The following is a 71,736-nucleotide window of genomic DNA, read 5'->3' on the forward strand; positions in this document are numbered from 1 at the left end:
CTCACAGATGACAAGCAGAGCGTCGTGTAGAGTGTGCACATGGGTAGAATTCAGGACTCCCTTGATGTTCTGGGGCTTCTGAATCCAGGGGTAGTTCATCTCAGCTTTATTTGGTCCTTTATTGCAACAGTCAAGCATTTTGGATGTGGATGTGGCACACAGTAACATGCAGCAGGCAGAGGAGACGTGGATAAAGAAAGACTCCACCTCCTTAGCAAACACGCAGGCGTCTCCTCTCCCCCGTGGAGCTTCCCTTGCCTGTGAAATGTTGCAGAGGAGAGAGGCTGGGGCCACAGCCCAGGAGATGTCATGTGAATGAAAAGCAGGATAAATGCGCAAAGCGATTTGCATAGGAGGAACCTGACCCAGCTGAGTCCCGGGGGAGGCGCCCCACATAATGGGCCTGCCTTTGTCGGCCCTGGATCTGTTAGAAGAGTCTGAGCCTAGAAAAACATTCACAGTTCCTTTCTCACCCAACCAAGGCTTGCAAGGCTCCGTGCTGGTGTTTCCGATCCAAGCCGGCGTTCCACAGCTGCATGTGTATCTGTGCTCAGGTTCGCTCTGGTGGTGCTGGATGACAGCCGGGGCACTGCACCACGGGGCCCAGGGGTAGAGCCGCTGGCTGCGGAGTGTGCGGGGCGCATGGCTCTGAGCTCAGCCTGCTCAGCACAGCGGGGAAGGGAAAAGGGAGTCCCAAACCACTGGTGATCCTGGTGGGAGTGGTTCAACCACCAAGTTGCCAAATTCTAGGGAGGAACCACCCCCTCTCCTCCCCTGCTCCCCCTCCTCAGCTAACTTCGGGGTCAGTGGCTGAGGGTGAGGTCGGGCGTGGTGGTGTGATGGAGACAGGTAGGGCGTTCAGGTCTTGCAGAGAGCATCTCCAGACCTTACCGGGTGGCCAGGGCCCTGGAGGCTTTCTGCCAGCCTTCTCTCCCAGGGAAATGCCACCTCGCCTGTGAGCCAGTGCAGCTGGGGCACTTACGGGAACAAACGTGTTCTGCCCCCTTCTGACTGGATTTGTGTAAAAGAAAAGGGCAGTGACATTATATTGCTGAGCGCTCACTATGTGCTAGACATCCTGCTTGTGCTTTATTCTCTAAAGCAGGCGTCCTCAAACTATGGCCCGAGGGCCACATGCCGCCCGCCTAGGACATTTCTCCAGCCGGGCTGGGTGTTTTTGCTGCAGCGGCCTGTCCTGCTTAGCAGCCGACTCGTCCCGGGCCCACAGTGGGCACTCTCCCACGGTCTGAGGGACAGTGAACTGGCCCCCTGTTTAAAAAGTTTGAGGACCCCTGCTCTAAAGTCTCCTGCAAGATTGATACAAATAGCCCTTGATGCGGATGGGGACACCAAAGCTCAGAAGAGCTAGGAGCCTTGCTCAGGGTCTTCCACGCTGATGTCCAAATCTGAGCCGGTCCGGTTCCAGCCCCACGCTCCTTCCACCGCTCGTTCTTCCATCACGTGAGCGCTTGCGGAGCGCCGACTGCCCGCCAGGCACTGGGTCAGTGCGAGGACTACAGGGCAGAACTAGACACTGGCTTGGAGCCTGCTGGCGGAAGCAGGGGTCGCACACGGGACCAGGCGAACCAGATGTGCAGTGACAGCTCCGAGCGGTCTGTGAGGAAGCGCGACTTGGATGGGCCCCGGGTGTGGATTGGACCTGCAGGTGAGGTGACCGGGGGAAGAGCGGTGGGCACAGCTTCCCAGGCCAAGGCCTTGGGGGGATGAGAGGACACCAGGAGACCAGGGGGGCTATGCCCCGGGGACAGAGGGAGGGCAGTGGTCCTGTGAAGGGGGCACAGCCTTGCCAGCTTGTTACATTAGCATTTTTTAAAAGAACATTCTAAAATGGCCCCAGTGCCCACCAGTGGCTGAATGGGTAACCACAATGTAGAATACTACTCAGGCTTCTAAAGGAAGGAAATTCCGACACACGCTATGACATGGATGAACCTCGAGGACATCATGCTAAGTGACATAAGCCAGCCACGGACACCAGTCCTGCGTGATTCCACTTATATGAGGTCCCCATAGCAGTCAGATCCCTAGAGACAGAAAGTGGAACGGTGCTTGCCAGGGGCTGGGGAGGGAGGCGGGGGAGTTGTTGTTTAATGGGGACAGAGTTTCCATTTGAGACGATGAAAGGAGCTCTGGAGCTGGGTGGTGGTGATGTCACACAAAAATATGAACGTAGTTAATGCCAGTGAATTGGACTCTTAAAAATGGCTAAAATAGTAAATTTAATGTTCTGTGTATTTTCCCAGAGTTAAAGGAGAAAGTACGTTCTAGCTGCCAGGTGGAGAGCAGATTGGAATGCGGGCTACATAGGGAGGAGTAGAAGCAGACGTGACACTTTCGGGCGCCCAGGTGCGAGGTGGGACCTCACCAATCTCCCTAGATGGAAATATCCCCACCTGGAAACATCAGGGGCGGTGCGCTCTGCTTTCCAGAGTGTGTGACTGGTGCCTGTTCCAGTGAAGGCTGCATCTGTCAACCACGAGCTCCTGTCCACACCCATCAGGGGTTGCCTGCGGCCACAGCACCACCGACAAGTGGGATCGGAGCTCCCAGCAGCGCCCGGAGTCTGTCTCTACTTGTCAGCGAGGCTGGGCCTGGCTGTGTCTGTCATCGCAGGCCTTTGATGATGCATGCAAACGGTTGTGGCTGGGATCCCCAGTGAGTCACCCCGGACAAGTCCTTTCTACGGTTTTCAGGCTTCGGTTATTTAAATGTGAAAGTGGCTAAGTCACGTTAGCTGTGGACAGGTGCCCAGCGCACGGCGGGCGTGTGGGAGATCTGGCTCCCCGAGCCTCTCCAGACCTCCCTGGGTCCATGCTCCAGGAGGGAGAGGCCCTCCCCAGGCATCACTGCCTTTCCCCGTGGCCCCCACCTGCCAGCCCAAGGCCTGCCACGAGTCCGGTGGCTGCGCCCTCCCTGGGGCGTGTCCAAGGCTGGCCTCGTGCAGCGAGGTAGCAGCTCCGGGAAAGTAAATGCTGTACAGATTTTGAATGCATGTCTAAGGCGTGTTCTCACAGAAGCACGATGTTCTGACTCATGAGCAAGGGTGCCTCGGGGGCCGGGTAAGTCCTTTCAACTCTGCCGCCTTCCCCGTTCAAACAAAGCCACAGGCTCCCTTTGTTTCGGGCGGGATGAGGCAGCGGGAGAGGAGAGGCCTGGCGGTCCCGCCTGCCTTTCCGTTTCAGAAGCCGGAGCGTTTATGCACCGAATGCCAAGGTGGTGACGAGTCAGGCCTTAGACACCAGACTTGGAAGAAAAGTGAGCAGAGCCAGTTTTCCATGTTCTAAAGGAGATCATGATTTATTTAGCTGAGGAAAGGCGGGAGTCTGAGAGTTTGAGTCCCTCACCCACTGGCTCTGTGACAATGGGCAAGTCGTGTCACCTGTTTGGGCCTCAGTTTCCTTGTCTGTATAGAGATCCAGGGATCACACACTGTCCACTCAGGCCAACCAGCTAGTTGTTAATGGACCCTGACGTTGGAAAACCCTTAATTGAATCATTCCTTCCAGCTCTGATATCCTGAGCCTGTCTCCAAAAGGACTGCGCTTGCTGTGTGTTTGGGGCCCGATTCTAGCCCCCATGCGGATACGCTGCCTCTGCCAGAGGGGCAGCATGGGATAGAAGGAAGGGCGCGGCTTGGGAGTTAGGCAGAGGTGGGTTTAGAAATCTGAGCCGATCACTTGTCAGCTTTGTAACATCAGGCAAGCCATGTAACCACTCTGAGCCCTGATTCCTCATCTGGAAAATGGGGGTAAAACAATAGCTTTCAGGGCCATGATAAGGACGAGAAATAAAATGGAAACCTCCTAGCACAGGGCCAGACACACACAAATGGTAGCATTACAGCGTATCGGTTAAAAGCTCAGACTCTTGGGTCAGACAGATGTGAGTTTAAACCCACTTCCATCACTGCCAGCTGTGAGATGATTGGCAAGCACTAAACAAGAATTCTTCCTAGCTGTTATTAGGGGAGGGCTCTAACTATGTGTGCAGGTAAGAGGGGCTTCTTGTTTTCAAGTGGGTTTTGAGAACAGCAGCCATGAGACACACACGGTGCATTACAGTGTTCATAGTTGCAAAAATAGGGCACAGGAAAATTTAAAGGAGCAGAATGTCACCAATAACAGCAGTTTTATAGACAAGCCTTCTCCAGATAAGACCAAAAGTTCCTTCCAGCCCAATAATCTCGGTGTCTTCTTTTGGGACAAGATTGCTTCAGCAATCTTGGGTTCTGTCCCCACAAAGTCCCTGGAGGAGGAGGATATTGTTCCCAATAAAGAAGCCAGTATTAAAATTCAGGACCTACCCCACCCACAGTGTGGCCATCCACAGGGGCTGGGGTTGCTGTAGGGACACCTGGTGGTTACTGCCAGCTGGTCACAGGGGCCTAGGTGGAGGGGTGCTCCAGGTGCTCAGTGCAGGGGTGCTGCTCCAGCGGATGCCCGAAGGCCTCCGCTTTGCTCCCAACCAGCAGCAGGGCCCGGGCTTAGGCCGGCCTCCCAGGTGACGGTTACCTTTTCATGTAGATTCTGCAGACTCTGCAGGTTGGGGGTAGAGCCTGAGTGCCTGCATGTTGCCTACGGACCCAGCGACCTCACGGGGGAGATGACTCTGCCTGGAGACTGTCCTGGCTGAGTCCCAGGCAAACCGGGCAGAGGGAGGCCCTGAGCCGCCTCGGCCACACTGCAGAGCCCATGGGGCCTGCACACTAGCACCAGCGCAGCGCACAGTCTGCACCGAAAACAAAAGAAAAAAGAATACCTAAAAATGGATTTAAGGACACGATGTGTTTTTAAGAATAAAATAAGCTATTTTGAAGGAAGTTCTACCTCTAAAGCATGTTTAGAGGTGACCTATCCAAAACTTTAAAAAAACATAAACAAAAGCAAAACAGAATCCCATCCAGAATGTCTTCTGGAAGACAAGAATCTTGGCCCCCTTTTCAAGTTCTCCTGTGGGGCGATGGACTCTGTGTGTGCATCTGGTGCCAGGCTGAGCTCAGATCCGTGTGTTCCATAGAGGAAGGCTCCCTGCCTTCTCGGTCCGGCGGCCGTACCTTCTCTGAAACGTCCACTCTTTTGTTGATTCATTATTTCGAGAACATCCTATGTAATTCACATATATAAGCATGAATAATACACAAGGAAGATCTTACCCAATTATTAAAATAGATTAAAGTAGTTAATTATAATTGAACTCCACCCTGGCTTTATTTTCAATTTATTTTATTAGAGCAGTTTTAAGTTCACAGCAAAATTGAGTAGAAAGCACAGAGAGTTTCCATATACTCCCTGCCCCCACCGACCCACGGCCTTCCCCACTGCACATCCTGCACGGAGTGCTGCGTTTGTTACAGTCCACGAACCCGTTACATGAACACAGCATTTTCCCCCAGACCATAGTTTGCGTCGGGGTTCACCGTCAGTGTTGCACGTTCTGTACGTTTGGACAAATGTACGTAGCCACTGTGACAGTGTCCCACAGAACAGTGTTACTGCTGTAGACAGCCCTGTGCTTGGCCTGTTCATCCCTCCCTCTGCCCCCAACTCCTGACAACCACGGATCCTTTTACTGTCTCCATAGTGTTGCCTTTTCCAGAATGTCGTATAGTCGGAATCCACTCCCCGATATTTTGCTAACTAATTTTCCTTACTAATGTAAGTCAGGAACTAAAAGGAAATTGGCAGGTCCAAGCTGGTGTGACATTAAGACGGTTGCTCATTCTCCTCGTGCCTCAGTTTCCTCGTCCATAAGCGTGGACAGCTGCACCCCAACGTGCTCCAGCACTCAAATCGCATGCTTCAGTTTGACTCTGCAAGCCCCTCGAAGGCAGGGCCTGTGACATTCTTCTCCACTGTACACCTGGCTGCTAAAACAGTGTTTGAAACATACCACGTGCTCAGGAATTGTGTGCTGAATACATTTCTATAGTTTGGGTTTAATGGTTGAATTTATCTAAACACTAAAGAAATCTATATTAAAACATGATAATACCTTCCAGAGCCAAACTGTAAATTTCATCATGAACCTTCTTATTCTCTTAATTTAGACTCAGTACTAATTTCTCTTATCTACCAAAAAGTGCAAAAACTACCAAAAAAAGTACAAGTGTGTCACAGTAATAATTCATGTGATTGGATGTCAGAAAGAGATATGAATTTTGTTTAGGGACTACTGAACTGTTACCTTTTTACAAATTAAAAAAAAAACGGATAAAACTCACTTAGCTCATCCCTTGGACTGCAGACACAATTGCATAAATAATTCCCACTGCATTAATGATTCACAAAATAAAGATTCACTAAGGAAGTAATTTCTACAACCTTCATAATTTATTTTTATAAGTTTCTAATGGGCTTGGTGGGCAAAATTCCTCCTTAGCCCTGCCCTGAAGTTCTCTATGTCCTCAACAATAAAATGGATTTGTCACAGATGAGTCATACCCTTCAGGTTTGAGCATTTATTTGCATTTTTGCCATCAGAAACTGTCTTACTTGATCAGTGTTTCATCAGCACAATGATCAACACAGAAGATGACTTCTGTGACCCCACGTGTAGGGGTTTTTCCCCAGACCCCAAGCAGTGGACACCAGCTGGGTGTCCTCCAATTCACTTCAATTCTGGGGATATCTACCTGGTAGTAGCCTTAGATCTCACAGGTTGAGGGCTCAGTCCCTAAGACTGCTCCCCGCCTTCAGACACCAGTTGCAAGTCCAGGCCTCTGGAACTTCCAACCAACTAGCTTCAAGTTGGGGTCCCCATGAACCCCTCTTTGGGTTCAATTAATTTGCTGAAGCAGTTCACAGGGCTCAGGGAAACACATCTGCCAGTTTATTATAAAGGATATCACAAAAGATACAGATGAAGGGGTGCGTAGGGAGAGGTACAGGGGAAAGGGTACAGAGTTTCTATACATGTTCAGCTATCCAGAACCTCTCTGAACTCTGTCCTTTTGGGTTTTTATGAAGGCTTCATTATATAGGCATGATTGACGACTGTATAGAAATGTGATTGCACAAAAAGTGCATGATCTAAACCCAGCAAGGCCTGTGTGTCCAGACTTTTCTTGGCCTCTCTGTGTAGCATTCCTTCCTCTAGGGTATGGGGCAGGACCCCCTCGGGAGTGAGAGTGTTCAGACCTGCAATCAGATTAGAGAGGGCAGGTGAAAGGAAGATAGGAGAAGGCCGGAGAGGGAGATTCTGTTTCCTGAGGGCTGCCCCCGAGGCGTGAAGTTCCCAACATTATAACAAAAGACAGTAACAAGGGCTGTGGGACTTATGAACCAGGAACCGTGGCTGAAAACCAATATATAATCCTAATATCACAGTCAGTTATTGGAACTGGGTTGCTGAGATAGACCATCACACTTGTCTGCATGGTTACATTTTTTACTTCTTTTTGCCAGGCCATACATGCATTTTGTATTTCTTCACTGAACATGAAGACATAATGCTCCTGTGTTACATGTAGTAGTCATGTTTAGAGCAAAAGGCCTCCTTACTGCCCTCCACTGAGCCAGCCATGCAGGGCACCTGCTGTTCTCCATGGCCTCTTTGGAGGGCCTTCTCTGATGTCCCCAGTCAGGGACAGCCGAGGACCGGAGGCTGTGCTCTGGTGTACACCTCCACACGTCTGCTCTCACCTGTCGGGCTGTCTTCAGACCAAAAATCTGTTGTGATTGTGCCCAAATCTGTTCTTGCGGGGCTTACTTGATATTATAATTACACAATTTAATTAAATATCACATAAAATGTGAGTGCAGAAAAGTCCATAAAAACTAAGTTGCAAATCTCAATAAAAATGAGTCACTAAAAATAAAGGCTACTGGAATAGATGTAGCGAGATAAGACTGTGGGGAGGGGAGTCTAGATGATTCGGCATTCATACGGCTTCCCAAGTGTCCTTCATTTCTCACGCCACAGGAGCCTGTAGATGTGATTCTGCTCAAGATGGTGTGGAGGTCGGGGCAGCAGACCCACCTGCAAGAAAAAGGCTTGGGTGCTACATTAAATGTAGGCAATTGAATGTAGTAACTGTGTGTTCTTTAAATAAGAGCAAATATTTAAAATAAGTGTTTTTTTATCACTAGTTTCAGTGGAGTTACATAAGAGGGATTCTATTGTATCATTTTAAAAAGCAGATTAACATTCCCATGTGTTGATGTATCATAATTTAGTAAACCTATAATTAATTCTTGCTCCATTAGATTATTTGTAAGTTTTTAAAAAATACTACAATGAACATTTTTCATGCATATGGTTTGTTTTGCTTGTTGAATAATTTTTTAGGATAATATTAGAGAAGCATGATTTCTGTTGCAAAGGGTATAGTTTTCTAGATTTTGGTGTAAGTACTACCTTTTAACTTTCCAAAAGCATGGCGTTTCCATCTCCTTAATAGTAGTGTAGTCACGCAGGGGTGGGGAATCTGTGGCCACGGGGCCACATGTGACCCTCCAGATCCCCAAGTGTGGCCCCTTGTCTAAATCCAAACTTCAAAAATTGGATTCAGCCAAGAGGCTGCTCTCAAGGATCCAGAAGGCCACATGTGGCCCCAAAGTTATGTTTTGGTTACTATTACTACATAACCAACCACCCCATAACTTTGTGGCTTAAGCAACCACAAGTTCATTAATTCTCATGGTTCCAAGGGTTGATCAGGACCCAACTCTGAGTGTGGATGCTCTTGTGCTGGGCTCACGGGGGTTGCTCATTCAGCTGCAGGCAGAGAGCAGCTGGGCTTGTCCTGAGAACTTGGTACTAAATCTCTATACTGCCTAGGTAGAAATGGGAGGGAGGCAGGGAACTCAGGAGAATGAAAGATTGCCTTTCAGACCAAACATTTCAACTGACATCTCCCCTCCCACATCCCTCCCACCCCCACCCCAGTTCCGTGTAAAGGATGAAGGATAAAAACATCACAGTGGGAAAGTCAGAATATGGACCTGAAAACCCAAGATATGGATGGTTTACAAGGGCATGAAAGTGCTTATTTATTTCAAGAACCTTGCTTTAGCTAGACACAAAGAAGATTCCAGATTCCTCCTGAAGCAGTGGGAGTTGAATGCTTATCTCAAAGCTTTTGTTTTGCATTCACTCTCATTCCCCCATCTGGGTGTGCAGTGGATAATTACTACTTTCTTTTTTAAACACTACTTCAGCAAAGCTGGAGTGTCACCAATACAGGAGGCAACTCTGAAAGGAAGACCAAAATGTATAAATAGACTCTCTGAAAGCACAACAAAGGCTGGGCTGTGACCCCCACAGAGGAATCAATATTTCAAATGAGCCTTGGTGCTTCCGGGAACATGATTCTATTTAACACCCAGCCCCATCTCCACCCTCCTCCTCACCGCTTTCTCCCGCTTCCCACCTCCGCACACCAGGGCTCAAATGGTGAGTAAGGTCTCCGGCAGCAGTGCCAGGCCCTGGCTCTCAGCTGAGGTCTTCTGGAAGGAATGTGAGCCTTAGCAGAGGACGGTGGCATCAGCCCTACATTAAGAAAGTTAGCAATGACTCAAGAATGCCATCGGAAGAGTCCATAGTGATCAACCCATGGAAAAGCCATCTCCCCCCATACCGACCTGAAATTGTCCCTGAGTGTAGAGTGAACGGAAGGTGGAAACAAGTCATGGGTGGGAAGGCAGAACTAAGATGTGGGAGAGGAAGGATAGCCCTTTGTGGGGAGGTGATTTCAGGGGCCATCAGACACCAACTTCACCCACTTCGCAGCCTGGTCCATTCTTGCCTCAGCAGTGGTCCTGCTGCAGGCTTTCCCACTGGTCAGATACAACATTAATGGTTCCTTTATAGCAGTTCCAACATCACCAGTTTAGGGAAACCCTGAACCTGCCCACCCTACAGCGTTTCACGTAATATCTTACCATAAAGCAATAATAACAACAATATCGTTGTATCTAATATTTGTGAGACATTCCCGCTATATATTAAAATCACTATCCTTGTTTTGCAGACCAAGAGGAAAAGATAGAGAAGTTTGATAGAGAACCTGCCCAAGGTCACAGCTCTGCCCCACGTCACCAGGCGGCCTCTGTTTGGGGAACATGCTGACAGGAGCCCATCCAGGAGAACCCTCAGACCCGGGAGAGCTGCTCAGCATGCCCACCCCTCTGAGAATGCCAGGAGCACACCTTTTTGTTGGCGTTTGTCCATCTTCCCAGGTGAGAGCAGCAGTGGCAGCAGCTACTTGGCAGTGCAAGTAGGTGTCACCACCTAGGGCATACTGCCAAACTGAACTTTCTTGAAGCAATATTCCAAGAGGAATGTTGTGTATGTCATTTTCCCCATTCTGTGCCCCCAGTTCTGGATAGCAGTGATCAGTGTTGAAGATCAATTTCAGTTATCGATTATTACCAATATTCAGCAGGCTCCTCAACCTCGTTAGGATAATGAAAGGGTTGGTGGAACAGGATTGGACCTGCACTATAGATTGACAACTTGGTATCATTTACTATTCATTCTGCCTAAATATAATTTTACACATCAAACAACAGCGATGGGAGTTGTGATATTCAATGTCATTTCTGTCCTCAGGAAGGCTGGGTGGAACACTTTGCTCCCTGGACCGAGAGAATAAACCCTCTTTTGGCTCATCCTCACCATCCCAGTTCTGGTGCCCCTCCCTGGGCCTGTGCTCACCTTGACCTTGCCTATCTGTGCACTGGGTTTCTTTGGTGTCTTACCACCCTGGTAGTAAGGCAGTGGTCACCGCTCTGTATGCAGGACCTTGAAGCTGCACCTTTCTCTCTGCTAAATAAAGAATTGCCTGAGGGCAAGGAGGAGGTCTTGTTCACTGCACCTAACCCAGTGCCTCAGACACAGTAGGTGTGAAATAAATATTTACTGAGTTTAATTAACACTTGCAGATCATTTCAATAGCCACATTTGAAAGTCTCTTTCACCCCCAAAACAAAATCATCCTGTCTGTGCCTTGTCTTAGTCCATTTAGTGTTGCTATGAAGGAATACCTGAGGCCGGGTAATTTATAAAGATAAGAGATTTATTTGGCTCACAGTTCTGCAGACTGTACAACATGGCACCAGCATCTGCTTCTGCTGGGGGGTGGGGGGGACAGGTGTGTCAAATGGTGAGAGAAGAAGCAAAAGAGAGAGAGGGGAAGGGATGCCAGGCTCTTCCAAACAGCCAGCTCTCATGTGAACAATAGAGACCTCACTCGTTCCCTTGAGGAGGGCACCAAGCCATTCATGAGGGATCCATGCCTATGACCCAAACACCTCCTGGGTCCCACTGGGGACCAAATTTCAACATGAGATTTGGTGGAGACAAACACGCAAACCATATCACAACCTTAACAGATGAAGAGCTGATGACTGACAGAGAAATACAGGCAAATGTCAGCACACCACCACATTTCAGGAGGACCCACCTCCCCTCCCTCATTTCCTCTCTCTTGCTCTCTCTCACTCTCTTCATTCCCCTGCCTTCCAATTCCCTTGTCTTCCATCAGTGGACATCCAGGAGCTCCTCCTAAAGTATTAAACACTGAAGATATATAAATAAAAAATATGGGCTTCTAGTTTAAGGGACAAGCCAGACATAAAATATTTTACTGTCCAGCCTGAGAAGCAGATAGAACAGGCAGAGACAAAGGCCTGAGGGAGCTGAGAAGAGGTGACTTCCCACATGGAGGGTGAGGGAAGGTTTCATCTGAGAAGAGTCTCAAAGGATGGATGGAGCAGGAGGAGAAAGGCTCTCAGGGGGAGAAACCAGTGGACACCAAGAAGGCCAGAGAGAAGATTTGGGAAGAGCAATTAGGTGGAAGGAAAGGCTGGGGGCAGGGCTGAAGCTGTTCATGGGCAGCAGAGCCACACCATCAGGAGTTTAGACTGTGTTCTGGAGGCAGCTGGTTGCTTGAGTTCACACTCAAACAGAATCTTGACGTGTTCAAAGGAGTTCATTAAGAAGGACACACTCCCTTTGAGGATTGCAACTTTGTTCTCCCAACACATTGACCAGCCCTTTCTAGAGATGTTCCATAAATATTTAGTGAATGAATGAATGACCTGTCCACATCAGTGCTTCTCACATGTTAGCAAGCGTCAGAATCCCCTGGAAGGCTTGTTAACATAGGACTGCTGGGCTCCATACCCATAGCTTCAGAACCAGGAGATCTGAGAAGGGGCCAGGGAACATGCATTTCTAACAAGCTTCCCAGTGCTGCTGCTGCCGCCGCCGGTCCGAGGATCACACTTTGAATGGTGCTGGCCTACACAGCATATCTCCTCCTCCTCCTGCACACAAATCAGAAAATACTCAGAGTAAGGACTTTAAGGAGGCCCAGGACCAGGAGATTAATAATACCTCACATTGAGATATTCCTTTGCAGTTTCCTGGATGTTCTCTCTCTTTTGACCCTTCCAATTCTGCAGTGCTAGTACCTCTTTTCACAGATGAAACAGCAGGTGTGCAGTTTCCTTTCCAGTGGAAGGATATATAGCAAGAACAATAATAGTTCTCAATCATGGGATTGCTTTGAGAACTAAATGACTCGACACACGCAAAGTGCTTAGAAGAGAGCCTGGCGCACACAGTAAGCTAGTTAATTATGTGTGTGCGTGAATGTGTGATATTGTACATTACATCATTATTATTAATATGTGGCCTGAAGCCATTTTGCTTTCAGGTCGGGGACAAGTGGAATCTACACGGGGCCTTAACTCAGACCAGGACTCCTGGGTGTCGAGCTCGGTTTTCTGATCCAGAATATTTTTTCTCAAAAGCAGGAGAGAATACCTCCATCAGAAAGACCAGACAGGCAATGTCCCTGGAGAGGAATGTCCGGGAAGAATTCACACAGCGCCTCTGCCCCAGCACTCGTCTTGGAGTCCGGAAAAGCCCACAGGCCCCCGTGGGGCCGGTCTGGGGCAGCCCGCAAGCAAGGCCGCGGGTTGCTGCCGCTGGCTTCCCTCCCTCACGCCTACGCGTCCCTGGGTCATGGAAGGTTTGTGGCTGAGTTACAGTATCATTTCCAAGAAGGCACTGAAGCTGAAAATTAGACAGCTGGTGACAGTGGCACACAGCGCCCAGTGCCACCACCTAGAGCATTTGCTGGTCTGAGCCGCGTGTGGCTCTAACAGGAGGCTGCTGGGCCGAGACAGTTGCTTCCCTGGGTGTACATAACCCCCGTGTCCTCTGTCCTGGGGCCTTTTCCTGTTGCTGCCGGCTGACCAGCCCTTTCTGTTGGCAACTCCTCTCCTGCACAGATGTCTCATCTGTAGCTTTCCTGCCGCTGTGTGTGCTGCTCCCCTCAGGAGTCTCATGGGTCATTTGTCAGGGAGTTAGGGACAAAATCTACCAAAGCATTTATAGCTCCTTTCCTAGGAGCCAGGTTCCCATGCAGTACAGTACCTTCTGGGCCATACAAGAATTACTCAAGAGGAGCACTACCATGGAAACCCTTAAACTAGCAAGGCAAGACTTTCTCTGGAGAGTCGAATGAAGGGACAGAAATTCTACTGGAATCTGTAGGACTAATTTAAACACTTTGCTCTGGAGTAATTTGAATACAAAGAGCCGGCTCTAGTCCAGCCCCTCTCATGGGAATATTTTAGACAAACAAGAAGACCATATTCTTATTCGATATTAAGCATGGGTTAATTTATGGAATAAATCCCATTTGCACATAAGCTGAATTTATAAAGATCGCTCTCACTGAAACTGATTCCTATGTAACCTAATGCAGAATTGAGCTGTGTTTTAATTTTCATTTTCATAATATTCTATCAGGAGTAACCAAAGTACATTAAAGTTATGACACCTTTTGAACACACATGTCATGAAAGTTCCGCTATAACTGATTTTTCAATTGCTAAGGCCACAGTGTAGAATCCGAGCCCCCTCAGCCCACAGGATATGGACTCATGGGGTGGGGTGGGGGGCGCAGCAGCAACCAAACCAGCTGAAGTCTGCTCCCCCATGCACAGTGGTGGCCAGCAGGCTGCCGCCTGGCTCTGCAGACTTCTCTGCATACTTAGAATTCTCCATTGTCCTGTGTTTTCTTTTCTTTTTCTTTTCTCGCTCATACTCTGCATTCCTTCTACCTCGTCCTGTGTTTTCTTGTTTGAGTTTGCTACATAACAGTATTAGTGTGTTTCCCAGCCCAGTTTGGTCCTTTGAGCCACACCGTTGCGTTTGCCTGGGAAAGCAGTTCTCAGCAACCAGGGGCAGCACTGCGCCCGCGTGACCCAGCTCATGGGTGGGCACTCAGGGTGTGCAGGAAGCAGCCAAAGGCCTCGCCCACCAGGTTTGGGGTAAGACGCAGCTCCTGAGATGCCACCTGTCACTCAGCAGTTCTCTCACCCATTCAAGAAGCAAGTGGGAGAGAGACCAACTACAAACAGAATAACTTCAAATCCATTTGAATTTGTAAAAAACAAAATCAAATACATAAAATCAGTGGCAAATTCTACGACTTAAACTATTATTAACACAAATGACTTCTGCACACCAGTGTGCCATGACATGATGGCTAAGCGTGAAAGGGGGTACAACTGATTGTCAGTGGCTACCAATGATAGCCTTTAAATGATGCATCCTAATGTGAGGCCACATGCCATTTTTTTCATTAGTCCACATTATTCAGTGCCATGCTCTCCCAGTAATAATTTAAAGTTGCAGTTATAATTGCACATGGATTCATTTTATGATGTCTGGTTTTGACTGTGACTGTTAATACCAAAACATTTATCTACTTCAGTCATAAAATCCATCAATTACCTACAGAAAATGAAAGAAGTGGTTAGACTGGATTTTCTGCTGCATTGTGAACTGGATCTGATCTTTCTGACGTGGGTGTAGCAAGGTCAATCCGATGTTATACATATGTGGTCATTTAGGAGCCCTTTTGGCAATTATGATGATTATATTGAATGTAGGTTGCAGATTAGAGAGTTCTTCATGTAATTAGCACAAAGAAATCTGAAGACCTTTTTGTTTCTCTTTTATGAGACACAGACTTTCTGACTTTTTCATAAATTGTTTAGACTTTCTGTGCTTCTAATTCCGTGATTGTATATTGTTACAGTCATAAGTATGATGCTTAGCATAGGAGTTTGTTTCAACAAAGAATCCCTATATCAGCAGAACTCCTCATGGTGATTTAGAAAGTTTCCTCCTAAAACTGTAGCAAAATATCTAGTGGTTTCTTGTTAAATACTGTCGACTCAAAGCCAGAAAAGGAAAAGGAAGCATCTAGAAGACACAAAGGCTTGCACCAAAGCTTGTATATTTTACTAAAGAGAGAGCGTGCTCTCTCTTATTTCAGAGACCATTCAAAAAGGCCTTGTTGTGTATTTTACAGCGCACAACGGTTCAACAAATAATTAATGTACCGTAAGCTTGTGAGACCAGTAGGCTGACTGCTATAGACAACGTGGTCACATAGCCACACTTTTCTGTAAGGGAGGCTGAACATACTGTCTTTATTCTGGGCAGGCACGTGCCCCCTAGAACCTAGGAAGAGGAGGACAGATATCCCATTAGTATCTCTGCCACAAGCACCCTTCCACACTTACTCAAACCCTTTGACAACCCTAATCTCCCAGTGCAAAATTCATAGGTTGTCACAGTGTGGACTGGTTTCCTGCAGGTCAGGCTTCTACCCTAGTCCTATCAGCTATGAACAGGAAGAGGGAGTGGGGAAAATGCATGCAGGCACAAGGTGCCCCTTTCAGAGGCTGTGTGAAGGAGCAGAGACTTTGGGAAAGGGGGTATGGGCAGAGCAGGCAAGTTGACTGACTGGCTCACTACAACAGGCTAACGATGTGTTGCAGATGGCTCTCAGTGCTAGAGTAGAAAATCACAATCCAGTTCAGTAGGCAGGCCGTGGAACCCCACCAAAGTATTTTTTTTTTTTTGCAAGGAAATGGTGTGAGTGAAGATTTACCAAGATGAGGTTATACTGGCAGTGGTGTGGGGACCAATTTGGAATATGGTGAGATGGAGAGGTAGAAGCCCCTATAGGCAATACCTGCATCAGTCCAGGTGAGACTGAATTTGACTTTTTCCCCCAAATATTAGGGGGGTACAAATGTTTTAGGTTACATGGATCACTTTTGTAATGCTTGAGTTCTGGCTATAGGTGTGCCCATCGTCCAAATAGTGTTCATTATAACCAAGCTACAGAATGGAACAAAATATTCACAAGCTACATATCCAATAAAGGGCTGATATCCAGAGTTTCAATTTTCAAGCAAATCAGCAAGAAAAAAACAAACAGTCCTTTGAAAAAGTGGGCAAAAGACAAGAACAGAAGTTTCTCAAAAGAAGAAAGACAAATGGAGACCAATAAACATATGAAAAAATGCTCCACGTCACTAATCATCAGGGAAATGCAAATTAAAACCACAATGAGATAGCACCTTGCTCCAGTCAGAGTGGCTTTTATTAAAAAGTCTTAAAACAATAGATGCTGGTGTGGATGCAGAGAGAAAGGAACACTGTTGGTGGAACTGCAAGTTAGTAAAACCCTTTTGAAAAACAGTATGGAGATTCCTCAAAGAACTAAAAGTAGACTTACCATTCGATCCAGCAATCCACTATTGGTTACCTACCCAAAGGAAAAGAAGACTTTTCATCAAAAAGGCACCTGAATTTGGCTTTGAACAGAATTGTAGAAGGCAGGAGGACTTTTAAAACTAGGTAGGCAATTATAGCAATGAGAAAGGGCAGCTGGCATTATAATGGCAAGGGAAGAGTAGGAAAATCTATAAAAAGCAGAATTTCAAATTAAAAAACCATGGCAGGTAGCATGGGCCATCTAGTTGAGTGGCACTTAATACAAGTGTGATTGTATTATTCATATCTGCCATCGTAGCATAATGTACAGTCATGATGACACCCCCAGTTCTTTAAAATAATCATTACATCGTACTTCAGAAGGCAAGAACATTTGTAATACATTATATAAAATACTTTTATTCCTAATGGTAAGAATAAAGTTTTGTGTTTATTTGAGAAGTAAGCTTAGGTATCTAGAAGATACATCTTATTTTCCAAATAATAATTAAGCGAGTCCTAGTTATACCTGGAACAAACATGTTTTCAAATGCACATTATAGTTCCGCACTTAGATGTGCAGATTACGTCTACCTTGCTGACCACCCAGTAGAAAGCATGGCCCTGGAAACCCAAGTTCGGCATTCAAAAACCTCAGCTAAATGAGTGGATAAAACTCATTCAAAGAAGTCAAGCCTATTGTTTATCAGAGAAATGCAACTATGTAATGCATGGGTCATGAAACAGGACACTGAACATGAGACCCAGGTAAGCATACACGTCCAGTTGAAAGGCTAGAGCTTACATGAGTCTCCTTCGAAAGACCAATTTCCATAATGGTTCAGTCCTGGAACAGGTAGAGTCACAGAATTATAAGAGACGCATAAAGGATACATACAGAAGTCAATGGCCATCTTTTTTGCTTACATAGAAATATAATCAACAACTAGTTCTGTCCAGTATTCTCTAAATTTAAAGAAACACACCCAGGGAAACTTAAGAGAAGGACTCTAATTTTAAATAACAACTGGGAAAACTACACTAGGATGGCTGAGAGAAAAATACAAAGAATCTTCTAGAAGTTTGAGCCTCTGCATCTGACTGCTGAATCGTTCCTCCATTTCAAATGGGGATTTTTTTTTTTTTAACATATCCCTCACAGATTATTTTTGACTTAGCCAAGCAGGGAGCCTATTTTAAAGCTCCCAATTTGAAAATCATGGAAGCTTTATAAAGTCCTCCACCTGCATCTCTTTTTAGGAACACAGTTCTTTATTCTCTAAAGGATGAAAACCTCTAGCATATAAAAACTTTGTTAAGCTGTCACTATCAATAGGGTAAAAAAAAAAATAACAGTGGACAAAGAAGAAACAAATTGCATCTTCGAATAAGTTTTCTTGAAGCTCTTGTTAAAAGCTATAACCTCTGATGTTAACTAAATTTAACCCACTCTGACCCTCGTGGCGGCCCTTAACCTCTTCTTTCTTCTGTTTCCTGTGGCTGCTGGGGAAAACTGGCCCAGTCATTGGAAACGCGTTCTCTGTAGCACACAAAGGCCCAGCCTTCCTGCTACCCCGTCAGGAGGCCCCGAGTCGACCGAGGGGTCAGCACCTGTGCTGAGAAGCAGGTGACAGTGGACTGCCTGCATCCTTCTAGAGCAAGTTGTGAGAGTGTCTACCCTTCAAATATCACACTGCTGTTTCAGCCATTCAAGCCACTGAAGTTCAGGTTTTCTTTGTGAGTGCAGCCTTTACACAAATTAATCTATTGCTGTTCAACTGACTGTAAAATTAGTAGATTTACTGTTGCAAAAAAAAAAAAAAGAAAAAAAGAAAGAAAAAAAAAAAACAACTAAGAGCTTTCACTTCCACTTTGGTAAGGTCACGGATGCATCCTAGGCTGCCAACAAAACAGCCTTTAAAATCTTTGCAGCAGAACCTAGCAACTTGGAGGGCGAAAAAGCAGCAAAACAATGACTCCAATGTACAGTGGAAAGTCTTCCCTATACAGTAAACATGTAAAACTCTACATTCGAGGAACTTTCCAAAATGGAATAATTGGCCTTTGAGATTTATTACTAACATTCTATGTGCTGTCAGTCCTGCCTTCCTTAAATAGCCTTGTAACTAGAAGGTCTCATGTGGCTGTTTAAAAACATTATAGTATAAGGTTGTATTTTAAATGTAAAATGCTAACTACTAACTTGGTCCCATTTTGCTTTGATTTACACAGTAGTAAACAATGTACATTTTTTAAAGTTTTGTGTACTTGTTCTTTGTTGTTCTGCATGCTGTCCCATGATGATAACAGAAATTACTTTCATTAAGTGTTTCAAAATGACCAAAGTTAACTGAATCACCCCAAAACTCAATCCCTTTGAAATGGAAACACATGGCTCTGTTGTTTTTCCAAAGGAGACTTTTGAACCTATTTTCTGCTTCATTCAGTTCCACAACAGACTTTTCACAGAAGATAAATGGACCTTCTGTATACAAATACTTTTATTTAGCAGACATGAAAGCTTTTCAAAAAATTCATTACAATACGTCGCTCATTTTAGACACATTTATTTTGTTCATTCACAACCACCACCATGTTTTAATAATTGATGCCATCATTTTTGGATAAGAGAAATTATTAATTTGGAGTCCAATCTTACACATGGTAAGAAATTTATTCTGAATCTAATAATAGTTTGAGAGCATATGAAGGGTTACATAACACAGATGTGGTCACCAGATGTTCTCTAGCTCTATTGCAGAACCAGTCTAAGTAGCAACATGATGGATTTAGGTTATGTAAAGGAAAAGATTCCCAAGTCTTATAAAACATTGAAATGAGGAGCTAAATCTCCTTGCCTCTTTGCCTCCTTGCCTGGAGTTTTTTTTGTTTCATTTTGTTTTTTAAAAATATAGGCATATTTACATGTTTCCAATGGGTTAACCATAGTCCTGCCAGAGGGTAAATGGTAAAGATTCCATAAGAAGGCTTTCAGCTTTCAGCTTTAATAGTTTACGGTAATAGACACATAGCATTGAGCTGAAAGTACTTTTAGGAAGTTCTGAACAAGTTACCTACACTCAGCCAAAACCTCTTACATGTCTGGTTTTTCATCATCCTTTTGACAAGTCTGTAAACATATACTAAGGGGAGTTTGGATCCTCTCAGTAATTTGACCACCATTGTAATGACAGAGTTGCAGCCATTTAAGACAATTGCTTTCAGCTAGATTTAGCTGTTGGTACTACATAGGATCTCAAGCATTATAGACTTCAATTTCCCTATTTTAGCAAAACTGCCCTGACAGGAGCTTATTAACTTATGGGGAGACAATATAAATTAACTGTAATCCAAGAACAACTATTTGTTGAAGAATATGCTGACTATCTGAACCCACGCAGGCTTTGTAGCTTCTACATAACTTTGAAATAAACCCAGGATTTTGATTACTGTAAGATTAGCTTTTAAAATTAATTGTTACAGTCATTGTGGCATTATGAAGACACAGCCTAGTGTTGACTTCTTAAAGAAATCACCCATAGAATAATTCCTTGGTAGATCAGATACATTGTACCTCAATGACCTTGGGCTAAGCAACTGCATCTCATACACCTCCCTGTTTTAGAAAGTTCCCTCTGCATCTGGGAAAATTGAGAGAACTTGAAAGTTCACAGGCATGGAGAGGAACAGAACATTCCCCTTAATCCTTCACCAGAGCATTCAATACACATATGCATTGACTGAGAAACTTCACAGGCCTGCCATGGAGATTACTATGTAGTGGAAAGTTTTAGAGTCAGTAGGATTTGACTTTTTTATTTTGACAAACTATATGTATAATAGAAACAATGAGAATCGGGAAAGCTCTATACATGTCTGAGAGTCCTCTTCTGTGCACATAACAGATCAGACGGTTTACAGATCTGTGACATAGGAGTACTACCTTACCAAACTACAAAGTCTTTATTCAAGGGTCTTCAAAATCTGCCACCACCAAGATGAGCCCAAGACTCTCAATGACTCTTTAAAAGCTGCCAAGTCCCATTTAGGCCGGAGGTCAAAGTGGAGTTCAAGGGAAAAGATGTATGTAGACATCTGACAATGGCAGTCTAGAAAGCTTCTCAAAGCACCTACTCCGAACACATCTGCCTTCAAAAAGCGCAGATGGATGATGGCAGGTAGCTTTGGTTAGCAGTGACCACTTGGTGTGAATTTATTCATATCATAATCTCACCAATTGTAAGTCCTTAATTTGGGTACTAAATGCTTCGATTGCTTTTACACATTTTACATCATTTAATGTTTTTGAGGACTTGTAACTTCACTGCTTCACTCACTACTCTAGCAGCATAAGGAACATTTAGGGTTAAGAGCACCTACTCTGGCACCAGGATGCCTAGGGTTCTTATTTTTTAATCTTGATTCGGCTACTCGTTGTGTGACCTCAGGCAAATTCAATTCTTTGCACTGGAGTTCCCTCATCTGTAAAATGGGTAATAATAGTAATTAGTTCGTAAGGTTGTCCTGAAGATTAACAACTTGATTTATGTTAAGTACTTGGAACAGTGTCAGGCACATAAGTAAAAACAGTAATAGACGTGGGCAATTAATTACTGAGCACCTAACATTTCCGAAAGTATTGTGCTACTTACTCTATCCTGGTATCTATATCAAACAAACATATATCTTGGTACTGAGAAATAATTTGGTATAATAAAATGCATCTTTAATCCTTCTTTTTTAACTTGGAAATGGCCAATATGCAAATCTGAACTTTGGGTCACACACACAGCTGTTTCAGGGCTTTACCACCCTACTATTTTAACCGTGAGTGGCCACGCTGCCAAGCACTGTGGACTGGATGAGGAAACCGAGACTTGGCCTTTGCTCTCAAGGAGATTTTTAAGGCTGAACTGGCTTCATCATCTGTAATAAAAGAGGTAACAACTGATTCAAGGAGTTATTTAATGAGAACTAAATAAGACAACGTGTTAGAGTTTCTCTTCATACAAGGATTCAAACTATTCCCAGATTAGGTAGCTTCACTAAACCAGGATTGCAGATTCTCACTCTGCATTGAGGAATTGCCTAAGAAAAGGAGGGACAGGTGGTTAACTCCAATCCTAAAGAAACAGCTGCTGGTGGCCCAGGGGGAGGCCCCAACAGATGGTAGGAGAGAAAGCAGAGGCACCTGACTGCACCGAGGTTTAGAAGTGGCTCTACTCGGACTCTGGGCAAGCCTGCTAATCACTCCGGGTCCGTTTTCCCTTTGGTCAAATTGATGACTTGTTAGAACCTCTCCCAATTGCAACATGACCTGAACCCGTTTGGGAATCGATTGCTTGCAGGTGGGAAACCGAGGTAAGCCTTTTACACCCCCGAGTCTGTCTGCTCACCCGTAAATTGGGAACAGTGCTCTTTAACTCACAATCATTATAAAAGACGTTTATGAAATATTTGGTTAAATATAAAATATTTTATTAAATAAAAAACACGTTTATGAAAACTCTGTATAAGCCCTAGTGGGAGACGCAGCCATGCCGAGATAGGCGTTAACGTAACTGGAGGATGCTCTGATTGCTGCAGAAAATCGACATCTTCATCTCACTTCTGGAGAGGTGGGAGCCAGGTGAGCAGCAATTTCCCTGTAGGAACTTCCCCCATGCGCTCCACATTTTTTGTCGGAGGAATTTAATCTCACCAGCCGAAAAGCGCGGCTCCCCGTGTCACCGTTCCTTTAAAGGACGCGGGTCGAAGCCCCGCCCACTACGGTAAGCGAAGGGGTGTCTCCGGAGAGCACTTATTGGCTCCTTCTGCCTGACCTTTTAAATGGCCGACCCCAGGACGCGTAATGCTGAAGGTGAGGGGCGCGGAGTGACGAGGGGTCCTGCGGCGGGAGGACATGGCCTTAGGGAGCGTGCCTGCGGCGGAGGTGGCACTGCGCTCAGCCGCGTCCCTGTAAGGTCATGGCTACTCCGTCCCGCGCGGGCGGGGCGTGGGGAGTTCCCGCATTCCCTGCGGCGGAGTCGGGGGTTTGGCCGGGCCCTGGGGCCTTCTTCGAGTTCCGGCCGCTGCCCGGGCCTCGCAGGGTCGCTGGTCCTGCGATATCCCACGTCCCAGCCAGCCATTGCGGCCCACCTGCGCGCGCGCACGCGCAGTTCGTCCCTTCTCTGGCCCAGGCCAGTCGCGGGTGCGTTCTCTGAGTGGGCGTGGCCGCGGCCGCCGCTGCGTCACGTGACCGGGTCAGCTCCGTCCGGAAGTGCGCGGCTCCTGCGTGCTGGGCCCCGCTCTGGCCGGGGCTGGGCGCGGGCGCCTGCGCTAGTGTGTGCGCAGGAAAGGCCGGACAAACGCTTCGCTTGCGGGCTGCTGCCGCCGGGGGAGGCCTTACTGGGGGAGGTCGGGAAGTGATTTGGGATTTCTTTCCCTGTTTATCATTTAGTAGGCTCCGTGGCCTAAGACTCCTGAGGGACGTAAATTAAGTTTTCCTGCCAAGAAGCCTCGGTTCCAAGTACATGTTGTGAAAGGTGTTAATCTAAGAGAAGAACACAAGGTAGAGGGGAGAATCTGGAAAATGAACTACTGTTTATTGTGCCAGGCTCAACGGAGTAAGGAATAAACTGGTCTTGTTTCCTGCTTCTTAGAGTTTGCCGTCTAGTGAGGAAGTGTTTGTAGTAATGAGATAATCACAAAATTAAAATTGTGACAGGTGCTTTAAGGGAAAGATAAATGGGACTGCGAGGCATTTGATGTCAAGCTCAACCAAGTGAGGAGGCAGGTGGGAGATCTGGCTTAGTTTGGGAGGCAGTCAGAAGAATGCCTGAGAAAGATAGAGCTTGGTGCTGTTCTGGTGTACTAAATTTCAAGACACCGTGGCTCAGGCAGAAAGGAGAGGCTGGAGAGGTGGAGGGGCTTTTTGGCCTGGTGAAGGTGGAGGTCTTTAATATTCGGGCAGTTTTAAGGTGGGGAGGGCCCTGGGTGTGGTGACAGCAGTGCAATGGGGAGAACCAGTTGCAGGACTCAGGCGGTTTGTAAAAGCTGAGTTAGGAGACTGGCAGAATCCCAGCAAGAGGTCTATGTCTTAAACAAGAGTGGTGACTGTGGATACCGAGAGACCTGGATGGATTTGAGTGCGGTTTAGGAAGTAAAGTTAATGAGACTTGGTGTTGAGTTGGCTGTGAAGTGAGGGAGAGAGGAGGTGTCAAAGGTGACTCAAGGCTGGATGGATAGTGATGTGGAAGAGGACATGGCCATTTGGAAAATTAACATACAGAAATAAGTTCAACTTTTTTTTTTTTTGAGAGACAGGGTCTTGCTCTCTTGCTGGGACTAGAGTGCAGTGGTGTCTTCAGAGCTCAGTGCAACCTCTAACTCCTGGACTCAAGTGCTCCCCTTCTGCTTCCTGAGTTGCTGGGACTATAGGCATGCACCCTGACACTGGCTTATTTTTCTATTTATAGTAGAGACAGGATCTTGCTGTTGTTGAGGCTAGTCTGGAACTCCTGACCTCAAGCAGTCCTCCTGCCTCTACCTTCTAGAGTGCTGGGATTATAGGCATGAGCCACTGCTCCTGACCAAGTTCAACTTTTAATACTGAGTCTTTAGCTCTAGGTTTAAAAGCTATTTAAATTTTTTCTGGATAGTCATTAAATTATTTGAATTTAACAGCTAGAGATGTGGTTAAGTAATTGGCCAAAAATATATGTTGGTTTTTTTTCCTATTCTAAATCGGAGTTCTAGTACATAAATGACTCAGTCTCATAGTAGAAAGTACTTTGTGCTTCATTTGGAAGAGTAAAACCAGCAAGAAGGGAGGGTAGCAAGAAGGTTCAGTAACCATAGTGCAGTCCTTTGGGTTTAAGGCTGCTCAACCCAAGCTAGAATGGAGAGGGTGGGACAGTTCACAGGCAGAAGCAAGGATTTTGTTAAGCTCCTTTGGAAAGTGTGAAAGAGAATTCTTAGAGTCATAGGAATTGGCAAAATTAATTTCACAAATATCTAGTCCACTAGAATCTAGATAACTTTGACCAACCTACCTGGAAAGAATAGATATCAGTATGAATTTGTGATTCTCAGCTATATGAGAAAGAATATCAGTGAATGAACAATAGAAGTTATATTAATCTCTTCAGTCCATATGGTTTTATTAATAAAATGCATGCAAGCAATTTAATTTCTTATAGTACAGGGACTCCCCACCCACCCCTTTTGATTCTGTCAACTAAACCACATATTTAAAATCATGTGCCAGAAATTTTCCTTACAATATGTAAATAGTATCTTCTGGGAGAATGCAAAATAATGTATCATACAGAGAATGCAACTGACCTTTGAAACAGTAACCATTGCTGCTTTTTTTTGGTACAAGAATGTTCACATCAACTATTCATAATAGCCAAAAACTGGAAACAGCCTAGGTGTTCATTAACAGAAAACTAGATTTAAAAACTGTAGTATATTCATATACTGGGAGGACACTTCTCAGAAGTAAAAAGGAACAAACTAATGATATAATACAACAACATGGATGAATCTTGAAAACATTATGCTAAGATGCCTTACAACAAAGAATACATATTGTTCAATTCCATTTTTATGAAGTCTTAGAACAGACTATTATGGAAAAAAATTAAAACAATGGTTCTAGGTGGGGTTAGGGATTGACTTGGAGGAGGCATGAGGGAACTTTCTGGGATGATAGTCATGTTCATGTTCTACATGTTGATAGGGGTTTTGGTTACAAAGGTGTATGTACTTGTCAAAACTAATCAAATGTTTAAGATTTGTACATTTCATTATGTATAAATTTTTCATCAAAAGAAAATTTAAATATCGAACTCTAATCATATGCATGCCAAAGTATTTGAGGATAAAGTGTACTAGTGTCTGCAATTTAGTTTGAAATGTATCAAAATGTAAGCAAAATGAATGGAAGGAGGAGTAAATAGATGGATAGACCAAGCAAGAGTAAAAACATTAAGCATAAAATCTAGGTGATACATACTGGGGTATTTACTATAAAGTCTCAACTTGTCTGTGTATTTAAACATTTTCATAACAAAATGTTGGGAAATATAGTTCTTTAAAGAATATTGTTTATTTTAGACAACTGAAGACAATATGAAAATGAACACAACCCTAGGCTCACCTGAAATATATAGCATATGGAGATAGCCACATGTTTATTTCATAATTTCTCACTTTATGGCTTACTATTTAAATCATTTCAGTTTCTTATGGAGTAGGTGGATCAAACATTAACTATGGCATACATTTGGAGTGATGCAATTGACATTTTTTCTTACTTACATCATCCTAGGAAAGTTAGTGATGATGCCCAAGAGGCATCCTTATTTCTCCTCTAGGAGTTTTTCAGTGATCCAGTCTCGAGTAAATAAGGAATAAATAAATAGAAATTATGTGTTTCTTTCTACAATGTGGAGCCAGCTACTGAATTTAAAGCTACGGGTAGATGCAGACTAATGCAGTGCAGCTTGATTTTGATAAGGTCTGAGTAATCATCAAATCAGAAACAGGTATCTCATGCCATAAAATTATGTATTTTAAGTAAACTGACATTAAGATAATTGGCTTTTAGGATATTATGGATGTCTCAGAGTATAGTCGTGGGAGTAAAAGTACAGCAAATGCACCAATATTGTCATAACATGAGCATTTTTGTTTTGACTTAGACTACTGGTCTGTCTATTCAGCCTAGTATTACTTATCTGACAGAAGTATCTTGTCAGAGAACATGGTTTCCTATTTTACATCAACCTTGAAAGGTTAAGGGTAATCTCAGACATCCTGCCTTAAACTACCTTTGAACCACTTACATTATAATATTTTATTACTTATTTTCTTAAATTTCTCTCTCTCATTTTTGTCCTGACCCAGTGGTTTTTAACAGAAGAGGAGAGAGGACATACCTGTGTTTTGAGAAGCATCGCCAGATGCTGCTGACAGGCCTCCCGTTTCTGAGAAACACTTCCCTGATGTAGTCATGTTAACTTTTAACTGTTAATTAGCAAAAATTATACGAGTTCAATGTCAGACTGAAACCATCACCATTTATGATGATGAAACACTTTTAGACTCAGGTTTGATGAAAACTAGATGGAAAACTAAAGGTAATATGCATCACAAAACAATTCAGAATTTTAAGTATTTAAAGTTCCTATTTATAGGTCACTTAGAGGCTTGAAACTAAAACAGGGAATTTTTTTTTGTAAAACTGTACTAAGCCAGAATGCCAATGTGTATTAAGTTACAATGAAATTTAGAACTTATGCAGACTGAGTAGTCATATAGACCTGACTAATGAAGTGAACTTTTTCATCCCTCTAGACCAACAGTCCCCAACCTTTTTGGCACCAGGGACTGGTTTCGCAGAAGACAGTTTTTCCAGGGACCCAGCAGGGTGGGGGAGGGGGTAGGAGGGTGTGAGGGGAGAATGGTTTCAGGATGATTCAAGCACATAACATTTATTGCATTTGCAGCTGCTCCTAGCACTGCTCTGACAGGAGGTGGAGCTCAGGCAGTGATGCCAGCAGTGGGGAGCAACTGCAAATACAGATTGAGCTCCACTTTCCAGCCCACCACTCACCTCCTGCTGTGCGGCCTGGTTTCTAACAGGCCACGGACTGGGACTGGTCCCTGGCCCCGCGGTTTGGGGACTGAAGCTCTAGCCTAATGATTTATTTTTTATTTATATATTTATTTTTATTTTAGAGACAGGGTCTAGCTCTGTCACCCAGGCTGCAGTGTAGTGGCAAGATCATATGGCGCAATCATAGCACACTGCAGTCTTAAACTCATGGGCTCAAGTGATCCTTCCACCTAGGCCTCCCAAAGTGCTGAGATTACAGGGTGAGCCACCATGCCTGGCCTGATTGATTTTTTAAAAACTTTTTAATTATGAAAAAAATTTTTAAACATACAAAAAAGTTGAAAGACTAGTAACTGAACGTGTATACAACCATAACCTAGATTCAGCAGATGTTGCCATACTTTATATTTCCTGCTGAACCATTTCAAAGGAATTGACAGATGTCAATGGCACTATCCTAATACCTCGACATTCCTTCCCTCAGAATTCCATTTTCACACCTACGAAAATGAGCAGTACTTCTCTAATAGTGTCTAATACCAGTTCCTTCCCCCATCCCCAGCAGACCCCTTCAGCATTTTATAATTATGTTTCCTTGATCATTTTATTCAGGAGTAGCCTCCCACTTCCTTTTTCTTTCCCAATGACGACGACTTTTTTAGATATCAAGCCAGTTGTCCCACAGTCTGGATCTGTCAGATTATTCCCTTGCAGTGTCCTCTAATGTGTTTCTCCCAGAGTCTGGCCCTTGTACCCTCTGAAAACTGGAAGCCAGGTTCTGACACCACATCCGGTTCAGGGTAGGCCTTTTGGCAAGGCTGCCTCAGAGAAGGTCTGGAGTACTGGGTGGCTTCACATCAGGAGGTGTACGCTGGGATGGCAAGTTGTCCCCCCATTGAATATGCTGAGTGTGACCTTTGATTAAGATGGTGACAGACAGCTGTCTCCTTGGCAGAGTGTGTTTTTTTCCTTTTTCTGCAAGTAATCTGTGGGTGACCCTTTGGCATCAGCTTTCTACCTAATGATTTTTTGCATCTATCCTTGCCTGAGTCAGTGATTTCATTGGGGATGGCAAAATGGTAATTTTCTAATTGCATTTACTTTTCTTTTCCATTTATTAGCTGTCATTCTCTTCTAAAGAAGAGCTTTTCCTCATCAAGTGGGGATGATTATAGTTCTTCCCAAAAAGGTAGGATAAATGCTCAGTTCTTTTTTGTTTAATTACCAATTCACCAATTTTCAAAGTAAGGAATCGGGATAATAGTCACATACAGTTGTGGCAAATTATCATTTTCATAGATTTTTGCATATTCAGTGTGTTGAAATGAATTACAGTCATTAGTCCTTAATGTTTAAATTATACCAAATTTGACCAGTGGGAGTCTCTTAATGCTGCCAGACTGTAAATGAAGTGTAAACAAACAAAATTGTAATACTATCAGGGAAATCTGAAAACCAGATATTTGATGATATAAAGGAACGATTATTAATTGGGATAACGTTGTTGGTATTATTAAAAAGATAAAAGAGTGCCTCTTAGAGATACATGCTGAAGTATTTACTGATAGAATAGGATTGATTTTGAAATAGTTCCTGGATGGTTGGGAGGAGATATTGAGAGGGTAGAGATGAAACAGGTTTGGCGTGTGCTGTTTATTATGCTATTCTTCCTGTACCAGTTTGAAAAGTTTCCTAATAAAAGGTTTTAAAATTATGAATTTATGTTGACATTTGCAATTCAAATTTAATATTACAGTTTTTTTTAACGTATAAAGGCCTATTTTGAGGAAACATGTATATTTTGAACTTTGCTGATCTATAGCCAAAATTTAACTAGTATTAAAGCTTAAGTGTTTTGAACTACTTTGCCTACTGTATAAATCAAGAAAATTTGAAGCTTTTTTAAATTTAAAATTAAATTTGAATAATGGTAAAGGACTTTAAATTTAAAAACATAGTTTCAGTATTTTTCTACTCTTTTATTTTCCCTTTTTCTCTTCTTGGAAATTGTTTTTAAAACTTAACGATCCTGCAACATTTTTCTGAAATAGGGTTTATTTTGTAAATAAATAGAATTTATTTACAAGTATAAAAAAAATAATAGTCATAAAAATTTTGAGAAGTAATGATTAGGAAAGATAAGGGGAAAATCACTTTTGTCTTAAACCTCAAATAACCAGGGTTTTTATAAATTTTTCTTCATCTTTTTCTTATGTGTAGTATTTTTGTTTATTTGCTTACTTGTTTGAAAAAAATCCCGCATTTTGAGCCAGGTGTGGGGGCTAGCGCCTGTAGTCCCAGCTACTTGGGAAATTGAGACAGGAAGATGGCTTGAGCCCAGGAGTTCGGGGCTGCGGTGAGCAATGGTGATGCCACTGCACTCTAGTGTGGGGCAGGGAAGACTTAGGGAGGAGCAAGTTTGGTGTGGAAGATTAAAAAGTGAATTTTGGACTTGTTGACTCTGGGATGACTATTACATATCTATGTAGAGATGCTGGTTAGGCAATTAACACTGTAATTGTGGAACTCGGGAGAGATTGGAGCTAGAGTTGTCAGTTTGGGTGTTATCAAGCTAGGTAAGGATGGAAGTGAGACTGTGCATGACCATCACTTGCTATTTAACTTACCGTGCTTTTTTTCATATCACTTTTCAACACGAGGGGCGAGGGGTCAGTGGGTCATACAGCCTGGTGGGATCAAAGCCAGGGACCAGAGGAAATGTCCAGTTTTAAACACCCAGGCGATTCTCATGCAGGTGGCACGGGGGCCATTCTTTGAGAAGCACTACTGAAGACACCTCCTCTTTTCCTCTTTCACCTTTGACAAGTCACACCTCTGTGAGTTCTTGATTCTCTAATGTTTCTTAGCATACCCTAGATGAGATGACAAGTCCTCTCATCACCCCTTCAGCCTGCGCCTCTAAGATTTACTAAACATGTGACTGGAAAGAGAAAGATGCAATTAAAAAAATCAAAGTACAATTTATAAGTGCTTCAAATTCAGTCTTCTAGCCATGGAGTAAAACTGCTATCATCATATATGCTGCAGTGACCATTTGGTAGTGATGCCTGAAAGATCTTGTAGTTTATGAGATTGGCACTTTGATTTATGTCAGGGTGTTTCCTTTTTGACAATCTCAGTTCTTCCAGTGGGTCACCTTCCTTCCTGGAGAGTCCGCTTTCCCATAATAGTATTCTTATCTTTTGTGTATCATCAGAGTTGTTGGTAAATTGTTAACAGTTATGAATTGATATTTATGAAACACCGATCATTTTATATACTACATTGTCATAAGTAAATCCTGAAGATGATATTTGCATTTGTAGTCAGTGCTATACAAGATCCATGGGAAATAGAGTCAAATGAGATCATGTGTACAGAAGAAAAAAATGGAAAACCAAAGCACTGTGCAAATCTGACTTATTCTAATAACCACTTGTGCTGGGGACAGTGCCATCATGAGTTAACCTGGCCAAGGTCACCCAGCAGTCCACCTTGTTGGTGTAGCTTTCCTGTGCATGGTTCTGGCAGTCCAGGGAACAGCATCTCCTTAGCACTTAAGAGGTAGCATACATAGTCTCTGCAGCCTCTCACATGCCCTGCCATGTACCACAGTATCAGACCACGAGATAAGTGACTGAATTTTAATGAACTTTTCTTACTGCTTTTTTTAGGATGGCTGCTGTTTTTCTAAATAGGTTAATTCTACAAACTGTAAAGACGGAAAATAATTGCATTAGAAGATGTTTTGGTAAACACATTGTACAAAGGACAGCACCAGCACAGTTGTCCCCTGCCGCTTCTGCCCCAAGGCTGTCCTTCCTAATTCATACGAAGGCTTTTAGCACCATCCAAGACATCCAGGATGAGAGAAAAAAGAAAAAAAAGGATGGAACAGCTTTTAGTAACACTGGAAGAAAAATTAGTGAGCGAATTATTCACGTACTTGATGAGAAGGGCAATGATTTGGGAATCATGCACCGAGCAGATGTGATTAGACTCCTGGATGAGCGAGACCTGAGACTGGTGCAAAAGAATCCCAGCGCAGAGCCTCCGCAGTACCAGCTCATGACAGGGATACAGATTCACGAAGAACGCATGAGGCTGAGAGAGAGGGAGAAGGCTAGTCCGAAAACTGGTAGGTATTTTGCTCCCCGAATCCTTTAGGACTTCAAATCAGCAGTTGAAATTCTGGTATTTACCAAGGTGCCCATGACAATGGGGAAATGAGAAACTGGCACATTCATAGTTCTGCCACCATCCCCAATGTCTCTTTCTCTTCCATCCCTACCTATTTCTATTCCTTTTTTGCTTGTTTTTCCTTTTACCATGCCCATCGTCTCTTCCTTCAAACCTGTGTAAAATGAGGGAGAAACAAGGTGAACAAACCAAAATGATGGAAACTCTTTTCCCCCTCTGGTCTGTAGCCATGTCCCTAAAGCAGAGTAGCTAATGGGTGAAACGGAATGAGATTCCAAGGGATGGATCGGAGTTTCTTGCCCTTTCCTGGGCCGCTCATTTAACTTCTGTCCTTTGGAGTGTTTTTCTTTCCTCTTATCTCTAAAGTGGAGATGTGTGGTTAATTTTCTGGAAGCGCCATTTAAACTCTGAAGTGATTCATAGAGCATCTCTCATGCCAAAGTATTTTGTGACAATATCGGTAGTAAAACTTAGGCCTCACAGAAGCCATGAATTGTATGTTAAGTGAAGATGCTTGTTTTTCACGGTTCCAGAAAAGTGCTGATCGTTGTGAAAGATTGTTCAATGGACAGCACAACGGGACAGGAGTCAGTAAATGGTCCCAGTGCTGCTGTCATAAGGTTGTGCACCTTGAGAAAACCACACATTATCTGTCACTTAGTTTTGTAGCCACATTTCACAACAAGGAGATTGACTGGAAAACAAAAAAATATCCAGAAGAGACCAACCATGGGGAAATAAAAAAACTTTTTAAAAAATGATGTTTATTTTGGAAATATAAAAGCATACAGGAAAAGATAACAATGGGTAACATACATTGCCCATCATCCGAAGTGAGCAAGTGTTAGCATTGTCGTACTTTCAATTTTTTAACCACTTTGGAACGAGTGTCTACTATAGTTGATAGCCACAGATGGAACGAGTGTCGACTTTAGCCGACAGCCATGATATGACTTTTCTAATTTTTCATTTATCAAAATAAAATTGTGAACATTTAAAAATAACGTAATGAAAACATATATGTATATGTTACCTATTCTGATTTACATTATAAGTAAAGCTGCCTGTAAAGTAAAACAAGCTTTCAGTGCTTTAAAGCTTTCCTCATCACACAAGAGCAAAACGGATCCGTCGTCAATGCACAGCACACACTACCGTGCGGACTGTGAGTGCCGGCTGTGGGCGAGGTTTCGCGGCCGGTGAGCGCCATACTGAAGTGGTTAAACAAAATATTACAGAAAAGTTGAGTCTTCTATACTCTCTTCTCTTGTCCTGTCCTGCCTCCTAGAGGTGCCCCTGGCCACTCATGCTTTCAGTGAGTTAAACTCCAGCCCATGTTGTTAAACTCCAGTTACATACAGTTATATTTGTAGACAGTATATATTATTTTGTAGGTGTAAAAAAAAAAAAGGTGTACTGTTGTTTTCAAGATCTATCCATATTTATGTAGTAGGTGTAGCTAATCTATTAATACCTATAACATTTCATCATAAGAATATGTCATAAATTTAACACATTTCCACGAACACTGGGCTTGTTCTCAGTTTTTATTATGGACACTGGTGCATACTCTAGGGTCTCTGAACCTAAGTGGGTCAAACTGCTTTCCTCAGCAGTATATGACATTTTTCTCTACATTCTGACCCACACCTGGTACTGTGATACTCTAGTTTTTGTCATGCTGATGATGAGAAACCATATTTTATTGTTTTAATTTGTATTTCCTTTCACCATCTGAGTTTTTCTTCTGAGTTGCCTATTCTCATATTCCTTTATTTTTCTTAGATGGTTTATATTTCTTCCAGGTTTTTAGGGTTTCTACTGTGTGTGATACAACAACCTTATCCCAGGTATATTTTGACTTTGCCTTTTATTACACAGTCCCATTTTTGAGATGGGAAAATTACCCATCTTTGTCATAATGAACTCCTTCCTCTATCCTGAAGTCATAAACTATTCTTTTCTTCTGTTTGTTTTAAAGTTGCATTTTTTTCCCCTGTAGACCATTAGATAGGGAGATCTTTTTCCCATCAGAAAACTCTCAGTTGTCCCAACACCTTTATTCAAGAGTCTGATCCTTCTCTGTAAAATAATTTTCTAGTAGGTAGGACTTCCAGAGACACAGTGCGTGGACATAGGACATAGGGAGCTTGCCCAGCTGACACAGTCTGGCTGACCCCTTAGTAGCAAGGAGAGCATCAGAAAGGGAGTGAATTAGAAGAGTCCCTCGGACACTTGCCTCCATCAGAAAGAAAAATAAGAGAAATTAAGTTTATCATAAAGCTAAACTTTATTCTTTTAAACCATTCTTCGGGTATTCTTTCACCCAAGGACTATTAACAATAAATGGAAGCATTTTAGATTTTAAGTGCCCTTTATCTGTATCTGCAGCTGGTCCCCCGTGCCAGCACCACTGCTTGGGCTCCACCTCAGACCATCAGGCATTAGATTCTCATAAGGAGGGTGCAACCCAGATCCCATGCACGCGCAGTTCACAGTAAGGTTCCCGCTCCGATGAGAATCTAGGAGATGCTGGCAGATAAAAATCGGTACCTTTATGTTTATCTCCCCCATTTAAAAAAGTGTTTGCTGGTCTGCAAAACTGAAAGTCATACGAGAGGATCATTAGCTGGATAACCAATTATTCTGTGACGTGCATATGGGAAAGTTCAGGTTTTATAGCAGACTATTCAATAGCCCTAGCACCAAATCTCCCTGTTTCAAACTAGGACCAACCCTGACAAAGGAGCTAACTTTTTCTTCAAATATTGGACAACATGATTTGGACACAAAGAGTAAACAGATTCAGCAGTGGATTGAGAAAAAACACAAAGTTCAAATTACTATAAAGAAAGGGAAAAACGCAGATGAGCCAGAAAATAAAATGGTAAGTAAAAGCAGGTATGAGTGACTGCTTGTTTTGTTTTCTAATCTAAAAATATAGTTCCAGAAAATCTGAAAACTTTAAAGGCGAAGAAAAGTGACTGGTAAATCTATCCCATGATATCAGTTTTCCAGTTTGTTTTTCAAAACATAAGCATACTGTGTATAAGTTTTCTACTATAGCATATTTTGCCATGTGAAAAAATGTATTTTATAATGTAAAAGCTATATACTATTGTTTTTTTTACAAAGTGTAGACTAACCTTTAAATAGGAAAGCTGGAAACTTTATAGATTCATCCTTTGTTTCCTCTTTATACTCATGAGAAGCATCATATAGTCAAACTGTCTTCTAGAAAGTATGTATCAATTTACAGTCCTAGGATAAGTTTATGGAATATCTGTTTCACTTTTGAGTCAGATAACTTTGTTACCCACTAAGGGCAGCAAAATCAAAAGTGGTTTTGAACCTTAGCTCCACGGTGGAATCACTCAGGCCTGTGGTCCCCAACCCGAGCTGTGGACTGGTACCGGTCTGTGGCCTGTTAGGAACCAGGCTGCACAGCAGGAGGTGAGTGGTGGATGAACGAGGGAAGCTTCATTTGTATTTACAGCCGCTCCCCGTCTTTTGCATCACTGCCTGAGCTCCATATCCTCTCAGATCAGCGGCAGCTCCTAGATTCTCATCGGAGCGCCAACCTTACTGTAAACTGCGCATGCAAGGGATCTAGTTGCACCCTCCTTATGAGAATCTAATGCCTGGTGATCTGAGGTGGAGCCCAAGCAGTGGTGCTGGCACCAGGGAACAGCTGCAGATACAGATTATCATTAGCGGAGAGGTTTGACTGCACAGAAACCATAATAAATCAGTTGCTTGCAGACTTATATCAAAACTCTGTCAGTGAGTGGCAAGTGACAAGTTGCATGTGGTGGCAGGCTATATAGTGGCAAGTGAGCATCTTCAGTTGTAAAGCTACAGCTGATGGTAGGCTTTAAGTTAAAGTCTGACACTTATTTTAGTCTTTGTGTGGCCTGCCCATTATTTTATTTACCACTTCCATCCATGCCTCTTTCCCACGCCGTGTACTTGTCCCAGTCACAGTTTTGGAAAATTGACAAGCTAACCCCAGCAAAATGAGTAAAAACCAAACATCACCAGACAGCCTCTTTGAAAATGGGGAAAGACCCAATGATGAGAGAGCAGAAGACTGCCAACAAAACGAAAGCTGCATTTAAAAGAAAATACCAAGAGTCCTACTTAAATCATGGGTTCATTGCAATAGGTGATTCACATTCTCCAAGCCCTCTTTGTGGGCTGACAGTGCCATGACAGTGGAGATTTAAAACTATCCAGCTTCCAATGAAGCCATGAAACCTTCAGAACTGCTTTGCCATGTGGAGACCAAGCACCCTGCTTTAAAAAACAAGAATTTGGAGTTTTTGAAAAGAAAAAACCGTGAACATGCAGAACAGAAGCAATTGTTGAAGGTCACCACGTCATCAGTGTGCCTGCACTGAGAGCATCATTCTTAGTGGCCAACCACATTGCCAAAGCTAAGCAGCCCTTTACTATTGGTGAGGAGTTGGTCCTGCCTGCTGCTAAGGACATTCACTATGAACTTTTAGGAGAGGCTGCAGTTCAAAAGGGAACATGTGTTCCTCTTTCAGCTAGCACCATAACTAACCGAATGGACGAAATAGCAGAGGATATTGAGGCACAATTGTTAATGAGTTACATGGTATGTAATCCAGGTTGATGAGTCTATCGACATTGACAAGGCCACGATGCTTGTCTTTATGCAATATATTTTTCAGGAGGACGTGCATGAGGATGTGTTATGTGCACTTTTTTTGCCAACCAACACCACCGCTGCAGAACTATTCAAGTCTTTGAATGATTACATATCAGGAAAACTGAACTGGTCATGTTGTGTCAGTATATGCATGGACAGAGCAGTTGCGTGACTGGACGGCTTTCTGGTTTCACAGCACGGGTCAAAGAGGTCGCTTCTGAATGTGAGTCTATGCCCTGTGTTATCCATAGAGAAATGCTGGCTAGACAAAAAATGTCACCTGAACTAAACGTTTTATAGGACGTGATTAAAATTATCAACCACATTAAAGTACATGCCATTAACGTATGTTTGCACAGCTGCGTGAGGAGATGGACACAGAGGACACACGTCATCTTTTATACACAGAAATGAGACAGCTTTCAAAAGGTAGTGTCATCAGCCAGAGTTTTAGTTATAAGAACCACTCCAGAGATTTCTTTTAGAAAAACAGTCACCACTGGCAACACATTTCAGTGACACAGAATGAGTCATAAAATTTGCTTACTTGCGTGACATATTCAACCTGCTCAACTAACTCAATCTTTCACTTCAGAAGAGAATGGCAGCTCTGTTCAAGTTGGCAGATAAAGTGCCTGCCTTCAAAGCCAAACTAGAATTAAGGAATGACAAGTGAACATTGGGATTTTTATGTTTTAAACATTAGCAGAGATTTTGAAAGAGACTGAGCTAGGGCCTTCTTTCTCTCAGCTGGTGCATGATCACCTATCTCAGCTTTCAAAATATTTGGGAGTTTGAACATTACTTCCCAAACAAGAGACCCCCAAACTGGGAAGGAATGGATCCATGACCCATTTGTGAATAAGCCAGGTGAACTGACTTCATCCATGCTAGAAGAGGATCAATGGCTTGAGATCACAAATGACAGTGGCCTTAAAAGTATGTTTGAGACAACTTCAAATCTCCATACCTTCTGGATTAAAGTCAAGGCAGAATATCCTGAGATTGCCACAAAAGCACTGAAAAGCCTCCTTTCGTTTCCAAGATCCTATTTGTGAAGCTGGGTTTTCTGCAGTGACAGCAACCAAAATGAGATTATGGAGTAGACTGGACATAAACAACACACTTTGGGTGTCACTGTCTCATCACCCCCAGATGGGACTGTCTACTTGCAGGAAAACAAGCTCAGGGCTCCCACTGATTCTGCATTATGGCGAGTTGTATAATTATTTCATTATATATTACAGTATAATAGAAATAAAGTGCACAATAAATGTAATGTGCTTGAATCATCCCAAAACATCTCTCCCTCCCCCCAGTCCATGGAAAAATTGTCTTATGAAACCAGTTCCTGGTGCCAAAAAAGTTGGGGACTGCTGACTTAGGGGATTATTCCTAGCCAATCCAGAATTTCTTGAGCCCAGGTCTCTTTTTTAAAACAAAATCATTCCTAGTGATTCTGTGTTAGTGAGTGTTGGGAACTGCACTCAGATAACAATTTTTGGGATGAGTATTTTGCTGATGCCTAAACCCAGTGCTTTGTACTTGTTTTGGGGAGAGGGTAGTCTGGAGCCAAATGTAGCCCCCTTAGTGCCATGACAGTGGAGATTTAAAACTATTAAGCCTTCAGTGTGTTAGTACAGATTTCAATTAACCAGATATGTATGAACTGATTTGCTAATCACTTAAACAGCAATTCAAGAATGCTGGGTTTTTTATGAGTATTAGAGCATTAGTACTAGAAAGCATTAAGACACTGATTTTAAATTAATCTTTGGCTGTTTTCCTTCTTTAGGAAGAGATATTTAATCAAATACTCCAGACTATGCCTGGAATGGCTACCTTCTCATCCAAGCCACAACCTACTAGAGGAGGAAAAGCGTTAATGTGTGTTCTCCGTCCTTTAACCAAAAAGGAAGAGAACGAATATCAAGAAACCCAGAAAAAAGACACTTTGAACAAAGAAAATGGAAATGATACAGATTCAGATGTTCTACAACTATGATTTTAATAAAGAAAAATACACTTCTGAGAGAAAATAGCTGAGCTCATTAGTCTGTGGTCCTCCAAACAACGCAACTGATATTTAGTTACGGGTAAGTATTGCAACTGTGGTGAGCACCTGGTCTTTCACACAGTTCAGTAACTCTCCATTTTTTGACAAAGATAAGCCTTGCTTTTCTTGTTTCCTTTTAGGAGGGATATATCCACTGAGACGAGAGGCCAAACTTCGTTTTTCACGAGACTTTTTTACCTTTGGGAATAAGGAGATAGACAATTAGAAATAAAAAATCAATTATCTGAATTAATTTTACAATAGTTGTATGTACCAACAGGTATAGGTATATAATACTCCATTTAAGAAAGACAAGTCTTCAGTAGTAGTGCAGACTCACAACAGTAGTTGAAAATATTCCTAACAGACTCCCTCTGGCTTTATTTATTGTTTTGAGACAGTCTCCTTCTGTCATCCCAGCTAGAATGCAGTGGTATCATCACAGGTCACTGCAACCTCAAAGTCCTGGGCTCAAGCAATCCTCCTGCCTCAGCCTCCTGAACAGCTGGGACTACAGACGCATATCACCACCCCCAGCTGATTTGTCCTATTTTTTGTAGAGAGGGGGTCTTGCTCTTGCTCAGGCTGATCTCCAACTCTGAGTTCAAGAGATCCCCACCTCAGCCTCCTTGCAGCCATGAGCTACCACTGCCAGGCCCCACCTGGCTCTAAATAATTTCTGTTTTAAAGAAATAGCTTGCCTAAGAAGTTCCAACTTACTTTGAGCTTCATTTTCTTCTTGTCAGGATCATGCACAACAGCATGCCTACTGAGACTTTGCTACAATGAAAGAAAAAAGTTACATTTTAAAAACACTGACATTTGGTGTCTACTTATATGAAAACTCCATGAGTGATTTAAAATGTCAACCTTTCTGTTATGTGCTGTTGAGGGATATGACTGCCTAATGCCCCACCAGAGCTAAGGAAAGATTTCTTCCTCAAATCCTGGACTTAAATCATTACCTTTTCTAAGGATCCAGGTTAGGAATTTATATAATCCCAACCACCAGTGGCATCTTAGTTCTTTTATAAGGGAGGGAACCTGTTGTAAGTGAACTATTCCAAGCTGAAGGAGTTCTTTAACTGCATCTGTTTAAGCAGTGTTCATAAATACCAGCGGGAAATCTGACCGTCTTGTCTTTGATAGTAAAGCCAACCACCATTAGCTCCCCATTGTCTCCTAATGATTTGGACCTCTGCTGAGTGAGTCTTCTCTCTCTCCAGTCTTCATTAAGATTCACGGTAAGAACCACCCAGAGTGAGTCTGCAGAACTGCACAGGCCCCTCCACCGCGTGCCGTGTCCTTACCTGCTGGCTGCCGAAACCTGGAGATCCCACAGTTCTGTGTTCCCTGGTCTCCCTGCCACCCATTCCCATTCCCAGTCCCTAGGTAGTGGGGGTCAAAGGGGACACCTGCAGCATCAGCATGAATAGTCAGTGTACGACACCAAGGATGCTGGTTCTCATCTTTAGAACACATAAGAATCCCCCAAAGGGTTTGTTAAAACAATTATGGTCCCAACCCGAGTTTCTGACTCATCAGGTCTAGGGCAGGCCCATGAGCCTGCGTTTCCAAGTTCCCAACTGACACTACCGGTCTAGGGCCATGCTTTGAGAACCACCCAGCTGAAGCAAGAGTGGAGGTGTGTCTGGAGCCACCCTGGGACCCCGGGCTCCCAGTGTGGCAGCCAAGGACGACAGGACTGCGTATGAGAGCGAGCACTTACTTTCATTGCAAACGTTTTGCCACAGCCAGCGTGTTCACACACAAAAGGACGCCTTTCCTCGTGAAAAGAGAGGACATGGCTCTGGAGATTAAACACAGTCGTGTAGGTTCTTCCACAGCCGTCTCGTGGACATCGGTATACATCCCTTTCTGGGGCATGAGCTTTCATGTGTTGCTTAAGATGATCTTTGTGTTTAAATGTCTTCTGGCATACTTCACATGTTATCTCCTCTGTTGGAATAGATAAATTTAGCCAATTTCCCCAGATGTTACCACATAGAAAAAACATTGACCACACAAGTAACATTCAGTGCCTAAAACCTTGTCACTACACACAAATCAGAAACTTCTAAGGAACCTAAACCCAGTTTTTATCACCCAGAAAGTTTGTGTCAATTCTCCTAAGTCCTTACATTACCCATAGTCACTGTTCACTTGCCGGGGCAGAGGCTCTGAGCACGGTGGCTGTGGGCAGCGTGAGAAAATGAAACAGATGCTTGGTTTCCTTCCTTGTCCTCCAGTATGTAGGACAGTGTTTCCCAAACTGTCCTGAACACTAGTGCCTCCCGGGATTCTACACCGCAGCTGCCGCCGCCTTGAAGCATGCCACGTGGGCGTGGCGGCAGCAGCTCTGAGAGACCTGGCACAGCCCTGCTCATCTGTCCTACAGCCGCAGCACCCAGCACTTCACAAAATGTCGCATTGAAACCCTTTTACTTTAAAGCACACAGTTACGGTTTCACTCTGGAAAAGCACAAATCAGTTCTGTAAGAGCAGGTATTTATGTCACTCCATTCATGCCTGCCTTACCTCTATGGGTTTCTCTCACATGTTTCAGAAGTTCTGTCCATGTTTTTGCCACAAAGGAACATCCTTTTTGACAAATATAGCCTGTTTAAAAAAAAAAGTAGGTTGGTGAATGCATTGCTTATCATGAATACCCAGTGTAAACATTGACCATAACTAGAAGGGAAACTTTCCTGCCTATGTAATTTTTCTTCCATCTCCCATAGTATTCTGTTAGTCTCTATAGGTAGGAATAAACATTAAGGTTTGTGTTACAGTAAAACCAAACAATTGCATACCAAGGTGCTTCACATCAGGGTTTTACCTTAGCAGACTTCACAAGATGGATGCCTTTCCTGCTCCTATTCTTGGGAAGTTGGGTGTGCGGTGTATGGACTCCAGCTGCTTTAATCCCCTGTGTCTCCAAGTCCCAATCCCTTTCCCCTTCCTGCTCTGTGCTTGTCTATTTTTTACAAGAGTGTTCTAAGGTGTTTGTTCTTGGCAAACCACCGAAGTCTCAGCAGTTACAGTGCCCACCCTCTGGTTTCCTCTAGTCTTGCCATCTTGTTTCACACTGCACAAAAGAAATTGAGTACAGCTAAGGAAGGAAATAAACTAGAAAAACCCAGAGAAAAATACTGAATAACACTGTACATGTGCAAAGCACTAAAATTGGATCAGTCAGTATAACAGCCAGGCTGAGTTTCACCCAACTAGAAACTAAAAAGAATGAGGTTGCCTCTCATGCTCAGCTACTAATCTCTTAAAAAACATTAAAAAAAAAATCAAATTCTAGGATCTGCGAAATTCGAATATCGAAAATCCTCATGGAAACATAATAGATTCAAATAGCTAATATAATCAAGTCTTTCTGAAAAAAGTATTATCTGGTGGCTCTGAAAACATCAAAGTATTATCCAAGCCTTTTGAATAGCCAACAAGGACAAGAACAGCATAGGTGGGAAATAGAGGTGGTTAAGAACAAGTAAAGAAGCAAAGCCCTGTCTGGAGTACTAACAATGTTCATACGTATGAAGTGTAACCGAGGCACCTGTGAACAAGTTTGAATGGCAATGCAGCAATGACAGACTAGTGGAAGGACATTCAGTGCCTCTTTGGACAAGAGTGAGGCCTGAATAAGCAGACTGGTGTCCCTCTGCCTACAGAGTCCCATCTTCTCAACATGACCATAGAACAGACTAGAAGGCACCGAGTATTCAGCATGCCCCTCAGAGTTAGTACATCCAGGCTGTCCACACGTACCCTCGTGGATCTTGCTGTGTCGTTTCAGCTTGCTAGGTGTGGCAAAGTGCTTTCCACATCCTTCCTGGGTACACCTGCATTAGCAACACAGGAAGTACAGTTGATCCATTTTCAGAGAGAACTCCTCTTAGGGTAAGTGGTATTTTGTCCTATTTCTCCCACCAAAGTCTCACCTCTTCCCACAACCAAACCCGTCCTATAAAAATACGATTTAAAATGTAGACCTAATCACAAGTGAAGTTAAAGTTATTTGACCAGCCATGGACCGAAATGCACTGTTTGAGAGGGAACAGTCGTGTTACTTTTTTTGCTTATGTGACCAAATTAAAAACACTCTTTTCACTTTTATGCCTCTGAAAATACACTGCTTCCATGGCTACAGAAAAGATATTTCAAGAGGTTATCTGACTGGGCTTAGGTCAACACCACCACCATTCTGAATTGCTTGTATCTAGTTTTCCTAATGATGCTGCACAGGGGATGTGTGATCTGAGAACACAACAGCAGATGCATCAACCCTGGGTATGCAGTAAAAAGCACATGCCACTTCTGCGCTCAAGCCATCAGAACAAGTGGCAGGGCCACAAGCAAGGACAGGCACCAGGCATGGTCACTGCAGCAACTTAGAGGCACAGGACAGCCTGTGCAAGCCTGGAGGAAGGCACTGGCCAGCCACAGCTGTGCAGAGAGCTGCCGGCCCATTCCAGGTCTCGTCTGATGTGTTCAGCGTGCAGTAATTGGCCCCTCTCTAACTGCAGGCTGAGTCCAGTTACTTTTGTTTTGTTCTGCAAGAATAATGAGTATCTTTGTAATGACATTTGATATACTTGAATAGGCTCTTTTTGAATAGGTAAGTCATTTCTTAGCCTTCCCTTCAAGATTAACCACAACTGTGATAATCTTACAAATTATTTTGAAATATTTCTTTTAGAGAAACAAAAGCAAAATTAAACTTTTAAAATGCCCCTAAATATAAATATGTAGACACAGTACACATTTACAGGAAAACATTGATTAGGAAACTGTTTCAGAACACTTGTTTCCAACCTTTGCATTTCAATCTCATTCACACCTAGAATTTAAGAGATTTTCAGCCACTTGAGTACTTACTTGAATAGTGGTTCGTTGGTATGCTGGCACTGATGGGTTTTCAGCTGCTGATGTTTCTTAAAGGTCTTCTGACAACCTTCAAAATTGCACTGTTTTGTAAAGGTTTGTTAGTCTTGAGAAAAATATTAAAAAATCCAACAGTTCATAACAGAACCCTCTCAAGATAAAACTATTTCGGAGATTATATAATTGCTACTTTCAACCCTTTAGTTACTGTAAAATTCTACTTTATCTAAAGAAGCTTTAAGAGTAATGACATTTTAAAAAGCAAAAATGTTTCAGTTGAGGTAGTCTCTCAATAATACACTTTAATCCACACAATGTTTGCTTCCAAAATAAAACCTTTATGATTATGACAGATAGTACAGACTAAATTCAGATATTTGATGGGAAAATTTGGTTGATGAAAACTTTAGAAACATAGAAAGTGTAAAAAATTTTCAAAAAACTTAAGCATTTAAGTCATACTTACTACATAATGTTTTTGCTGATTTTCATGTTTGCGTTCAAAATGTTTCTTCAAGTTTGATTTTGTGTTGAATTTTTGGTCACAGCCAACAGCTGCACAACTGCAAAGAGTTGTATAAACCAAAATATTAACAAACCAAGGCAAGAGAAGTTTTAAGATGCATATATCCTCCCACTTTATAAAAGCTAATTATTCCAAATAGCATAAAATAGCCTTTAACAAATTCCAAAGTGTTAAGTCATACCAGGTGGGCCTCTCGCGCAATCTATCAAGTAACTTGTTTCATATGACTATCATGGAACAAGATGCCTTTTTATGTTAGGCTTTTGAAATTATGCACACTGCACCAGAAACCCCTCAAACACTGGGCAGAAGGAAAGGTGAAAATACCAGTCCCACAGACCTAAACCCTGCTCTAGCTTCAATCATGCTTAAGTTAATCTCGGTTTAGAATCTGATAACTGTAACACTGCTTGAAATGTCACTATAAACTTCATTTCCAAAAAGACTTAAAAAATCTGGTCTCAGCTTATAATCAGAGGTAAAATAGACACTCAGAGCAAAACCATAAGCCATTATGCCTCCTGGCATGTCACCAAGCCATTCCAGTTCCCCTTGTCTTGGCATCTTGGCCTTAAATGATCTAAATCCTTTGTGAATTTTTCTTTTTTTAAAGACAGTATGTGCTCTTTTTGATGAGTTTTCCTAAGCCTGAGGGATGAAGCAGGGGGAGCTTTGATCTTAGGTATTGCTCAGTGTTAATGCTGAACAACATTCATATCAGGGACATGTTAGCCCCAGAGCCAGGTAGAAGAGACCACAGACAGTGAGAGGCCCACACATGGCAGGGGTGCTGGGGCAGGGTTCACCAGAAGACCCCCACCATCACAGGGACAAAATGCTGGGCAGGTGTTCAACATACAGCTTCCTCCAGCCTCCCCTGCACCTAGTGGCCACATAGGTAGGTCTAGCCCATCTTGCTCAATGCCCACAAAGTGTCTAAAAAGGGGGTATACCTCTGTGCCCTCTCCTCCTTGCTGGTTGGAATGCTTATGCAACAGCTGGGCTCCAACAGGCTTCTTGGACCATGAGGGTGAAGCCTCAAGATGAGGATGGCGGAAAGACCAGTTACAAGGAGCCCCCACCCCCACCCCTCACCTGCATTTCAGTCACGCAGGAGAAGAGCCTATCTTGGTTAAGCCTGTCTTGTGCTGCATTTCCTGTCATTCTTGACTTAAACCTGACAGAGACATCTAAGCCAATGTGAATGTGGGGCTGGAAGACATGGCTAGGAAGAGTCCTGATGGGAACAAACAGCAGGTGCAGGGGGTGTGAAGGACGCTGGAAAACTTGGGGGGTGGTGGCTGCGTTGGACCACAATTTCATGACTGAGTCAAGCAAATGGGGCAAGATAAGCAGAAAAGGACCAAATCACACAGGTCATCTTACAACACACTGGGCTTCATATGTAAGCAGTGCTTAAAACCACTGCGCAGCTTTACGAAGGGAAGCATCCCAGAGCGGGCCATGGGAGGGCCCCGTCTGCAGGCAGAGAACACTCTCAGTCATTCAAGTGAGGAGCAGGGGACTGAGATGACAGAAGGGCCACCGGAGCAGGGAGGGGTCTGAGGGATGAGTTACGGGACCGGATAACCTACTTGTTGCAAGGGACGGGAGGGAGGGATGGGCCCAGGGAGCCACCTTACATTTGCTGCGGGTCAGGAGACAGACAGTCGGCCACCTACCCAGACGAGAATGGGGAGAAGACCAAAGAGAAAGGTGAGCTCAGTTTGGGCTGTGAGAAATTTTGGCCACATGAAATGTAAAAAGCCACAGGGACAGCCAAGCAGCACTGTTGAACGAGCAGCCAGATACGGGGACCCAGAGTGTGAGTGTCACCGTGGAGCTGTTCCTGGCTGCAGTGTTTGTTTACTCCATCCTGCCCCTACCCAACCGGTACCCCCCCACTCCCCAGACAGTTGACAACGTTTTTAGTTTTGTTACCTAACGTTGAGGGTTTCTTTATACAAACAGGAACAAATTCAGTTTCTTCCAGCCCATCCAACATGCTCCTCCCCTGCACTTTTTTAACACAAAAAGGTATCCCATATAGCGGACTCTTCTGCACCCAGATTTTTTGATTGGTGTGTCCTGGCAATTTTCTCATGGTTTCACAGAGAGCATCTGTGTTCATTCTAGCTGTACAGTATTCCTTTGTACTCTGACCTGTCCCTACTGAGGAGTATTTGGGTTGATTCCAGCATTTTGCTTCTATTAACAGTGTTGGCCGGGCACGGTGGCTCACGCCTGTAATCCTAGCACTCTGGGAGGCCGAGACGGGCGGATTGCTCAAGGTCAGGAGTTCGAAACCAACCTGAACAAGAGTGAGACCCCTGTCTCTACTATAAATAGAAAGAAATTAATTGGCCAACTAATATATATAGAAAAAATTAGCCGGGCATGGTGGCGCATGCCTGTAATCCCAGCTACTCGGGAGGCTGAGGCAGGAGGATTGCTTGAGCCCAGGAGTTTGAGGTTGCTGTGAGCTAGGCTGACACCAGGGCACTCACTCTAGCCTGGGCAACGAAGTGAGACTCTGCCTCAAAACAAACAAACAAACAAACAAACAAACAACAGTGTTGCACATAACCTTGTACATACAGTTAAAGCAGGTGCAGTGTATCTACGTTCCTCAAAGTGAAACTTCCAGGTCAAAGACTATCCCAGCACTATTTTGAAGAACACTGGTTACTTTTTCTAGTCTGGTTGAACTATATTTTGAAATAAACTTCATTTAGGGTCACTGATTTTGACAACACACAGTTTACTGGAGCAGGGACTGAAAGACGTCTGCCACCTGTGGCCCTTTGCTCCACTCCCGCTGGCTAGCACGCTCACAAGACAGGCCTCTCCACATGGAAAAGTGGCAGTGAAGTCTGTCCTGTGTCAAGAATCAGATGCTTCACATTCACTATCATCTTTAAACTAAAAGAAAGTCAACTTAGGTCATTGGAAACCTTACTGCTCTAAGAATTTTCTCATACAACGAAATTATGATATTAAAGCCTAACATCTGAAAATAGTACTATACAGCTATATCCTGACATGGTACCCTGCATAAAGCTCTGGACATCTAACAGTTATTTTGATTTTTCAGTGAAAACAATGTTTTCATGGAACATTTTGGTTAGTGGTTCTCAAAGCATGTAAACCAGACCAGCAACATCAGCGTCACCTGGAAACTTGCCAGAAATGCAGATTCTCTGGCCCTATCCCACACTACTGAATCAGAAACTCTGGGGTGGGGTCCAGACGTGTGTTTTACAAGCTCTTCAGGTGATGCTCATGCACCCCAAATTTGCGATCCACTGTCTTAAAGAAGTAGCTGATAGGAAAGCAGTATCTTTACCCTTTCAGAAATAATCAGCAATTCCAGGAAAAATAAATTAAAACTTGTATGGTAGTGGTGCAAAGGCCTAATTCTAAGAAATACAAGATAAACTGTTAAAAGCTCTATTTCATGTCTGGGCGAGGTGGCTCACGCCTGTAATCCTAGCTCTCTGGGAGGCCGAGGCAGGCGGATTGTTTGAGCTCAGGAGTTCGAAACCAACCTGAGCAAGCGTGAGACCTCGTCTCTACTATAAATAGAAAGAAATTAATTGGCCAACTGAAAATATATATACAAAAAATTAGCCGGGCATGGTGGCGCATGCCTGTAGTCCCAGCTACTTGGGAGGCTGAGGCGGGAAGATCGCTTGAGCCCAGGAGTTTGAGTTGCTGTGAGCTAGGCTGACGCCACAGCACTCTAGCCCAGGCAACAGAGTAAGACTCTGTCTCAAAAAAAAAACAAAAACAAAACCAAAAAACGCTCTATTTCATGCTTATATCTCTTATCCCAGTAGCTTATAAAGAATGGGCTGTTCATAAAGACCCGACAACACAGGGAACCATTTTTCCATCCAGTCAGAACTGTGTGTTTTCAAGCTTGATTTCTTGTTTTCTTTATATCTTAAAGGGAGATGAGAGGACGCAAACTCAAGAGAACTTCAGGTTAACTCACTCCCGGAATTTATTACACACAAATGACCCACAAACTCCTATTCTCTTCCACACATTCAAAATCTGTTCTGCTCTTATATACAAGAGTGAATGAAGCTTCACATTCCTGATCTTATGAGTTAACAATCTTCTTACCAGGTCTATATGCCAAACACCCGCTTCAAAGGCCTAAAAATCGTTCTCTACTTACACAAATGGCTTTTCTCCAGTATGACTCAGGATGTGGCGACTCAGATGATAGTCCCTGACAAAGGCTTTGCCACAGCCTTCATGGTCACAAACAAATGGTCTCTAGCAGGAAGAAAAGAAAAACCATGTCAATCCCACCCTAGTGAGTTATATTAACCCTGGTTATTATTTAAAAGGTTAAAGTGTCTAGTAGGCAAAGCCACAGACTCCCTTTCCAGACATGGTTTCCACTCAGAAAGTGTTTTGAGCACCTGGCTACAGCAAGCAAGACAAGGTTTTCCTGCATGAAGTTACACACCATAAATGCCACAGCTTCTCACAACGTCACACTGCAGGGAAACAGTGACCTCTGCTCTATGAACAGCATTTGAAACAAGCAGGCAGCCTTCACAGTAACGATACAACATTGTTAACCTGCTCCTAACCCGGCACCAGGCTTCCACAGCAGCCCCCTCTGGAAGATTACTTGCTGTTAGCACAGCCTGTCTGCACAGATCCCCTCCACAGCATAATTTCACCCATCCAAAGAAAGCCTAGGGTTTAGAAGTGGACCCTAAGATGAGAAAATAAAAAGAGAAAAAAGAAAGCCTGGGGCAAGGGAAAGAGCAGCTTCTGCCTCACCCTGGAGAAGCCCACTCTCCTGTGCTAAAACACAGCTACAGGAAAATGTGTCATATACCTGGAAAAGCTCACAGGTGCCAGGGCGACGCAAAGAAAACAGCTCACAGCTCTAACTGCAACCACCATTTGAGACCCAGGAGTTGGAAGAAGGGACTCCATTCCGAACCTATAGGAAAAGCCAAGACACGTCCCGCAAATAACCAGTTTTGTGTATCTAATAAAAGCACACCACCAAGGCCCTCAGGAGGGAGGTGCACTGAGCAAAGCGAGTGAACAGGAAGACACCAGTGAGCTGTACTACAACAAGGGGCGGAGCCACAGAGCCTTGCACTGCTCCGGTCCTGGAGTAGGCTCAGTGTTTGTCAAATTAGTGTGTGAGATTAGGGACAACAAAGATGACTCCACACTATCCAACCTCACAACTCCCGGTACATGTAAGCTATCCTCCATACCAGCTCTGGGGCTGGTGCTTAGGCAGGTGTCGGGTGGTAGTGAGCTGTCAAACCGTGCACTTATTTACAGATTAAGAGGAGGAGCCTGACTGGCCTCAGGAGCAAAGGGGAAAGGGTTACTTGGTAAGCCTCGAGCCTATGGCAAGGACGCCTCGGTCCCACAACGAAGGTTCTAGAACTTGTCCACTTCCTCAGCTCCTTCCCTAAGTCCAGGACAGCAGGGCTGAGCACAAGCACAGACGGGGCCTGCGGCCCTGTGCCCGGGGGCTACTGCGCTGGCTGCCCCGGATCCGCGCCGCCCCAGGGCGAGAGCCGCGCCCACCTGGCGCGCCACCGCGCTCCCCAGTCGCAGGGCTCATTACCTCCCCCGTGTGCTTGCACAGGTGCGCGTCAAGCTTCCAGGCCTTGTTGTAACTGGCGCTGCAGTCGGGGAAGGAGCAGATGAACCTCCGGGGCGGCGCGGGGGGCGGCGGGGGCGGGCCCGGGCTCTCGCCGGCCTCGACGAACGCGTCGGCGATGGTCAGGGACGACACCGCCTCGGCGACCGAGCCCGGCGGCTCCAGGGTGCGCGGCCTCCGCGCCCCGGGCCAGGCGCGGAGTCACGTGCCGAGCCACGTGCAGCGACTTTGCGCGCGCGGCCCACCGCTCCGGACGCGCTTCCTGGAGCGCGGGCGCGCCGGCGCCAGGCCCCGCCCTACGCCGGCGCCGTGGCCGCGCAAGCGCCGGGAGAGCCCGCGGCGGCCCGCGCCCCGCCTGCTCCGAGTGAGAGGCGGGGCTGCCGGGTCCCCGCGGAACGGCGCCTGCGCACCGCAGGCCGGCGGCGCAAACCGAGGCACCGCTCGGGTGTGACTGGTCGCCCATCGGCTAGAGCCCTGTAGAAAGCATTAGCCTTGCGTAATTTAAGCCGGCCTGTTCTTGCCACATCATCGGTTTAGCTCCGTGTGGATTCGCTTCCCGGCGTGCTCGGTACCTGCTTCCGCTGGAAGCACCAGACAGTACTTCCTCAGCTTGTCTGCTAGTTAGTGTCACGTGGAGATCTTTCCAGAATGCCAAAGCCCAGAGCGTACCTGAGCCAAGTAAATCGTAATTTCTGGGGGTGGGGAGCAGGCATCAGTAGTTTTAGAAGTTCCCCAGGTGATTTAAATGTGCAGAAAAGTCTGGGGACCACTGCCCTGGGGCCCTGCTGCTCAAAGCAGTCTGTGGACCATCAGCATCATTAGAAATCCGAGTGTCAGACCTGCTTCAATCAGCGAGATCGCCAGGTGATTCTGTGCATATTAAAATTTGAGAAGCACCGTTGAGGGGCCTGAATGAATACTGGTAGCTTGGTTCATGAGAACCCCATGCCTGAAGAGTGTCCTTGGATAACAGTGGCAGGATGGATTGTCTGATGTTCACCAGCTACTTACTTTTCACACCCTCTGTCATTCCAAATCATTAAGCCCCGTCTCAATCTGATGAACAGGTCCCTGCACAGAAATGCAGCTTTGAAAACAAGCCAGGGCTTACTGTCCTGAACTGGAATCCTCACTTCATACCCACTCCTCATCTGCCGCCTCCTCATCTTGAAAGTGGGAAAGATGGTGATAAGGTCTGTCTCATCCGGTCTCAAGACCAGGACTGTGAGAGGGCATCTGTGATGCGGGTCCACCTGTTGCTTTCCTCGTTTGCTGCTGCAGCCTGTCTCCAAGAGAGAAATCCACACACATCCCCCTACTACAACTCTGGAAGTCTGCAATGGTCTCCCTTGGGCTGGTTCTGGCTTGCTCCTCCCCCTGCCAGGTGAGCAGGGCCAGGGTGATGAATCTCTGAGCTCCTCTTTTCTCTTGGCCTCCAGCCCTGGGACAGTGCAGCATGCCCGTGGCTTCCCTCCTGCCTTCTTGACTGTGAATTTTAAATCATAACTAGGCTCAAACACATCTTTATTAATCAATATAGGAACCATTGCAGCCAACACATTTTTGCCAACGAGAAGTAACTTTATCCCTGTAGTGTAAAAATCTGTGCTTTGGGATTTGACCACCTCTTGGAAAGCATTTTCTGCATCCTGCTGATTGTGGAAGTGTTTTCCCTGCAAAAAGTTGTCGAGATGCTTGTACAAGGGGTAGTCAGTTGGCGAGAGGTCAGGTGAACATTGCGGATAAGGCAAAACTTTGTAGCCCAATTCTTTCAACTTTTGAAGAGCTGGTTATATAACAGGCAGTCGGGCGTTGTCGTGAAGAATTGGGCCCTTTGTGTTGATCAATGCCAGCTCCAGGTTTTGTAGTTTTCAGTGCATCTCATTGATCTGCTGAGCATACTTTTCAGATGTAATGGTTTCGCCGAGATTCTGAAAGCTGTAGTGGATCAGACCAGCATCAGACCACCAGACAGTGACCATGACCCTTTTTTAGTGCAAATTTGGCTTTGAGAAGTGCTTTGGCACTTCTTCTCAGTCGAACTGCTGAGCTGGTTGCGCCAGTTGTTATATAAAATCCACTTTTTGTTGCAACATCAGTCACTATCCAATCAAGAGATGATCCGTTGTTGCATACAAGAAGAGAAGACAACGCTTCAAAATGACCATTTTTTGATTTTCGGTCAGCTCATGAGGCAACCGCTTATCCAGCTTTTTCACCTTTACAATTTGTTTCAAATACCGAATAACTGTAGAATGGTTGACCTTGAGTTATTCAGCAACTTCTCATGTAGTTGTGACAGGATCAGCTTCTATGCTTGCTCTCAGTTGGTCCTTGTCAATTTCTGATGGCCAGCCCCTGTTCCTCATCTTCCAGGCTCTCGTCTCCTTTGCAAAACTTTTTTTTTTTTTTTTTAAGACAGAGTCTCACTTTGTTGCCCAGGCTAGAGTGAGTGCCATGGCATCAGCCTAGCTCACAGCAACCTCAATCTCTTGGGCTCAAGCGATCCTATTGCCTCAGCCTCCTGAGTAGCTGGGACTACAGGCATGCGCCACCATGCCCGGCTAATTTTTTGTATATATATTTTTAGTTGGTCAATTAATTTCGTTCTATTTTTACTAGAGACGGGGATCTCGCTCAGGCTGGTTTCGAACTCCTGACCTTGAGCAATCCGCCCGCCTCAGCATCCCAGAGTGCTAGGATTACAGGTGTGAGCCACCGCGCCCGGCCTAGAGATAGGGTTTTGCTATGTTGCCCAGGCTGGTCTCAAACTCCTGGCCTCAAGCGGGCCTCCCGCCTTGACCTCCCAAAGTGCTGGGATTACAGGTGTGGGCCAATGCCTCTGGCCTGCTGCTTCTTTTATAGGCAACATAGTATATGTAGTAGAAAGACCTCTGGATTGGGCCCTAATAGCCACTAGCTACGTGAGTGTGACTTTGGGCAACTCTTTCCAACCTGCATTGCCTCACCTACAAATCAGGGAGACCGGCTGTGCATCCCTCACAGAGTTGTTACGAGCATCACGTGGGATTTTGGCACGTTAACCTCTCTACCTCCTCAGTCAATCCAGGATAATAGTACCTACCACACAGTTCGTGAGGATTAAACAAGAAAATACATGCAAAGCACACAGGGAAATGCATGGCCAAGGAGAATTGCTCAGTAAATGTCAGGGCTCATCGCCGTCATCAGTACGATCTGTGTGAACACCTTTGCGGTGACGAAGTGCCATCATCTGTGAGCTGCTTCTGACAATGCTTCTCAGGTATCGGCCCAGACAGAAAGTGGATGAGTGGGTGGGCACTACTACCACGTTGGCCAAGGTGAGCTGGAAGACCAGGGTTACAAAAAGTTCTCCGCTTTGCATCTGGATTCAGTAAGAGAGAGTCTCACCCCGGGCCACGGTCTTGCTGGACCCCCGTCTCTCCGGACGCCTCGAGGAGTGGCTGATTGTCAGATCGCCCAGGTAGGACAGGTCCCCGTGCTGTCACCTGTGATTTGTCTTTGCTCCCAGCTTCACCATCAGCTGAGTTTGCATCCTCTCTTGGCATCTGTTCTTTGAATGTTCCCACCACCCCCCCTTGCACGTTTGCTTACCCGGAATCGTCTGATGGACAGCATTTAGACGTGGTACCATTGTGCCTTCTTATCAGCTCATCACGCCATTCCAGGCTGGCCTCTCTAATTAGCCCTCCTCTCTCTTGGTAGGACCATCGCATTTTCCTGCAGCTGTCTGTAATTGGCCCACCAGGGTACTGCCACAGGCCTGTGCTTAATCACTGCCATCCACTTCAGATCCATTTTAGCCCACGGTAGCCAGATTCCATCTAGCGTGCGACGTGTAATTGCTCTCTGATTACCCACGGGGTCAGGTGCTTGAATGTGCACAGAGCTTCCACCCGCAGCACAGGCAAGATTTCTGTGTGTGTTAATTTCCTCTGACAGCTTTTTTCCACTGAGCCACCAGAGATGCCCCTGGCAGAGGTGAGCAGTCACCTTTAGGCAGCCCTTGCACCATTTCTGGATGGCTCCTCGGCTTACATTAGGGGTAGAGCCCTCTCTCCTCCCCTCTGCTGCCACTATCCTAGTCCAGTTTGCCATGGTCGCAGCTGATCTCCACCCTCTCCGGTCCTGTCTCCACACCACTGCTAAGGGATCCTGCCCAAATGCCAGGGATTTCAGGGGCGTCCCCCAGCCCCTAGGATAAAGCCCCAAATCTTTTCTAGCATGCTTGCAAGGCCCAGGGGGATCCAGCGTTACCTCCCGGCTTCATTTCTCACCACTCCCACGCCGTCTGCAAGCACGCCAAGCGGAGCTTCCCTCCTTGCTCACACCGGCCCATCCCTCACTCCCGTTCAGAGCCTCCCATATACGGTTGACTCTCAGTATTTCCTGGGGGGTGGGGGGGTTGGTCCCAGCATCCCCAAAGACACCAAAATCTGAGGATGCTCAAGTCCCTGAGAAAATGTCATTGTATTTGTGTATAGCTTGTGCAAGCCTCCTGTATACTTTAAATCATCTCTAGATTACTTAATACCTAATACAATGCAAATGCTATGTAAATATTGGTTATGCTGTATTGTTTAAAAGATAATGACAAAAAAAAGTTTGTACATGTTGAGTACATGTTCAGTCTTTCCCCCAAGTGTTTTCAATTCACAGTTGGTTGAATCCACAGATGTGGAACCTACAGATACGAGGGCCGCCTGTGCTGTCTCTTGGTTTCTTTTACACTCTCCTTTTTGTCTCCTGCTGTCTCTCGAAACTTGCAAATGCTACTCATCCGTCAGCTGGCAGCGAAGGGGTCAGTTCCTCCAAAGAGCTCACCAAGACCTCCTCCAGCTGGCCCGTCTGCACCCCACAAGACTCTGCTCTTCCATTCTCGTAGCACTTGACGTGCTTTACCGCACTCATTTAATTAACTTTTTCACTGTGCTGTGTTTCTTTAATTAATATGTCAGTTTACTGCATTTGTCTGACCAGTCTTCTCTGACAGCATGCAAACTCTGCAGGGCAGCGTGCGTGCACCTTACTCACCGCGTCTCCACGGCTAGCACAGGGCCTCCCACGTGGTAGGTGCCGGCACATATTTCTTCACTGAATCAACCAACTTCCCATGAAGCCAAACCTCCCAAGCTGCTATGAAGCAAGACAAACAAACAAAACAACAACAAAAGCAAAACCGCCTGATTTCATGGCATTTCCCTTGGTCAAACATTTATTGGTCCAGACAACATTTCATATGAAACATTGACTTTTGGCTTGAACAGAAGACTTTATTGCTTTCTAGCATGCCCATGATGTTTTTATTTACTTTTTCTATTTCTTTCACATCCTTCACAAGTTCCCTGAATCCTATGAATTGGCTTCAAAATACCACTTCCCCTCTTTCCTTCTCAAACATTAGGTCAATTGTGGGCTAATTTCTATATTAAGCGTTTTAAGTATGGCATGTCATATAATTCTACCCCAAGGTTTGTGAGGCAGACATTGTTTTGTGCTCGCAGGTGAGGGAACCCATGTCCTCGGGCAGGAAGTGCCACATTGGCTGACTGTCTAACAGGCCACACGCCTGCTCATTCATCCCTAGGGTTCCCGCCCTCCCTGACCTCCTCTTGTCCCCATATGTGTGGGGTCCAGGTCGTCCTGTTGGGCATCCTCCTCACTAACGCAAGTGGAGGTGTGTGTTTGTCGGCTCCGTCGTCCTGTTTTAGAGTAAAGGGGACCCTTCTTGAGGCTAGAGAATCATCTGTCCTGCTTAACTTACAACACAGAGCAGGAGCATGTCCATGTTTAAAATTTTCTTTGAGACATTCATTTACTTAAAAAATTTTTTTTTATTAAACCTCCTTAAAAAGTGAGGGCCCAGAGGCTGCAGCGACCTCATTGTCGAGTTGGGGTGACAGCTGTCTCGCCCGCACCGAGGCAAGTGAGCACACCTGCGGGCAGGGCGCTGCTGGGGCCAGTGCTTCTGAACTCGGGATTTTATGCATTTATTTCCTCCACTGTGTGGTCATGGCTGTGACCTTTCCTGGACTCCCTGGGGCACATGGACAGTGACCCCAAGCCTGCCTGGCTATTCACAGATGCCACCACCTTTTCCCCCAGAACTGCCAGTCATATACACTTTTGACAGCTCCTCTTCTCTCTTAACTTGTGGACATCCATCACCATGTTCTTTAGCAACTGGCAACGGGAAGTTCTGTAATCCAGTTGCTAAAATCGCCAAGCAGGGCCTGGTATGCAGCCCTTTATAAACAGCTGCCAAATGACTGGGTTAATTAATGGGGGAACGGGGGCTGAGGAACAGGCAGACAAGGGCAGTCCGCCGACTGCACACAGGTGCTTCACCTGGAAGCGCCCTAGATCGTAAAGCCCTAAATTCTGCAGACACAAGACAGCCACAAGATTCCCTCGGGAACAGAACGACGATATGACAAGAATGTCTTTTCACACCAGTCCTCTGACAGAGGACAGGGAAGCCTGGGTTCTCGGTCCAGACTACCAGGCCTGGGGCCTCCAGCTCCCAGGGGGGCAGGCTTTACACCTGGGGCAGGTCCCCTCCCTCTGGGAACGTTCATACTATTGGGTTTGTCCATATTTGCCCGACAAAGCCCACATTCAGGGGACTCCCAGCTTTTACCTTAATCTGACCAGCAGTGTAAACCAAAGCAGGTGACGAAAGTACAGGCCGGTCCAGTCTTTCCTTGGTGTTCTCTGGGGCCAGCTTCGGAGACAGGAGCCGCCTCGCTTGAGGTGGAGGGTAGCATGGAGGAGCGATGGGAGGGGAAGCCCTTCTGTGCTCACTCAGGGCCGTGTATGAGAACTTACAGGATATGTCTTGAAAAACCACTGCTCTAGGCCAGGCTCGGTGGCTTGCACCTGTAATCCTAGCACTTTGGGAGGCCAAGGCGGGTGGATCATTTGAGCTCAGGAGTTCAAGACCAGCCTGAGCAAGAGGGAGACCCCATCTCTACCAAAAATAGAAATAAATTAGCTGGGCAACTAAAAATATATAGAAAAAATTAGGCGGGCATAGTGGCACATCCTGTAGTCCCAGATACTCGGGAGGCTGAGGCAAGAGGATCACTTGAGCCCAGGAGTTGGAGGTTGCTGTGAGCTAGGCTGACGCCATGGCACTCTAGCCCAGGCAACAGAGTGAGACTCTGTCTCAAAAAAAAAAAAAATCACTCCTCTTATTCATGCAATGATGCAAACTTCCCCAGAATCTCAAAAGAACTTGTATTAATATTCACTTACCTGTGGAGAAGGGAAAATAGCTGGTCTCAAGTGTTCTGTCTTCTCAAAATGGAGATTTGAGCAGGTGTAGGGAGGGTTGCCCTGCCTGCTTCTGCTTCCAGAGGGAGAACCGAATCTGTTTGCGGCTGGCGTGCAATGGAATAACACGGTTCTGTTCGGTTTCTCTTTTTTCCAGGCCTTTTGTCATTATTTCCCCAGTGGGAGATAGAGTTAAACCGAATTATGCAGGCATTTCCTTTAGCAAATGCAGTGAAAACAATACTCGGCCACAAGGAAAAGCTCTTCCTTCCTCACCCTTACACTACAGTTGGGTGTCCCACGGTTCTCTCTCCAGAAGGTACTCACACATAATTAGTCAAACAAACCAATTAGTCAAACAAACCAATCCCATCCTCCTCTGGGAACCAGGGAGGCTCATCCTCTTGTTACTACAAAGCCCGCCTCCCTCAGCCCCCCTGGTTCACTCTGCTCCCGGGTGTGTCCCCCACGTGGCCCCGTATGAGATCGCAGCGATTCAGTCCCATCTTCAGGCTCCACTTCTAATTTAGTTCTCTTGCTATTTCCACCCCCTCTGCAGTGACTTCCTTCACATAAAGGTTGGAATCAACTTTTTCCAAACTCCTATTCATATTGGTATTTTGACCTCTCCCCATGAATCACAGATCTTTTTAATGGTGTCTAGAATGGTAAATCCTTTCCAGAAGGTTTTCAGTTTACTTTGCCCAGATCCATCAGAGGAATCCCTGTCTATTTCGTATCCTTATTAAATGTATTTCTTAAATAATAAGACTGGATTGTCAAAATTACTCCTTGATATATGGGCTGTAGAATGGATGCTATGTTAGCAGGCATGAAAACAGCATAAGTCTCCTTGTACATCTCCATCAGAGCTCTTAGTGACTTCGTGCATTGTCAATGAGCATTAATATTTTGAAAGGAATCTTTTTCTGGGCAGTAGGTCTCCATGATGGGCTTAAAATACTCAGTAAACCATGCTGTAAACAGACGCGCTTTTCATCCAGGCTTTTTTTTAAATATAAAAGTCCATTTTATTTAGGCTGAAATATGTATATATTATTTATTTAGTTTTTAAAAAGCTTAATACAAAGTTTAATGGTTAATATCACTTTGATTCATCTTCAACAGCCTAGAAACAGAAGAGTCCAATTATCCAGGGTTTGTTATTCCATTTATAAAGCACAGGCAGAGTAGACTCAGCATAATTCTAAAGGGCCCGGGATTTTCGAAATGGTAAATGAGCACTGGTTTCAACTTAAAGTCACCAGCAGCATTAGCCCCTACAAAAGAGTCCTTTGAAGCTTTGAAGCCAGGCATTGACTTCCCCTCTCTGGCTATGAAAGTCTTGGATGGCGTTGTCTTCCAATGTAAGGCTGTTTTGTCTGCATTGAAAATCTGTTGTGTAGTATAGCCGCCATCATTGATCATCTTATACAATTTCTGGACAATTTACTGCAGCTTCTCCATCGGCACTTGCTGCTTCCCCTTGCACTTTTATGTTGTGAAGACAGTTTCTTACACCTCGTGAAACAACCTCTGCTAGCTTCAGATTTTTCTTCTGCAGCTTCCTCACCTCTCTCAGCCTTCACAGAGTCGGAGAAAGCGCATCAGAGCCTTGCTCTGGAGTAGCCTTTGGCTTAAGGGGATATTGCAGCTGGTTTGATCTTCCATCCAGACCGCTGCAACTTGCGTCTTATCGGCAATAAGGCTGTTTCTCTTTCTTATCATTCAGTTGTTCACTGGAGCAGCACTTTTAATTTCCTTCAAGGATTTCTTTTGCATTCGCAACTTGGCTAACTTTGGCACAAAAGGCCTAGCTTCGGGCCCATCTCAGCTTTCGACATGTCTTCCTCACTAAGCTTAATCATGTCTAGCTTTTTGATGTTAAGAGAGGAGACACGTGACTCCTCCTTTCACTTGAACACTCAGAGGCCATTATCAGGTCATTAACTGGCCCAATTTCAATATTGTTGTGTCTCAGGGAACAGGGAGTCCCAAGGAGAGGGAGAGACCAGGAAATGGCCAGTGAGTGGAGCAGTCAGAACACACATGACTATCGATTAAGTACAACCATCTTACATAGGCACAGTTCATGGCACCCCAAAACAACAGTAATAGTAACATCAAAGATCACTGACCACACATCACCATAACAGATATAGTAAGAATTGCAAATTTGAAATACTGTGAGAATTCCCAACATGTCACACACAGACATGAAATGAGCACGTGCTATTGAAAAAAGTGGCACAGTAGATTTGCTCTAGGCTGGATCACCACAAACTTTCAATTTGTAAAAAAAAAAAAAAAAAAAAACCCAGAGTATCTGTGAAGTGCCATGAAACAAAGGACGCCCGTAAGTTAATACATGTTAAGCACCCAGAACAATCAAATGCAGGGAAACTATTCTGGAAGGTTTTAGGCAGGTAGAAAAAGAAAACACTCTGGAGAGAATGAAGTAAATCCGCAGACTTCCTAAAGAAAAGAACTGACAGCAGGCAGTCGGTACTGCCTGGGAAACGGTAGGAGAACACATGAGCTGACTTATTCCTTCCTGAAAGCAAGTTGTGAATTACACAGGTTGGGAGAATGAGAAAGGGACTATCTTAATATAAACAGCCAAAGGGAATAGGTCATATATTGAAATTATAAAAAGCTTGAGCACCATTCCATGGTGGGTGGAGGGGAGGGTTTCGGGCAGTGCACCCCCAAATCCAACCTGGAATCGACACTGACACGAGTGGCTGCTGCACCCCTGCCAGCACACCCCACATTTCCAAGCACGATCTCAGGCACTGCTCTAAGCCCAGGGAAGACAGCGATGATCAAAAGTCCCTGCAGACGGTGCAGGATCCAGATGCTGTTTTAACCTTGGATGGAGGGAACCAAGGGTGCCGGGGGCTCGGGGAGAGAGCAGGAAGGGAAGGGTTTCACTCAGCAAGGAAGGGACGCTGAAGTCACTGGTTCAAACTGTCCAGTTTGGACAATCCCCTTGCTCAGAGCTCCTGCTGCCTCTCAAACCGGAGCTTGCCCTGGAGCCCATGCTGTTTCCGAGAAGAAACCATACAGAGCCACCTTGTGGCGAAAAGAAGACACACAGGTTTCACCCTGAAGACTTTATTGGATTTTATATGACATTAGCAGGTGTAAATACATCTGCATGCTATTGTACCCTTGAGTCCTCCCATATGGTCCAGCAGCATTTTAAAGTGGTCAGCAAATGTTTACAGCAATCCATACTTGTCCCACTAACACGTTTACCACAGGTAATTAACTTAACTACCTGATAAAAATGTAATTGGCGTGTTGTAACGCCGGCTATTGTCCGCAAAGACTTTGACTGACAGTTACTTACGTTCCCTTCTTGGTTATCTTTATGGGCATAAAATCAAATCCAAATTTGATCATTATTTTGTGATTTGATTAAAGTAAATGGCCAAATTGGGTAATCATGATCCAGAAAGGTTTATTATTTGCCTCAATTATGTGGTTTGGATTTTTTTTATTGTTAGGACATAATAAGAAATTAGTCTGATTGCTCTGGGATACTGCCAAATGCTGCGCAGCCACACCCTCCCTGTCAGGGAGAAACCTAATTCATCAGAGATGATTCCACAGGGCCGTGGATTATCCATCTGTATGTTTCAAGGATTCACCCTGCCTCTGCTGGAAGCACCTGTCATTTCATCCGAGCCTTTCATCACATTGCAAACAGCAACTGCACACGCTGAGCACGCCTGAAAACATGGCCAGCGTCCCCACCCGGTGCAGGGGAGAGACTCCCAGAGCACGGATTGCAAAGCAGCTGCTGTCCGGGCATGGATCGCCTGCTGCTCCCAGCACCAGTGTCACCAGCAAATGCAGTGTCACCTGCAGACGCAGGGCTGTTACAAACAGCGTGAACGACAGTGAAAAGCTTCCTCCGGTCGCTTCAGCCTTCGCTGCACGCAAACCTCAGCCGCCTGCGTAACTCAGCGGGTGCTCCCCTCCTGAACGCTCATGTTAAGAGACACGTTTCAAAACTGTGACTTTTAAGTGTTCTTCTCCCTCTGCCTAGAGAGTGGTCAGGATCCACCAGGTACTTGCGCTGGCCGGGTGACTGCGCAGAGACCTGCCCAAGAGTGAGTCCTGGCTGAGCTGTGCGTGTGAAGGCTGGGTCTCAAGGCCACTAAGGAACCATAAGGGCCTCCGCGTGGTGTTGACGTTTCCAGGCACTCAGTAAGAGCCCCACACCCGGTCCAGGGGATACTCCGCTACAGATGGCTTTGGCCATGCCCTTGAAGTCGGCTAAGACAGAATTCAGTACAGTTTTTAAACAGCTAGCTTTTCCCATGTCCTTAGGGCCATCCAAAATGTGCTTCCTGCTCCTCCACGCCTGTCCCGCCCCCACTGCAGCGCCAACCTGATCTCTGCTCAGCAGACGCACAGGCGCCTGCCCAGCCCCAGCCTGCGCCCCCCGGGCCGGCTGCCTGCCCAGGCCTGCGGGCCTTGCCCACGTTTTAGCTCCTGGCTCTCCTGGTCCTTTCCCGCTGTCTCTTGGTTTCACCTGTGCCATGAGACAGCCCTGTCTCCCCAGAGAGGCGTAAGTGGAACGGAGGCCGCAGGCGGCAAGTGCAGAGCAGGTCTTGCAATCCAGGTATATTGGCTGGGCAAGTGCTCACCGAGGGCCACTGCAAGCCCAGGGAAGACAACAATGAACAGATAGACCCTTCACATCCTGGATGTGCAATCTGATGTGTGTTCCCAGGTCACCCATGCGTCTGGGGGCCAGAGAGGGGAATAGAATCAGAGTGCTCAGTAGTGCACGTCAGGCGGACCCCTGGCCTCCAGCTGGATGGCGTGTCCCTGCGGAGCGAAGTGCAGGCTGCTGAAGTGCAGGCTCTGGGAAGTCCAGGGACGCCTCACATCTTAGCAACCCAGCGATCCCACCAAACATGCAGCTTTAGTCCCACTGGGGGGCTTGCTGAGGCTGTTCCAGGCTGCCTGCTATGCCCTGCAACCTCACCCCCCACGGCACCCATTGGCAGGAGGAAGTTGAAGGGATCATTGTGCTGCCAATTTCAAATTACCCTTAGCAAATACAGTTCACTTTATAGAGCAAACAGGATCACCAGTTAATCTCTGGAGTGAGGGAGAAAGAACCTTACCCGTCATTAATGTTTTACTACCTTTCTCAAAAAGTGTAACCTTTAACCCCAAACGGAGGGGACGGAGGGACAGCTCCCGGGCAGTTCCGGGTACCGGCTCTGTGATGGTGCCAATGCTGTTTCGATCTGGAGAAACAAATAAACAGAAAGATAAGCTCTGTAAAGCACACGATGAAACAGACCCAGAATTTCCAAACCAGAGACAGCCGGCCGCTTGGCCCTCCTTGAGCATGATATACGGCTGTCGGCCAGAGCACTGCCCGCTGGGGCGGGGCTGGGCCTCCGCAGTGACCGGCGCTAAGGGAAGCCCTTGCGTGTGCCCGGGGACCAGCGTGGCCATGAGTAGGAGCTGCCCCACCTGGAGGAGGGGATGCTTGCAAACATATACCAGACTCATTGCCAGTAACCACCTGTGAGGATCTTATTTAGCACAAGGACTGCATGGACTCCAAAGTCTAAGTCAAACTCCGTGATTAGAAATGGCCTTAATGAAGCCTGAGCCAGGAGAGAATTTCTGTGTGAGACATCAGTTACCTGGCAGCAGCCCGCCTCCTGCTAAGCGGGCACGATGCAAACACGCAGGTCCTTCCTTGGCGTCTCGTGTGTAATTGACAGGTAGCACCAGACACTTTGGTTTTTATAGATGACTCAGCCTAATTATTTGTGACCTAAGAAGTGAGTCATTAGGAGTCGGTACAATTTATTATTCACACACTACAACTAGCACAGGACTAGAATGTACCAAGAAAGCACTTGACTTCAGTTCCTTCCCAGAGGTCTAGCTACCATGTGGCATAGTTGGAATTCCTGCAATTTGGAGGAGGAACACTTTGTTATTCGTGCTGTCTTGAGTTGGCCTTGCTTTACAGTTGCTGCTGTTTTTTGCTTTTAAATTATAACTTTCTGTTGGTTTCATGTCTTTACTGCCAACTGAGTTTGTTGTGGGTTGTTTGGTTGGTGTGTGGTGGTATATTTTAGCATCTGCCTATACTGTTCTGACACTACACTTTAGCACATAAATGTACTGGGGTTCAAATGTGAACCACCCATGCCCCTATTGCTACATCAAAAACATATATAGTTCTGGCAGGTGGATGTGAGGATCTCTTTTTCTACGCCATACGGAAACTGATCAAGGTAGGTCGGCAGTGAGGTTTTTGGCTTGTCAAAGTTGGATGCTGTCAAAAAAGTTTTGCATGCCACTGGAAGTCTGGAATGACAAGCCACCAGTGTATGCAGTGGTATGCTAATAGGTATTTAGCAACCAGCTCATAGGGGTAAAAATATGTGTGTGTGTGTGATCAGTATAATATGTATTTATTATAAATTGTATTGCTATAGATGTGTGACACAATTTACAAACAAATATACAATACTCTTGATTTTAAATCCTATACAGCCAACTGATTGCCACAGAATGCCTTCAGTTGATTTTCGTCGAACTCTTGTATCCCTAGCCAAACTAAAGAACAAGTGTAGTTCCAACATGAATGTTACTTGTCATTTTGTTTACAAGTAAGGCAAAAGTGAAACAGCGCAGACTGTCAAAACTTCAGTCATTTATTAATGATGTGACTCTTGATAAATCAGAGAGTACTTTCAAAAACTAGAAGAAAGTATTTTCAATTTTTAAGCTATTCACAAATAATGACTATGCAGATGATACACTTTTAAGTTTAATCGGCATTATTAACATTTTCTCCACCACTTTCTTAAATCTAGGCAATCAACAAAATAACCAAGCCCTGCTATACAGCAGTGGCCTGAATAACCCTCCAGAACATAGATTATCATGAAATGTAGTAAAAAAACAAATTAGGAAGTGATGAGGTTTTTAGCATTATTATCTTTTTTTGATATGATTTATTTAACCGTAACTTTATATAATTTAATTCTTAGTAATGGTGTTTCAGTTATTAAACACTTAATTCTTAGTGTTTAATAACTGGTTCAAAAGGTTCCTGAAGATTCTCTCCAGCCTGGACCAGCAGCCTCAGTGCCCCCTGGGTGTGGCTGTGATTTAAGAAAAGCCGGCTGTCCTTTGTGTTTCCCATTCCAGCTTCTCTCAGCGTATAATGTGAGCAACAACCAAGCCTGGGCTCAACTCCCCAGTGTCAGCCTCTGCCCTCTGTGACGGTCCCCCAGTGCGCGGAGCTGTGGCTGCGCAGCGCAGCGTGTCTGCTGGCTGGGCCGGGAGGCCTCACCGGAAGCTCAGCCCCGCCATAAAGAGGAAGCGCTGGGAGCAGTCTGGGAGTTAGGAAGGCAGTGCCAGCCAGGGACTAAAAGCCTACTGCAGCCATAAAAATCTGCCTCGGGTCAAGTCCTGAGACACAAGGTGTTGGCTTCAAAAGTGTTTCGTTCTCTCTCCCTTAAAAAAGTAACCTAAAACTGTAATTATAGGCAGATCATAAAACTCAAATTCCAGCATCAAAGGACATTTCCGAGGACACGTGTGTACGATAAGGCATTTTGTGATACTTTCTCCAATGACTAAAAAGTGCTTTTTTCCCCCCCTGTGTAACTGCATTAGTCCTTTTATTGGTCAAGTATGGGATGTTCAAGTTTTCTTTTTCAGGGCATCTGATTCTTAATGGAAACAGATCTTAATGTCTTTCACAGTGGATCCATTTGCTTAAAAATATAACAAGACACACCATTTCCTCCGTCTCTCACTTCCAGTTTTTTGTTGAAATGAGCTAGGCTCCTGCAGGTGAGGGGGCGCCGTCTCTTTGCCCCGCTTCCATTCGGGCTGTCCCAGACCCGTCCCCAGCCTCTGTTGCCCTTGACGTGTTATTCCCGTAAGGAAATATCACAGACTTTGAAACGATTCTCTTTTCAGAAGGACTCTCACCTTGGATCTCCGTGGACAACAAAGATGAGGGTTTTTTTGTTTTTTAATTATTAATTTGGAAGCCATCCTGGAGTTTTGAACACTAAAATCTGTTCTTTGTAAAACTCTACTGGAAACATATATATAAATAAGCACCTTCTATTCATACTAGATATTTAATCATATTAATAATGAGCAAAAGAACAATAAGGAAACAAACAATTCTTCTCAACTTAAGAAGCCTGAAAAATGGGCTGACCCCTAACTTCCTTTCTTTAAGTCAGGGAGAATGGCAACCCTGAGATCCAACAATATGGTTTTTCCAGAGGGCCCTGGAGAAGAAAGAATGCAGATGGCATTGGCTGAAAAGGAACTGTCACCTACGACTTCAATACGAGTAGCATTTATGTACATTCAAGTGGGTTCATTTCTTTGTGCCCAGATGGTGCATTGACATAACTGCTTTCATGGAAAGGTCTTTTGACAGGAAATGTATTTCGGTTTTTGAAGGTGGCAGCATTTCTTGCTGGGCTTAATTGATGAGTTTTAGTTGTCCCCTTGTTTCTAGTAACCCTAGCTCTCAGCTTGCCTCATGCTGGTAGTGATCAGCGCGGGCAGCCATGGACTGAGCTCCTGGCTTTGCCATTGGCCCACATCTCCTGGTAGTTCACTGGATCCTCCTGCTGGGATCTGCTCCGGCTGCACCTCTGTCTCCACATGTGTTTTTTGGGTCTCCTGACATGGCGGTCACTTCTCTCCCGTCCCTGGGGAGGCTGTAAGCCCAGTAAGACAAGGCGTGTGAACATGCTTAATCTGCAACGTGCTTCAGTCCTTGCCCCGATTTCTCCTAGCTCCAATGTGGGGCAAGGGAGTTGTGAGTTCTACCACCGGCCAAGAATACAGAGCTGGTCGTTTGAACCAGACACTCTTTTATGAGCTTACACAGGTGTCTAGTGACCACAATGAGTACGTTTGCCTTGACACACTGGAAGCCCAAGTTCCTGCCTGAGGCTAGTGGATGAGGAGGAAGAGAGGTGACCCTTGCCTGGATGTCCCTCCTGGAATGAGGTCCTGAGTAAAACGGTGGGTCTATTAGCAGCATTTGGAGGAGACTCGCTCTGAATCAAGGATATCACTCATTCAACAAGTTATTGACTAAGTAACACTTAACCCAAAGCAAAAAACAATCCTCTGAATGTACACCAAAAATACTTGTATGACAAATGATGAAAGTAGTTGAAATAAAATTCTTATTTAAATAGTCTCATCTATATTTTGGCCAGATTTTATCTCTGAGGATAAAATTATGTGTTATAGCAACAACAGCCTAAACTAATAAGAACACAGGAAAAACCTTGACAGGAACTGGAAATTTCTATAATTTTGCCCAATCCAGAAATTCTGGGAGGTAGAGCCGAGATACCACCTACAGGATCTAGAATTGAGAGTATTTCTTAGGATATTAATAATAGATTTAGCCAAATGTGATTATGTTGCCTGGTCACATGGCTCCTCACTATTTTCAAAGACAAATAATCACCCTGACTATGAGGTCCAGCACACAACAAAAATGGAAATCTAATCTTTAGTAAACCTTTGTGGTGCTAATGAGAAGTGTTTTACAAATTTGGATCAGTATGGTAAAATACCTACAGGTTTGTATCAGCCATAAGATCTGGTCTACAGTCCATAGAAAGAGAATACTCCATTTCAATGTGTTTACAGTGTCTAATGTAAGGCTCTCACACTCTCTGAGTCTGTGGGTCTATAATCTGCTTTGTGCTTTTTAAAGTACAACCTCATATATTTGAACTTGGCAAAAAATCTGGAAGAAAATATGTTGTTATTCCCAGGTGATAGGTAAATAAATTAGAACATGGAAGTTTTTAAAATGTTGACTGAATATAGAGGAAATGATTCACCTAAAGTTCTGTAATTCGGTGGCTGAGCTGAAATGATCACCCAAGCCTCTGGGCTGCTGGGCCACGGCGCCCTTCAGAGACCCTGCGCCGGCTGGCAAAGTCCTAAAAGAAATGGGGTCCCGCCAGGCCCGCCTTCTGTCTCTGCCTCGTGCAGCTCTCTGGGGCTCCGAGGCCAGGATGGCTGTGAGATGTGATTTGAGAAGGTATTTAGATTCCCCTGACTCCTCCTGGAGACACACAAAAGGTGTGTTTTTGCAAGGGGATGACTTTGATAACTGTAGGTGAAACGGGGAAGAATTTTCTCCCTCTAACGATTCAGAATTATTTGCAAATATTTGCACATACAAATAATTAGCAGCGGAGGCGAGGACCAGCATGGGCAGTGGGGAGGGGAGGGGGGTGGTGATGCACTGCAGAGTGGGGAGAGCAAGGGGAGCCGAGATGAGGAAATACACAGCCACTGCTGCTTTCCGGACATCGAATGAGTCCACTCTGACAGCGAGTCTTTCACTCTTTCCACAATTATATCAGTTCTCTCTAATAGACTCAGGTTCGCCATCACCAAATGAGACAACACAAGCGAAGCCCTCATACGAGTACATTTTAATTCAATAAATATTAACTAACAATAACAACGATTGCAACAATAAAACCGGTGCAAGGATGTGATCGGGTGACCATTTACGGGGGACTCTCCACTGTGGGGCGCCGTGCCGGGCACTGTAAATGACGCAGGATCTCCAGGGCCCTCTCTCTGCCTTCGTCACACTCACCCCCTCCAGAGACAAGCGTGGGGACATCGACTTGTCCTCTCAGCAGAGAGAAGCGGGTGTGCAAACACAGGCGCTCCGTCTCTTCCTGACTCCAGGGGCAGCTTGAGGTCGGCCGAGGTGGGGCTGTTCGCAGCGCAGGAATGGCAAACACCACAAATCAGGGCTGCTGTTTTTTCCCCAAAGAGCAGGTTGTGAAACACCTCCCCTTACTGTCCCGAGGGGAGAAGACGCTGCAGGTGAAGAGCGAGTCTGCCCTCTCCCCCAGGTTTCTGCCGGGCCTGGACGCGCTTCTCAGCTGCAGGCTCTGAGGCAGGAGTGGCGGTGGGAGCGGGCGCGTGGAGCCCCCAGTACCGGCCACACATCCCTCCCGAGTCCAGTCTGAAGTGCTGGCCGCTGCCCCTGAGTGCCGGGGCCGCATCAAGTGACAGAGGTGAGGGCAGAAGGTCTCTACAGTGAGGGCAGCCCAGCCCACAGCTGACGGAGATATAGCTTTGTGGACAGGACACTCCTCACAGTTCAACTTCACCTAAATCATCCAAATCGCTAAAACCAAATTTGTCCTTCAGGGATCATCACTGGATGCGTCGATTCGCATTAAAATAAAAGAAGTGGGGTGTCCACAGTCTCCATTACTTTCATTTTCTTCTTGCTGTAATTATACTTGTAGAAATTGCCTTTAAAACAATTATAGAACCATTACGAATTTATGGACAGACATTCATTGTCCAAATAAGACACCGTTGCCTTTTGTAGGTCCGTGCGTGGTCTTAGATAGAAATAGGGGAACACCACGGGCGACACCCGGGAAATGGGAACGGGGTCCCTGTTATTGCGTGTCCCGTGATGGGAGATTTCGAGCCAGCTAGAGTGTCCGGCGAGGTTACTAAAACCTTCCCAGCAACTACCTATGTTTGACTTTGGCACCTTTTCAAAAGTCCGAAGAAGGCATTTGCAGGGAGCCATAAAAAGTCATTACATAAGCAGGACAATGGGGGCTCCCCCTGCATCTGGGGAAGGCAACACATCTGTCTTCTGTCTGTTTCTTCCCTAAACGTCTCCCTGAACCAGCTTTTATGGGGGTGGGGGAGGTCAGAGGGTGTCGTAAATATCCCATTCTACTTGAATCCGAGAGTTAACAATGCCCCCTGTGACTACAAACACAAGATGTCGCGTTCAGGGGAGAGGTGCACTCAAGTAAGCAGAGATCTCTGTGACAGTGGTCTCAGTGTGGGCCACAGGCCAGCTAATCACATTACCACGAGAGCCAAGAGGTGGCCGGCAGACAGCGAAATAAAGAGGAGGGGAAAAGCACGACTAATCCCGTTAGAAGGAAAGCCGCGAGCGACGCTGCTGTTACACAGCTGCTTAGGGCGCCCGGTTTTCCCAGGATGGGATCACCTGGGGGTCCACGAGGCTCTGCTGGCTTCGGAGCATTGTTCATCCAAATGCCACCAAACGCTGGAGCCTCCCGAGGGTGCGCGGGCAGACCTAGTCCTCGGAATCTTCTTTTTAAGAAAAAGCAAGACACCACCCCCTTCCCCCTGCAAAAGCATTCTGGAGACACTGCCATCATTATTCCTATGTTCCGTCCGCCATTCCGTAATAGCGTCTTTTCTAAAAAGACCAAGTCCTCATCAAGACTCGAGTGAAAAATGTCCAGCTCTGCCTGTCTCCTGCAACCTTGAGGAAAGATTAAGCTACAGCTAAAGAAATCCCCTAGCCAGCAGTTCTCAAAGTGTGGTCCAAGCACCCTAGGGAGGCCCAAGACTCTTACAAGGGGGTCCCCAAGTTTCCCCTTTTTCCAACAACATTTCTGAGTGGTGCTGGGTGTTCTTGTATATTAATATTTCAGCCCAGCAATATATTACAATGACTTGAAACAGATGTGGGAACCTAGCTGTTAAAGGGATTTGCAATCTAGAAAGCAAGACATTTAAAGAGATTTGCAAAAATGAAAAGCAATGCTATTCTTTGCACTAAACTTTTTGTTGTTTCAGAAAGTATGTTTTTGACAAAAATATGTATGTTATCCTGTAAGGGATTTACTACTGTTATTTTTAAGTGAGTGAATAAATCAATATTTTCGAACTCCTCTGTTTTGGTTTCTAATTCAGTAAATATGGGTAGTGTAACACACATACACAAAAAGCTCTTAGGCATGGAAAGAATCCTAGACCAAAACATTTCAGAAGCCCTGCATCAGAAAGACATGAAAATGTTCAACTGTAAACCTTGTTCATTGCTCTAGACCTTAATTTTGAAGCCCATGGCTGACCCGAACCTTTGAACCACAAGAGGAACTTTCCTCAATCTGCTCATCAGACCTTCTAAGGCCAAGGCCTTAAATTAGCCTTTGATTGAAGACATGTGACGTTCAAAGAATAAACCGTAGAAATGCAGCAAAGCCAGGAAAGTGACAAACAGGCAAGGTAAGTCATTTACCAAAGAAGCAGCCCCTTCCCCATCTCAGCCACTTCCCGCCCGTCCTCACCCTGCTTAACCCCTGGCAACTGCTGGTCTGTTCTTCCCTTCTCTAATTTGGGCGTTGCAGGAAGGCAAAGTGAACGGAATCCTGTAGCACGTAGCCTTTAGGGACTGGCTTCTTTGGCATAGCACAATTCTCTGGCCACTCATGCAAGCTGTTGCGAGTGTCAGTGTGTCAGTGGTTTATTTCTTTTTATTGCCGAGTAGTGTCCCACGGCACAGTGTACCACAGCCTCCCATTCGCCACTGAAGGACAGCTACATTGGGTGCTATTTTTTGCCATTACAGATGAAGCTGCTATAAACATATTCATGTACCAGTTTTTGCATGAACATAAATCTTCACTGCTCTGGGATAAATGTCCAGGATCAGTTGCTGGGTCATGTGCACGTTGAGTTTTTTAAGGAACTACCAAAATGTGTCCCGAAGTGACGGTGCCATTTCACATTCCGCCCAGCGGTGTGTGAGCGACCAGGATACACCACATCCTCGCCAGCATTTGGTGTTGTCACTGTTTTTTGTTGTAGCCATTCTAAAAACTTCGTAGTTCTTCATTTTATATTTAAGTGCCTGATTCCTTTTAAAATTAAATTTTGTATTAAGGTGTGAGAATCAGGTCAAGGTTTTTGTTTCGTTTTGTTCTTGCTCTAACACTGTTTCTACAACCATTTTGCATTCTCTATTTTGTTCCATTGATCTAGATGTCTATTCCTCCACCAATACCACCCACTCTTGATCTCCTCAGCTATGTAAGTCTTGAAGTCGGGTAGACCACAACAGATCACATATGGAATATTTACTTAACCTACATGCTTAGTCTTGATTTATAATAAATATGCTCATTAAAGCATCTGCATTTTCTTGTCATCTTGTCTATTATCACAATTTACTTTTTTGTGTGTGCAATTCATACTTTTCCTCAGATTCTGCCACTTACTTTGTGCAGGTTACTTTACCACCCTGAATCCCAGTTTCCTCATCTGAAAAATGTGGGAGAACCGTCCATTCTTGGACATTTGTACGTACTTTGAGGGAAGTAGTAAGATCGTATGAGGCTACACACAAAAGCAACTAGCACAGTGCCAGGCATGCAATAAAGTATAGGTACTTCCATCCTAATTTCTCTCTCCTCAGAGTCATCCTGTTACTTATCCTGATAATATGTGGAATTGTTTGTTGTATTTCTGCAACTTGCTCTCATTTCTCAAACCCAGCACCACATACACCATACGCAACTCTTTTGTAATGATACCCCATGCAGAGGCTGCGTATTCTATTAATAAATGTAAAAATCTAGAAATGCATCCTCAACGAGTTACGACTGGCTGCCCGCTGACTCACAAAAGGGCCCCCCTACCGCCGGCTGCCAAGAGCAGGGCAGATCCATGGAGGCCCGTAGAGGACAGCATGCAAGATGAATCATGGCATTTCCTAGAATCACTCAAAAAAGCAACTCTGCCTTGCCCCCCCCACACACACACCCCCAAGGATAGAAGAGGAATTTTATTCTAAGTACAAAAAAGAAAGAGCAATTAATTTGGGGGGTTTTTTGAACAATTTCAATCTCCCCCCTATAAGCACTGCTTTCTCCATTGTACGTTTCCCTTTACAAACAAGTATTTAACCTGCATGCACAGTTCCAAACTGGTAACTCAGTGAAAAACACAGCCGTGACCACATTTAGGTGTCTGTCTTCCCTCATCTACCTCTCATTTCTCCAGCGTCCTTTGCGTATGGGCTCCGTGGGCTGCATGATCCAGCAGTTTAGTGACACTTTGCAATTATGTCCACAATGGCTGTTGTACAGTGACGGGTTTCATGTATAGACGATACGAAGGAACATGTTCCCCATAAATTTTTAAAGGCCACTTAATTAACTTTTAAACTTTAACCTTTTAAATTGAGAAATGTAAAACACGTCCAGAAAAGCACATGTAAACAAATATTTGGTTCAATAAATAATTTTCATTGTATAACTTGTACAGTCCCAACCAGGCCAATAAATAGGACATTTCCAGACTCCAGATGTTTCTATGTGTCCCTTCCCGTTTAGAGGAAGGGACACATACCCCTCAACCATGGTAACCACTGCCCTGTCCTCTGTGACAATCACATCCTTTATAGTTGATTATGGAG

General features: G+C 44.9%; 2 protein-coding genes across 8 annotated transcripts; one reads left to right on the forward strand and one right to left on the reverse strand.

Annotated features, from left to right (window-relative positions):
• Positions 1-22,316: 22,316 nt before the first annotated feature.
• Positions 22,317-38,074, forward strand: MTIF3 (mitochondrial translational initiation factor 3). Of its 7 annotated transcripts, none has more exons than XM_076009530.1 (7): positions 22,317-22,414; positions 28,282-28,349; positions 29,916-29,997; positions 30,835-31,298; positions 34,090-34,247; positions 34,718-34,813; positions 37,831-38,074. In XM_076009530.1, the coding sequence occupies exons 4-7, from the start codon at positions 30,836-30,838 to the stop codon at positions 38,038-38,040; spliced, it is 927 nt and encodes a 308-aa protein (XP_075865645.1). In that variant the 5' UTR covers positions 22,317-22,414; positions 28,282-28,349; positions 29,916-29,997; position 30,835; the 3' UTR covers positions 38,041-38,074. The 7 variants fall into 7 exon arrangements, with proteins under 7 accessions (XP_075865645.1, XP_075865647.1, XP_075865644.1 ...); XM_076009531.1 differs by lacking the exon at positions 22,317-22,414 and adding an exon at positions 22,797-23,104; XM_076009532.1 differs by lacking the exon at positions 29,916-29,997.
• GTF3A (general transcription factor IIIA) lies at positions 38,019-52,803 on the reverse strand. Its single transcript, XM_012744032.2, is given in 12 exon segments — positions 38,019-38,289; positions 38,812-38,871; positions 39,821-40,050; positions 40,630-40,710; positions 41,869-41,942; positions 42,979-43,067; positions 43,451-43,547; positions 47,697-47,797; positions 49,131-49,336; positions 49,339-49,462; positions 50,307-50,332; positions 52,764-52,803. Coding segments are annotated over 12 exon segments (1,296 nt in total). The 3' UTR covers positions 38,019-38,121.
• Between the last annotated feature and the right edge of the window lie 18,933 nt (positions 52,804-71,736).

This window comes from Microcebus murinus, chromosome 13 (assembly GCF_040939455.1).
Source record: "Microcebus murinus isolate Inina chromosome 13, M.murinus_Inina_mat1.0, whole genome shotgun sequence".
NCBI classification, from domain to species: domain Eukaryota; kingdom Metazoa; phylum Chordata; class Mammalia; order Primates; family Cheirogaleidae; genus Microcebus; species Microcebus murinus.

Excerpts from the sequence above, each read along its gene's own strand:
- MTIF3 (XM_076009530.1), top strand. The coding sequence starts at position 30,836 with ATGGCTGCTGTTTTTCTAAATAGGTTAATTCTACAAACTGTAAAGACG. Across the intron at positions 31,299-34,089 it reads GAAGGCTAGTCCGAAAACTG|GACCAACCCTGACAAAGGAG; the intron begins GTAGGTATTTTG and ends GTTTCAAACTAG. Across the intron at positions 34,248-34,717 it reads ATGAGCCAGAAAATAAAATG|CTCCACGGTGGAATCACTCA; the intron begins GTAAGTAAAAGC and ends TTTGAACCTTAG.